The 72,089-nt window shown below is 40.6% G+C and overlaps 1 protein-coding gene across 1 annotated transcript; it reads right to left on the bottom strand.

The window, feature by feature from the left end:
* Positions 1-38,376: 38,376 nt before the first annotated feature.
* LOC148117492 (spindlin-2-like) lies at positions 38,377-66,267 on the bottom strand. Its single transcript, XM_087902594.1, has 4 exons — positions 66,164-66,267; positions 45,971-46,067; positions 39,375-39,560; positions 38,377-39,203 (listed from the first exon to the last, which is right to left on the bottom strand). Exon 4 carries the CDS (start codon positions 39,199-39,201, stop codon positions 38,392-38,394), a length of 810 nt encoding a protein of 269 aa, XP_087758720.1. The 5' UTR covers positions 39,202-39,203; positions 39,375-39,560; positions 45,971-46,067; positions 66,164-66,267; the 3' UTR covers positions 38,377-38,391.
* Between the last annotated feature and the right edge of the window lie 5,822 nt (positions 66,268-72,089).

The raw sequence follows: 72,089 nt of genomic DNA, 5'->3' as shown, positions 1-72,089 counted from the left end.
TCTTCAAACTGCTTCCAGCTATTTGGGGGCACTGTTAATCAGGTCTTTTATGGTGTAACCTGTGTGCCAGGTTCATCTCAGTCAGCAGTTGAATGAAGTAATTTTTTGAGGATGTTCACAGCAGCCTTTCAGGAGGGCATGGGCTATCATACCATATTGGGATAGAAGCAATCCACAGGGTCTCATTCTCTGTGAAAACAAAACAACTTTTCCAAAGCATCATAACTTTAGATCTAAATTTTGAAGTCAAGATATTTTCAAAATATCTATCTTGGATTAGTTCAGTAGCATTTTTAAACAAATATTTTTTAGCAGCTGTTTCTCCTTCCTCAGCATTCAAACAATTCAAAGAGAGCATAATTGTATACAGTATCAAGGTTCTCTGTGTATTTTCCATCTTTGTGCAGCTTTATTTTAACCTCTATTTCATTTATTTTTACTTTTTGAGACAGGTTCTTTGTATATCTTTGTCCTGGAATAACTCTGTAGACCAGGCTGTCCTTGAACTCAGAGATTTGTCTGTCTCTGCCTTCCCAGTGTTGGGATTAAAGGTGTATGCTACCACACCTTGAACTCACAGAGATTTGTCTATCCCTACCTCCCAGGCATTGGGATCAAAGATGTGTACTACCACACCTTGAAGTCACAGAGGTCAATCTACCTCTGCCCTACCAAGGGTTGGGATTAAAGTTGTGTACCACTACACCCAACTACTCTTTTTTTTAAAAGAACTTTAACCTTTTTCTTTTCTCTCCCAAGCCAACATATATTTTTAACATACAGCACATTTAGAGATTTTTTTGAATCTCTCTTTACTATATATCTCTCTTTTTCCGACTACATGAGTCTTTAAGGAGAGGATGAAAGCCATGGGTTTGACGACTGGATCCAGCCGAATTCTTAGCTTTCCAGCCTCAAGGCAGAGGTACCAGCTGTAGCTATTTTTATTGCCACAACTCTATGGCATTTCAAGGTCCCTGCCAGCAAGCAAGGTGCAGCATTCTGCTCAAAGACCACACTCAGTCGGATTGCCTGCCTGAAAGAGTCAGAATTTACCCTGGCAGGACAGCCCATAAAGCAGGCATTGTAAAACGGCACAGCTTTTTTCCTGCTATGGCTGAAAACCAAAAAGCATGCATCCAGCTTTTCATCAACACCATTTAAGTGTTTCGTGGCAGGGCCTCTTAAAAGAGCTGCAGGGTTTTGCAGCTAAAGCTGAGTCAGCACTCTCTTGGATGAGAGTGCTTGCTTGCCTCTAGCAAGCAGAGCAGACCTGAGAAATTGCTGCTATCAAGAAATCATGCTTTACTCTATTCTTTCCCAAGCTTTCTCAGGCTTTCTGTGGATTCAGTTATCCATGTCTGGGCACCATTTGTAGCATGAGGCAAGCAGGTCTGTTTTTTGTTCTGCCCAGCTCCCGCAACACTAGCTTGACACCCGAAATAACAACACACAAATTGTATTTATTTAAACACTGCCTAGTCCATTCACTCTAGCCTCTTACTGGCTAACTCTCACATCTTGATTAACCCATTTCTATTAACGTGTGTAGCACCACGAGGTAGTGGCTTACCAGGAAGATTTTAACCTATGTCCATCTTGTGCTGGAGCTTCATTGTGTCTGTTTGCCTCTGCTTTCTTTCTCCCACAATTCTGTTCTGTCTTCCCCACCTACCTATGTTCTGACCTATCAGATCAAGCAGTTTTCTTTATTAATTAACCAATGAAAACCAACAGATAGATAGAAGACTCTCTTACATCAATAATGCCAGTGATACTGCTTTGGTCCCTGTTCCAACCCTGTTCCTTTAGCATTCCACATGTGTCTTATAATCTCTGCTCTACAGTATTAGAGGAAGTTTCACTCCATATTTTGCCACTAGAATGGGAGACCCCACAAAAGAGGGGTATGTGTAACTAATTTATGTACCTTTTGATATTCAGTGCTCAAACAGTGCTTTGTAAGACAATGAACATCAAATGGATAAGAGTAATAGATCCAACAGTTAAGGTTAAGCGCTCATTAAACAGCAAAGCTCCAATGCCAAAAATGGGGTCAGAAGATGAACATCACTGTACTATACCCAATTCCATTTCCAAAGGCAGCTTTCCTGGAAAGCTTTCTACCATGTTTTGAGGACTATTCATGATAATTAGTAATAATCTTAAAATCATGGGATTCACATAGGCTATAGTAACAGATACTTGTTAAAATTCTGTGTCTGGTTTATCTGACTTTAGTGTAATTATTTAATGCTCTAGATGCCTCAGTTTCATAGTCTTTTCCTTTTGTCAGTCTTTAATTCCCACCTACTTTGCAGGCATATTAAAAATTATTCCCTTATTACATTTTAAAATTGTTGGTCTTTCATTTTCTTTAATTATTTCTGTTTTTATTAGTTCTTTGAGAATTTATCCTATGTGGTTTTATCATATGCACCCCAACTTCTTCCAGATCTACCCATCTTTCCTGACTCACTCAACTTTGTGTACTCTTTTTCTAAGACCATGAAGTACAATTTGTGTTACCTATATACTGTTGAGTGTGCAGACACTCAGTGGTGCATGGTTAACCTACCAAGCACTATACTGTCCAAAAGAACTGACTTCACCTGTTCCAGAAGTTATCAATTGCCAGTAGTACCTCAGCTAGGACTAAGACTCAGCGCCCATCTCCCCACTCCATGGTGGGGTTTTTTGGATTTGAATTTCACAGTACTTGTGCCTGCTGTTCCAATCTCTGTGAATTCCTGTATGCAGCTCCCTATTGTGTCTGAAGAACACTGTTTTAGGCATCAGCTTTCTATGGCTCCTACAATCTTTCAACACCCCTCTTCTGAAATGACATGTTAGCCTTGGGAGGAGAGTTGCAATATACTTGTAGCACTTAGGGATGAGCATTTCACAGCCTCACAATCTTTGTACCTTGGCCAGTTGTGAATCTCTGTGTTGATAACCACCTACAGCAAAAAGAAACTTCTCTAAATGGGAGTTGAGAGATTCACTAATCTATGGATATACCAATATGTTATTAGGAGCTGATTTAATACTGAGTCCATTTAGCAGAATAGTCATGATAGGTTCTCCACTAGGGCCTAAGACCTACATAGTCACATGTTTGAGTCTTGATAATGGTGCCAGGTATGGGTTTCATCTTGTGGAGAGGAACTGAAATCCAATCAAAAAGGTTGGTTACTCTCACGGCATCAACACCACTAATGTACCATTGGGAATGATTTAACTGGGAAGAAATTATTGTAACTCACAGAATCATATCTGAGTAAGACTTATTTTCACCTCAGTAATATAATAGCACCTCCCAGTCTTAGGAAAGCTTGCCACTATGAATGGAGCTTCCAGGTCAGCACCAGCTTGACCCATGTTCTATGACTCAAGCATGTACTATCCTCAGGAGGAGAGTCTTACACTCAAGCTCTGGACGGTAAGCAATGGCACTGGTAAGAGCCTGTTTTGAGGTCTGTGAGACCAAAATGGCTAGCATACTCAAAAACCTGTTTAGGCTATCACAAGGCTTTGATTTGTTAGTGTATCATGTTAGTCTCCCAGAGAAGGTTCTCTCTCATAGCCCCAAACTACTTCCTTCTCAGTCTTTACCTTACTCCTCGGAATTTTTTTCCTTAATGAGTCAGTTTCTGGTTATTAGGTCAGAGACCATTGTGAAAGAGGAAAAGAAACATCTTACCAGATCTTAAAGAAAAATTGTTTCTAAATATTGTAATGAGAGGAACAGTGTCCATAAGACCAAGAATTCAACTCAGTATGCCCACAGAATTCACTCTCCATGCTGTAAACAATGAATATAATTATGATAATAACAAAAGAAGTCATCATTTATTGTACTTTTACTATGTGCCAAATACTACCATGGAACACTTCTAGAAGATCATCCTCCTTCATTCCTACAGTAATGAAGGGGATCCCATCAGCAGCTCCAAATTCACAAACTTATGGAAGTCAGTTCTAGGGGTGGAGCATGGTGATTAAGACACAGAAACTCTATTTTGAAAAACCAAGTAAAAAAGCAAAACAAAAAACAAAAATAACAAAAACCCTTCGAAATGAGTTTCACATTTGTGGATCCAACCAACTGTGGATTGAAAATATTTTTTAAATTGCTTTTACTGAATCAATATTCTTTCTTTTTTGGAGGTGGGGCTTCTCTGTGTAGCTCTGGCCATCCTGGAACTCACTTTGTAGGCCATGCTGGCCTCAAACTCACTGAGATCCTCCTGCCTCTAGCATGTGCTGGGATTAAAGGCATGCATGTTCACTGCTTGGCTGATTTTTCTTATTAAAATTCTCTTAGCAGTATACTTTAAAAAGTAGTTATATAATATTTACTTTGTGTGAGACATTATAAAGAATCCAGATATTGGTGAGGGAGAATTATCTATATTTTGTCAATCATGTATTTTAATAAAATGCTGATTGGCCAGGCAGGAAGTATAGGCAGGTCAACCAGACGGGAAGTAGAGGCAGGGCAATGAGAACAGGAGAAGGCTAGGAAGGAGGAAGCCCATTCCTCTATTCCTGCACAGACCACAGAGAAGCAAGATGTAACCTGTCCCACTGGAAAAGTTACTGAGCCACATGGCTAACACAGATAAGAATCATGGGTTACCATAAGCTGTAAGAATTAGTTCATAAGAAGACTAAGCTAATGGGCCAATCCGTTTATAATCTTATGGAGTCCTGTGTGTGATTTTCTTTGGGACTTGCCAGCTGTGGGGTACTGGAGGGGGAACATAAATCCCCACAGCTGGCCCTCACATTATAGATGGCACCCACATCTGTAATTGAATAATTGAATTCACAGAAAGCCTGAGAAAGGTTGGAAAAGAATAAACAATGGCTTCTTGGTGGCAGCAGTTTCTCAGGTCTGCTCTGCTTGCTAGAGGCAAGCAAGTGCTCTCATCTGAGAGAGGCTTCCTGATTCAGCTTTAGCTGCAAAACCCTGCAAATCTTTTAAGAGATCCTGCCACAAAACACTTAAATGGTGTTGATGAAAAGCTGAACGCATGTGTTTCAGTTTTCAGCCATAGCAGGAAAAAAAGCTGTGCTGTTTTAAAATGTCAGCTTTCTGGACTCTCCTGCCAGGGCAAACTCTGACTCTTTCAGGCAGGCAGTCCAACTGAGTGTGGTGTGTGAGCAGAATGCTACAGTTTGCTTGCTGGCAGGAACCTTGAAATGCCACAGGAGTTGTGGCAATAAAAATGGTTCCAGCTATCCTCTGCCATGAAGCTGGAAAGCTAAGGAATGGGCTTGATCTAGCCATCAAGGCCACAGCTTTAATCTTCTCCTTAAAGTCTCATGTAGTCAGAAAAAGAGAGATATACAGTAAAGAGAAATTCAAAGACAAAGAAAACCTGTAAATGGTTTATACTGTGTTAAAAATATATGCAGGCTAAAGGTTAAAGTTCTTAAAAGGAAAAAGGAAAAAAAGGGAGTAGTTGGGTGTGGTGGTACACAACTTTAATCCCAATGCCTGGGAGGCAGAGGAAGATTGACCACTGAGACTTCAAGGGGCAGAGGTAGATTGACCTCTGTGTCTTCAAGGTGTGGTAGCACACATTTTTGATCCCAATGCCTGGGAGTCAAAGCAGACAGATCTCTGTGAGTTCAAGGTGTGGTATCATACACCTTTGAGCCCAGCACTGGGAGTCAGAGACAGAGGGATCTCTGTTAGTTCAAGGACAGCCTGGTCTACAGAGTTATTCCAGGACAAAGATATGTACAGAGAACCTGTTTCAAAATGCTAAAAGTTAAAAGTAAAAATAAAAGAAATAGAGATTGAAATAAAGCCACATAAAGATGGAAAATACACAGAGAATCTTGATACTGTATGCTATTATTATGTCTTTGAATTGTTTGAATTTTGAGGAAGCAGCAATAGCTGCTAAAAGATATTTGTTTATAAATGCTGCTGAATTAATACAAGATAGGTATTTTGAAAATACCTTGGCTTCAAAATTGAAGTCAAAAGGTATGTTACTTTGGAGAAGAGAATTTTCTTTTGTTTTCACAGAAAATGAGAGGCTGTGGATTCACTCTGAGTTAATAAAAATCCAGTTTGATCGAGGAAGACCACCTGAGAAATCTCTGTTAGGAGCAGATGACCCAGCTGTCTGAGTTTTACATCCAGAGAGACTCAAGATGTTTTCTGAGATGATCAAGTCTCACAGGATACTCCAGTCAGGACTTGATTATAACTCTAAATTTTCTTATGTACCCATAAGATTGTCAGTGCTCCCAACCAGCAGGAAGTAGCCTGAAATACTATACCCACATTCTCAACAAATGGATTGTGGGTATTTTCTTTTGCTTAAAAAAAGAGGGGAAGTGGTGCAGGAGAATTATCCGTAATCTGTCAATCATGTATTTTTATAAAATGCTGATTGACCAGGCAGGAAGTATAGGTGGGTCAAGCAGAGAGGAAGTAGAGGAAGGGCAATGAGAACAGTAGAAGGCTAAGAAGGAGGAAGCCCATTCCTCCATTCCTGCCCAGACCACAGAGAATCAAGATGTAACCTGCCCCGCTGGAAAAGGTACTGATCCACATGGCTAACAGAAACAAGAATTACGGGTTACTGTAAGATGTAGGAATTAGTTAATAAGAAGGCTGAACTAATGGGACAATCAGTTTATAATCTTATGGAGTCCTGTGTGTAATTTTCTTTGAGACTTGCCAGTTGTGGGGTACTGGGGGGGGGAAGGAAATCCCCACAGCTAGCCCTTATGTTACAAGATATTGTTGCTTTTTGTCCAGAGAATCTTCATTTGGTTCTCAGCACCAACATTGGGCAGCTCACAACTGCCTGTAGCTCCAGTTTCAAAGGATCCAAAACTTCAACTTCCATGGACACCTTCACAGAGTACACACACACACACACACACACACACACACACACACACACACACACACACAGAGTCATACATATAAATAAATGAAAGAATCTAGAGATTATGTGATGTTTATAGAAAGATGTTTGTAGGTTTTATATAAATACTATGCCACTTTTAGAGATTATTGGTATCTGATAAAGGTCCTGGAAGCAACTCGCTTTGAACACCAAAGGACAGATGTGCATATGTGTGTGTATATATACATATATATACATACATATATATATATTCTATATTTTGACTAAGTAAATTTGTATTAATTGTGTCATAACATTTTATTTTACTAACAGTAATCATTTACTGAATGCAGAACATATTCTCCAAGTTTCACAACAATCTTTTTAAAGTATTTTTGATCCTTTGTACAGATATTTTCTTCTCATTGCAGCACTGAATACTGAAAGAAAGAAAGAAAGAAAGAAAGAAAGAAAGAAAGAAAGAAAGAAAGAAAGAAAGAAGGAGGAATGTAAGGATCAAGAACCTGGGGCTGGATAGATGGCTCAATGTCTAAAAGTACTTCTTGCAAAAGATCCAGGTTTGATTCCTAGCACCCACGTGGTACCTCACAATTATCTGTAATTGCAGTTCTGTGAGATCTGATGCCTTCTAATGACCTCTGCAGGAACTGCATGCATGTGGTACACAGACATACATACAGTCAGAATACCCACACACATAAATGGATGAATGAATGAATGAGTGAATGAATGAATATTTTTAAATGTCATGGACCAAAAGGAAGTAACGAGGGTCAACAAGATTGAAAGTTTTTAGATATAGAAGCATTAACTCCAGAGGGGAAGCCACTTTGGTGGAGGACATTGCAGTTATACTGGGAGCCCCAAGGATGCAAATTTGTGAGTTTTCAGCCACACTAAGGTTATAAAAATGCCTTTGGATCATCCATTGTCCTACAAGTAACCCTCACTCATTAGCCTGTAAGTAACCTCAATAAAGACTAGGGAGAAATGTTTCTCTAGTCTCTCCTCAGTTCTCTCTCTGGGATGAATAGATATTTCAGTGCGTTTCCCCAGGAAAAATCACACAGAGACACCCTTCCTCCACAAAACCCTCCCCACAATATATGATTAACAAAATAGATGACTGTTGTTATAATTTACAGAAGACAGATCCTTAGAAAGAAGCTATTGTGTGACAGTTTTCTCCAAGATTATAACATCCCACTAAGCAGAAAGCTCCTCAAGGCAGAAGGTAAGCAACTCAAAATAGTTTCAGAAAGTCCCTGAAACTGATCAAATCCACTGGGCCCCTGCATCCCAGAGTAAGCAATGGAGATTTTCAAGAGTCCCTCTCAGACCAGACAAACTGCAAAGAAGACCCTGAGTGGACCTAAGCTGCACAAAAGATTCTCCAGCAAGCCCAGCTGCCCGAGAGAAGCAGAAACCAGCTCAGCTGCCTGGAAAGATTTAACCCATTGGGGTACCTGGAAAGGGCACTCTCCAACCTGTGGAGCTGCCAGGATTTGCAGTGTTCTCTGGGACCCCAGCTTTGGAAGCTGTCACCATGCTGGAGTGGGCCTTGTGGATACAGCTGACTCTGAATCATCTGAGCTCTCATAAGTAACCCCTTACCCATATTCCTGTAACTAACCTCAGTGAAACTCATTGGGTCAGGACTGGAGAGATGGTTCAGTGGTTGAGAGCACTGACTGCTGTCTAGGGGATTGGGGTTCAATTCCCAGTGCCCACATGTCAGCTCATCACTGTCTGTAATCCAACTGCAAGTGATGGGTATGACACCTTCACACAGACATACCCCAGTGCACATGAAATAAATAAGCATTAAAAAACAATTCATCGATTCATCAAGATGGGCTTTGGTAGTACCTGTACTTTATTCTGTCATGAGTTCCCTATCTGGGCTGAGTAGGTGTATGTGTTGCTTCTCCCCAGGAAAAGCATAGTCACACAACAGAAGCTGAGATGAATTACTCTTCAGGTGGGTTTTGTTAGGAAAAATGATGGCACCAAGGTCACAAGCAGCCATGTCTGCAGGGAGGGAGAGTGAGTGGGCTGTCAGGTCCAAAGACAAGTTTCATCAGGAGAGATAGCCACCAGGGATAGCGGATAGTGCAGTGACTTTCTAAATGAAAAGACCCTTTGGTTCCTAGGGGAGCTAACACATTGCTCCGTGCAATGCTGTGCAATGCAATTTTAAGGGGGCCATAGGCTGGCCTGTCATTCCCAAAGAACAAAGGGCATGTCCTGCTTTCATAGGTTTTCAGTAGTGGGAGTTCCATATCACATGACCTAGTCTGTACCCCAGAAATTCAGAAGGCGCTGAAAGAAAGGAAAGTTAAAATTCAAGGTTCTTTGGAGTCTGAGAGAGAGGGAGACTAGCCTTCTCTGCAGATGCAAAGAGGAGGGAGGGAACTCAGCTCCAGGAGAGCTGGGACATCACAGCAGACAGCTGGGGCCAAGGCCTGATTTCTGGGAAGGAGAGAGAATGGTTAGGGCTGTGGTTCTCAATCTTCCTAATGCTATGACCCTTTAGTACAAGTCCCTGTGTTATAATGACCCACAACTCTAAAATTATGTTTGCTGCTACTTCATGACTGTAATTTTGCCACTGTTAGGAATTGTAATGTAAATATCTGTGTTTTCTGATGGTTTTAGGTGACCCCTGAGAAAACAGAGAGTAGTGATACACAGGTTGAGAAGCACTGGGCTAGAGGGACTGTAATGTACCAGTAGTGTCTAGTGAAGATCGGGTAACTATGACAACTTTGAGCTGAAATCACATGGGTTGGCTTAAAACTGTACATTTCCATTACTACTTCAGCTGGTTAGCTCAGAAACTATGTTAAAGGTCTCAGGGAGATAGTACTTGGAGCTGTCAGAACGCCATAGCCTAATGTCTTCTTCAAATAGGCTTTGGTTTGAGTAGAACACATTCTTCAGGTGAAATCTTTTCGTGTACCGGGCTCTCACAAAATTCTTATCCATGTTTCCTTGGAGACATTCTTGCTCTAATGCGTGCAGCAGGGGTCTCTGCATCTTCCTCAAGCTGCTGTCTCGGTGTGCCTTTAGTGCTTGTGTTTTTCTTGCAGTCTTCTTGAAAAGTGTTGCCCTGTTGCAGTGAGAGAGGGTGTCGACCTAGTTTGTCATTTTTGTTGATGACCAAAAGCACCTTGGGGAGGAAAGGATTTAGGGTTCTTACAGCTTGCAGTCCACCCTGGAGAGAGGTCAGGGCAAGAGCCTGAGCAGAAACTGAAGCAGAAACCACAGAGGAACCCTGCTCTGTTGGCTGGCTCCTCTGGCCTTTGTCACATTCCTTTCTTATGCAACCCAGGGCCACCTTCCCAAGGGGGTCTCTGCCCACAGTGGGCTGGGCCTTCCTGCTACATCCATGGCTGTCACGTCAGTGTAGCAGAAATGCTGACTGGGCAGACAGCTATTGCCGGAGGATTGTGATCTGTGCTTCTTGGAGCTGTGTTCCAGGCAGTCCCTTGGCAATCAGTTGTGGTATAATTCCACCTGAGTCGCCATTTGTACTGACTCGACTTCGCTGTCCTTGGAGCCATAATGTGTGTCTTTTTCCTTGTATTTATGTTCTTTGTGATCCTTGCATATTACTAACAGACCAGACTATTCCAGGCAGTTGCGAATACAAACAAAACTGCTGAGGACATTTTTGAACTCTGCCCCACCATTCATTAAAGCCTCAAAAGAAGTAGCCAGTTCTGGGAATTGGCAGGGCCATCATTAGGACAATTCCTTGATAATGTGGAACAAAATGAGTTAATTTTACTAGGAAAACCCTTAGAAACCTTCTACAGGAAAACAGTATTAGGCATTTACGTGCAATTTAACAGGAGGCCTATGCTGCCTTCCTTATGGCCAGAACACCTAGGCTAATTACAACATCTGACCCTGAGAGTCGGGAAGGGAAGGGAGTTGAGATTAATGGTATAAGATGAGTTTCAGACAAGTTTGAGATCATGTCTTAGAAATTTCCTAGCAGAAAGGTTTCCCAGCAAGATAGTAGCCTTCTTCTTTCCCACCCAGGCATACAAGGTCATTTAGCTTAAACCAGTCAGCCACCTGGTGCAAGCTGATAAAGATAGCCTAGCTCAAGGGCAATAGCCTCTCTGAAGGCAAGAAAAAGAGACAAAATATGAGAGAGCAAAAGTCCTTGTACCCATGCCAAAGCATCTTCAAAGATTCTCTTTGTAAAACTGTTTTATGCTGTTCTTTTCTGTTTTATGATTTGATGATGTATGCTTTTGCCAAGTTCTTTTTTTGTAAAAGTATAAAAGCCTCGCACTGAAAAAGTAAAATCGCAGCAGCATTTTCAAAATACATTGAGGGTGTCTGCCTATCATTCCTCCACCGTATCCTGAAATCTCCTATCCCTTCGTCCTGTTCCCCCATGGTCTGAATGGCTCCCCTGAGCCAGTCTGTGGCACGTTCCCATACCAATCTTTAGTTAAGAAAATGCCCCAACAGACATGCCCATTGGCCAATTTCTCAGTTGAAGTTTTCTCTTCTCAGGTGACTCTAGTAGACAAAAACTAAGTAGCACAGGTCTCAAACTTGGTGACAAAAGGATAAGCACAGAGTCTAGGACCACTCTTTCGAAACGGTTGTCATCTTTGAAAGAACTCCCATCAGAGAGAAGCTCTGACACTGAAGTATAAGTCCCTCATCAGCGGATTACTAGGCCTCATGAGAAAGGGACTTTCTCTTTGAGTCCTTGAATTTTCCTGATTCCTTTAGCACACTGTCAGTAATTTGAATTATTCATCCCAGTAATGAATGGTATCATCACTGAAGTGGAAACATCATCAGGGGTTGCTGAATCTATGCCAGTAGTCTGAGGTTTTCCACTTCCTTTCCTGCGGGCTCTGTGGTTATGTCATCTATTGTTCCCATGTGAAAGTGTCTGTGTCCTCTTAACTCCAGCAGCCTCACTGACTACATACAGTCCTTGAGTATAGCACCCAGGGCTCTCACACCTGTTGTTGCCTCATCCAGCCCCCTTTAATCAAATGTTCTTGCTTTCCTGAAGCCTAAACCAAATGTAATACACACTGAATGCATGTGGCAGTAGCTGTGTTCAGGATTGTACCAATTTTATTCCACTATTTAATAATTGGCAGTGTTCTGATCAAAAGAGTGGCATTTCATTGTTGTTTTCATTTGGTCTTCTCTGATCCCCATGAAAGGAAGGCTAGTTTTTCTTTTGTTTTGATTTTTTTAATTGCCCACATGTTCAAAACCCTTTGCTCACTGCCCCTTGGAGAAATTTAAGGATAGTCTTTGTAAAAAAAAAAAAAAGACTCACATTGGTGAAGTTTAACACTTAAACTTTGTTAAAATTTTATCTTTAAATTATAATTTTGAATATTTTAAATCATTATATAACTAAAATCTTTTCTTAACACATTTTAAAAAGGAATGACTTCTGCCTGTCTGGTGATACATGCATCTTGCCTGAATCATTCCATGCTTCTGTATTGTTCATTGCTACTGATGTGTTTAGTATCATCAGTGTTTCTAGATATATGGCACAAATTCATAACTAAATAAAGACTTTGAAGTTTATAAAAGGTTATTTTCCCAGTCATTTTCTTAAGTTTCTTTCCTCAGCATCTACTTGGCTCCTTAGTTTATTTTTAAGTATTTTGGTATTGATACTATTGTGAACAAAATCATTATCTTAAATTATCAAAATTTTTTATTGCTGTGTAGAAATATAATTAGCTTTGCATTAATCTGTGTGCTGAAATTTATTTACTAAACTTTTATTGAATCTTTAGGGTTTTCTACATGTGCGGTCATTTTCCTTTCCCAGTTAGACATCCCCTTTCTTGCCTGATTGCTCCAGCTAGAGCTCCTTGTCACTAGGTGTTGGACAGAAGTGGTCAGATATGGCACCTCGTCATGCTGCATTGGTCTTCGCTGCTGGAGTCTTGGCCAGTGTTGTTGTGTTCGGTATTTCCTCCCATTTCTGCTTTTCCTCAGGAATGTATATTAATTTTTTCAATTGCTTTTTCCTCTATCATTTGAAAAAAACACAGTCTTATGTTCCCCCCTTTAGTCTATTAATATAACATGTCTCATAGATTTCTGTAGGATGAGCAATACTGGGAGCAACTCTTATTTGGTGTTTAATATTTCTGTTATGATATTGAATTCCATTGGCTCGTATTGAATATTTCTATGCATATGAACGTTTTGCCTGCATGTATTTATGTGCTCCATGTGTGTACATAGTACCTGAGGAGGCCAGAAAGGGGTGTCAGATCCCATGGAACTGTACTACTGATGGTTGTGAGCCACTGTGTGGGTGCTTGGACCTGAACCCAGGTACTCTGTAAGAATGAGCAGTGCTCTTAATCAACGAGCCATTTCTCTAGCCCAGCATTAATGTTTTAATATATTTTACTGATTTTTATTGAGCTCTACATTTTCCTCTGCTCTGCTCCCTAACTTTTCCTTCCCCTTCAACCCTCTCCCAAGATTCCCATGCTTCCAATTTACTCAGAAGAGCCTGTCTTTTTCTACTTTCTACTTCCCATGTAGATTAGATGTATGTATGCCTCTCTTAGAGTCCCCATTGTTGTCTAGGTTCTCTGGGATTGTGATTTGTAGGGTGTTTTTCTTTCTTTCTTTCTTTCTTTCTTTCTTTCTTTCTTTCTTTCTTTCTTTCTTTTGGTTTTTAGAGACAGGGTTTCCCTGCATAACAGTACTAGCTGTCCAGGAACTAACTCTTGTAGACCAGGCAGGCCTCAAACTCACAAGGATTCACCTGACTCTGCTTTCTGAGTGTTGGGATTAAAGGCCTGCGCTACCACTACCCAGCCAATAGGCTGGTTTTCTTTGCTTCATGTTTAGAAACCACTCATGAGTGAGTACATATAAAAATTGTCTTTCTGGGTCTGGATTACCTCACTCAAAATGATGTTTTCTGGCTCCATCCTTTTGCCTGCAAATTTCAAGATGTCATTATTTTTTCTGCTGCATAGTATTCCATTGTGTAAATGTACCACATTTTCCTTATCCATTCTTTGGTCAAAGGGCATTTAGATTGTTTCCAGGTTCTGGCTATGACAAATAATATTGCTATGAACATAGTTAGGCACATGTCCTTGTGGCATGATTGAGCATTCTTTGTATATATACACAAAAGTGGTATTACTGGGTCTTGAGGAAGGTTGTTTCCTAATTTTCTGAGAAATCGCCACATTGACATCCAAAGGGTCTGTACCAGCTTGCATTCCTACCAGCAATGCAGCAGTATTCCCTTTTCCCCACTACCTCTCCAGCATAAGTTGTCATCAAGGTTTCTGTTTGGCCATTCTTTCATATGTAAGATGGAATCTCAGAATTGTTTTGATTTGCATTTTTCTGTTGACTAAGGATTTTGAACATTTCCTTAAGTGTTTTTCAGCCATTTTAGATTCCTCTGTTGAGAATTCTCCGTTTAGGCCTGTGCTCCATTTTTTATTGGATTATTTGTTCTTTTGATGACCAATGTTTTGAGTTCTTTGTATATTTTGGAGATCAGATCTCTGTTTGATGTGGGATTAGTGAAGATCTTTTCCCATTCTGTAGGCTGTAGTTTTGTCTTGTTGACTATGTCCTTTGCTTTACAGAAGCTTTTTAGTTTCAGGAGATCCTGTTTATTAATAGTTTCTCTCACATTACTTGGGAATGTTTTTCTAAAATATACATGTTCATGATCAAATGAGCTAGAATTATCCATAGCAAATATTTAAGATTATCAAAGTTTAAATTTATGTTGAAAAATTAATCATTCTTTTGTTGAATTAGTATAAGATATTGTAGTGAGTTACTTTGATCAGTAATTTGGGGGTTTTTAGAAAACTAAAAATGAGATCTTCAGTGTGCTTTCCAAAGATAATTTGCAAGTAAGATAGAACACTGGCATAGGTGGGTAAACATAATACCCAAACTAGAGTGATTATATCTTTGGGTCTGTAAATGAATACAATCATTTCTGCCACATTATGGAAGGGAAATAAGTTGTGTAGGGATGCATAAAGTGTACCCATGACACCTACTAAGTCTGATGAAAGGACAGAAATTTACCATTTTCCAATCTTCTTTATTTAGGAACAACACTTTACAGTTATAATATGTGAATGAAATTCTTCTAGGAATCTCAAGATAATAAGGTTGATATTTTGAGACAGTCTCACACTGTAGCTCAGTCTGACCAGGACTTGTGTCTTCCAGACTGGCCTTGTTGAACTTATGGCAATTCTCCTGCTTCAGCCTCCCAAGTTCTAGGAATATTTTAAGGGCAAAAATGATAGTGTTTCTGCCCTAAAGCACAGTGACTTGCTGTTCTATGATGCAATAATAATAATAATAGTGAATGACAAATTTGAGCATTATCGAAAGCTGTAAAAGAATCATAAAAAGGAACAAAAATAGACACGAAAATTTTGCAAAAGCTTTTTGTGTATATGTAAACTGATGAATTAAGAATGATTTTACAGTACCACAGGTTAATTTACCTGAGTTTAAATCCCTAAGGTAACTGACTGCCTTCTCCCTCCCCAGTAACAGTTAACTGCCAGCATCTCCTCAGGGAGGGGGCAGATCTCATGTAGCTGCCTTCTACAGTTGTATTGCTTGGCTTATGGATCCTCTCTTCATCTTGCTCAACAGCCTGCTAACTGCCATTAAGCCCTCAGGGAGGGGAGGGGCCTCTTGCCTCCTCCATGAGGGAAGGTTGATAGTCTAACCTTGCACAGGTCTTACATAGGTAATCACAGCTGCTGAGAGTTTAAAATTACAATGCTGTCTTACTTTTATTGTGTTAGTAAGACCATCAATAGGTACCTCTAAGTTCTTTACCACAGCAAGCTAAAAACTTTTTTCTCCTCTATAAAAATGACAGTTTAGGGGTACTAATCTGCTCTTATCATAAATTACTAAAGCCTTATTTATATTACTTTTCTATAACTACTGTAACAAATTACCTAACTTTACTAGTTTAACACAGAATACATTCATTTTTTAATACTTTGGAAAGTAAATAGCTATGCTTCTACCCTGGACTCTAAGGGAGAATCTATTTTCTTGGCTTTTCGTAATTCTACAGCTACATTCTTTGACTTCTGCCCATTTCCTTAGTCATCTTGCTTAGTCGTCATTCCTCAAACTGTATTCTTTCTTCATAACCTTAAAGTCATATCTGGGTGTTATAATAAACTTGACAGTCTCATTATCCATGAATTCTCTTTGCCATATAAAGTGACATTCACAAATTCCAGGTGTCAGAACCTGAATATCTTTGGAGGAGACATTATTCGATGTAACATATTTTCTATATAATGTTGATCAAACAGCAAAGATTGACTCTGATCACAGTGAGGGTTTTTCCCCCTAAAATAATCGTGTCCTTGACTATTCTTTTTAAAACAACAACAACCAAAAAAATCAAAAATAAAAGCAAAAGCGTGCAAAGCTTACATTTATAAATATGCTAAAATCTTTTTTATATTTATCTAAGTATTTTCACTTTGATTAGTAGAAAACCAGGGTACAACTCAAACTTCCTAGCAACTGGTTAATTTTGCCTTCTAAAGTCAAACCCCAAATCAAAAATACAGTAAAATAAAAAAAAAAATCGATGTTATCTTTCATGGATAAACTTGTCTTTAAGATTTCCAAAGAAATGTTGGAAACAAAAGATTTGTTCTTTTGATTTATAAGAGTGATGTTTAAAAAATTACCTTTATTTGCTATGTCAGGATTGATAAGTCACAGGCAAAAACACCAAAGCAAAAGAGGTGCTTAGTCTTGTCAATATTTACTTCAGTGGAGAAAATAGTATTGATACAAGTATAGTTAGGACTCCTTTTTTTTAAAGTAATTTTATTAAATTATAAAGATTTCCATTTCCGCCCCTCTTCCCAACACCCTCCCACTCCCCCCACTCCCTCTCCTCCTCCCTCTTCGTCCCTTAGGGCAGTCAGGGTTTTCTAGTTAGGACTCTTTATGCACAGTTTCTCCATCTAAAATTCAACCAACTAAAGACCAAAAATGTTAGAATAATGTGTATGTACTGAAGAGGTATAATTCCTTGTCATCCTTCCCTAAACAATATAGAATGAAAGCTATTTACATCCCATTTACATTGTGTTTTTATAAATGGCCTAGAGCAGACATGAATTACAGGCAAGTGGTAGTGTATGCCTGTAGTAGTCCCAGATAGTTAGGAATCTGAGGCAGGAGCACCATTTGAGCTCACAAATATGAGACCAATCTAGGCAATATAGCATGGTACTGTTCAAATAAAATAAAATGAAATAAAATATAGGGAAATATGGGTGTATACTATAAATAAATATAACACCATTATATATACTGGACTTAAGCATGAATCAGATCTTCATATCAAGAAGGGCCATCTGGAAACCAATAGCAGATACTGGAGGACAGAAGTATTAAAGTTCTAGGTTATATGGAAAATTTCTAGAGCCCAACTTCTAATTATCAGGGTCCAGTGGTGCTTCCTCATGTTATAAGGCAAAACATTATAGTGTTGGCAGTTGTTATTTTAGTAATTTTAAAAAAAGCTATAAATCTTTCTTTTGGCTATCACTGGTTAATATTCTGTGGTTTTCCTCAGACATCTATTTTGAACAAAGTTTAAAAAACCACAGAAGATTTTGAAATAATTCAATCCTGGCAGAAATCATAACTTTAAAAGTAGGAGCAAAATCATCTTTCACTAAATTAATCCCTTTTCCTTTCTTTTTTTCTCTTCCTAAATATTTTATTCATGTCATAGAGGGATTTCTTTATCATTTGCTTTCTTCTCAATCCTTAGTTTAGGGTACTGAATTCATCACTACTTTGATGACACAGGAAAGATTCCAGATTCACATTTCCAAATACCAAGAGTTCCCTCTAGTGCCAGGATCCAGTTAGCCTTTCTCTACTCCTACTGAGCACAGAAATGTCCATTGATATCTCTGAAATGTAATTGCATCTTAGGTCGGTATTTCTCCAAGTAAAGCAGCTGTTTGGAATTTAATGATCCCCTTCTTTTTTGTTCATGGAATATCAGAACCTAGGCTCAGAAATGAACAACATGAACAAGGTCCCAGGTCCAATATTGACATGGCACATACAACCCTCTTTGTTTCTCTTACAAAAGATACACTCAGTTCTGGGCTTTGTTAATGCAACCTAGAAGACAGACTGAAGTGTGTTGTGTCACACACACACATCTCACATCATTCACAGGTGGAGCCGTAAGAATCTACATGACTCGGCTGAGTTCACGAGGACATGTCAATGAAGAGCTGAACTGGGGACCTCATGTAGAAGGGAGAGACAGCAGAGAGCTCTGTCTCTGCACCACGTGAGGATGTAGAGCTGAAGCAGAAGCGCGGGACTTTGGAGGGAACCTGTGACTCACTGTTCCAGGTTCCTTCTCCCATAAACGTCTCTGAAATCCTGACTGAAGTTTCTTGCCTTTGGGATTCTCTAATATGTTGGAGGAAATGGGGTTTTTCTGATCTCAGTGTGGGAGGCAGGCAGGGAGAATAGGGGCCATGCGTATCTCTGTGTGTGTGCCACGGTGAGTGGACAACCTCAGATGGCAGTCTTTCCTCTTCACCTTCTTTGAGACAGCCTTTTTTTGTTGTTTTTCCACTGTAGATCAGTCTCTTTGGCTCTGGCATTTCTGGAGAGTCTACTGTCTCTGCATGCCATCTCCCCATAGGAACCGTGAGAGTGCATATACTTCCGCTGTGTCCAGCACTTAGATGGGTTCTGTGAATTAAAGCTAAAGTCCTTATCATGCATGGCAGGTACTTTCCACCAAGCCATCTCTCTCCCCAGTACCATTCCTGGACATTCCGGCTGTAGGATTTCACGAGAATAAGGATATTTACATTCAGGTGTAAGATTCCCTATGGGGTGAAAAGCCAGAGTTTAAGACCCTGTGTGTGTATAGAGAGCTGGCTCAGTGCTCCAGGGCATCTTTCTACTCCTCCAAAGGACCAGAGTTAAGCTCTCTGTAACCACATCAGGTGGCTAACAGCTGACTGAATCTCAGTCTCCAGAGAACCTATACCCTCTGAACTCTTGTGGCACATGCACTCACATGCAGACACCCACATACACATAATTTTTAAAATCTAATTAAAAGCAGCTGTGTAATGCACCCAATATGACATTATCTCTACAGTTAATGCTGCAAGAGGAGGAAATGAAAAGTTGTAAGAAATTGTTTTATGTCCTGAAAGGTGAAACCTTGATGGAAGCCAGGCTCTTTTGTGTGCTTCTGTATCTAGTCCCATGCTCAGGAGGCCGAGACAAGCTTGAACAGCAGAACAAAACCCATCTCCCCAAATTTTTTCCCTAAACAAAATTTACTTAGTTATGTGAAATAAAGGCTTTAATCTTTGCTTTCCAAAACAAAGAGTAGTTAGAATGCACGGGAAAAAAAACTGTTTTGAGAGCCCAGAGTATAGCTCTCCTTCCCAGACAAGGCTGTGCTCCCAGCAAACATCCATGTGCACCGTGACCCCTGCTGGACATGTTCTACTCTGCAGTCACCTCACAAACAACACAGAAAGAGGCTCCCGACAATGCACAACACAGCACAAGGTCAGGAACTCAGCTCTGCCCTCTAGGGGAGGAATGGAGCCAGGCACGATCTCCAGAGGTGCCCCTGAGAAAAACTGGACAAGAAGCTGAAACCCAGCTACTTGGAGCCAGTTGGCACCTGCATCTCAGCCCTCAGAAACACCATTCTCTACTGGAACAGTGAAACTGGTCCTGGACGATTAAAACTCTAATGACGGCATCCGTGAGAGAACCTCGATGCCCTGAGTCTCTTGTGCTGACTTCCTGCCGTGGTTCCCATAGTTGCCTCAGCTCCCAAGACAAATCAGGAAACTGTTTAGAAAGGGGATCAGATTGGACAATCTGGGAGGAGAAACTGGAGGGAGGAAATAAGAGAAGAAGTGGAGAAATACAAATTGATTTATGTAGTGAGGAGCTGGTCAGGCCTGCTTTTTGCCTCACCCAGCTCCCGTACGGCTAGCTTAGCCCCAGAAATAATAACACATATGTTGTGTTCATTTAAATACTGCCTGACCCATTATCTCTAGAGAGTTAGTTACTGGCTAACTCTCACATCTTGATTAACCCATTTCTAATAATCTGTATAGCACCACGAGGTGTGACTTACCAGGAAAGATTCAGCATGTCTGACCTGGTGGCTGGCTCCATGGCGTCTACCTCACTTCCCTTCTTCCCAGCATTGTGTTCTGTTTACTCTGCTTATCTTATTTTCTGTCCTATCAAAGGGCCAAGGCAGTCTCTTTATTAACCAATGAGAATAACACATAGAAGGCCCACCTACATCAGATTTACTAAAAACAAATGGGAAAATCAGAATTTCTGAGCCAGAGGAACAAGAATATGTATCAATTATTCATGTTAGATGATCACTGGCATCTATTTTTTTAAATTTTGAGCCACTCAGTAAAGTCCCACCCACCAGACAAGACGAGGATCCTGGGTATGGGTTCCATCAAGGTTAGTGGGCTGTTGGATTGGCTGGCCAGGACTGCTTTTGTAGGGAACAATGTCACCCATGTGTTTTTTTAAATTAAAAATTTTCATTTATTTTATATCCCAACTTCAGTTCCCCCTCCCTCCTGTCCTTCCATTCCCTCCCCCTGCCTCCCCTCTGTCCCCCATCTACTCCTCTCTTGTTTCTGGTTCAAAATGGTCACCCATCATTTTAACACATCACTTTTCCAAGAGGTTTAGGCCACAAGGCTGGAACATCATCTCTAAACTCAAACTCCTGATGCTGAAGGATCTCTTGCTACTGGGGAAAAAGAACTGCATTCACGTGAGCAGAGTTGTTTCAGCCACTGTGTGCATTACTTTACTATTGTTGGGACACTTCACCATGACACAAGAAATTTTGGAAGGAAGGGTTTGTTTGGCTTATGGTTTCAGAGAGATAAGAGTGCATTGTGGAAGCTAGCAACAGGTAGAGGAGTTCTAACAGAAGCTAGGTGTAGTAAGGAGGCCGCTTGTTGGTTCCTGGCTTCTTAGCCCCAAAATAATCTCTCAGAAACTGAATTGTTTAAATCGCTGTTTGGCCCATTAGCTCTAGCTTCTCACTGGCTAACTCTTACATCTTAATTTAACCCATCTCCATTAATCTGTGTATCAACATGAGGTTGCGTCATACTGGCACAGTTTTAGCATATCTATCTCTGGCAGTGGCTCCATGGTTTCTCTCTGACTCTGCCTTTCTTTTTTCCAGCATTCAGTTTTGTGAGGGCCAGCCATGATAATCTAAGTCTGGACAGAAAGGAAATTCTTTACTTCCTCCAACCACCATCACCTGGGATTCTGTCCATTGATAAATTTAAATGGGGTATCAATAGTTTACCCTGAGACAATGCCTGGCAGGCCAGATTACCTGACCCCCACCCAAGAGCAGACCATTCAAAGGAAATTCCTGGCATTCCAAGCACTGTAATAGAAATACCTGCCAGGGTTTCACCAGGACACCCCTAGATAAATGTCAATACGGGGTCCTAAATCTCAAAGACCCCTCACCCCCAACTTTACTATTACAAAAATCCAATTCTAATTGAGCTCGGGGATCTCTGGATATTCCAATACATTGGACATGTGTAGAGACCGAGTTTGCAAACTTGATTAAAATAAAGTCTCTTTGCTTTTACATATGGGACTCGGTCTCCTTTGTTGTCTTTTGTGGGGACCCATGGATTTGGGTGTAACAAGTTTAGTTTTCCCTGTCTAGCTCTGTTCCCCTATAGCTCTCCTATAGGCCCAAAGCAGTACCTTTATTTATCAATGTTAATCACAGCATACAGAGGTAAATCCCACATAAGCTAGGGCCCCATGTCTTGAATACCATGTACCAAGGAAAGAGAATCTCTCTCTCTTTCTCTCTCTCTCTTTCTCTTTTTTCTCTCTCTCACTTTTTCTCTTTCTCCTCTCTCACTTTTTCTCTTTCTCATACACACACACACACACACACACACACACACACATATGAGAGAGAGAGAAAGAGAGAGAGAGAGAGAGAGAGAGAGAGAGAGAGAGAGAGAGGGAGAGAGGGACAGAGGGAGAGAGGGAGAGAGGGAGTGAGAGAGAGAGACAGAGAGAGAGAGAGGAAGAAAGAGAGAGAGATACACAACGATAGAAACCATAAAGAGGAGTAAGTGTAACATGAAGGGCCTGCTTATTGGGGTTTCTGTCCTGCCCAATCCCCAGCTATTTAGTCCCAGAGAAAATCACACAGAGATCTCTATAAGTTATAAAGCTGATTGACCCTTTAGGTCAGGCTACTTATGAGCTCTTAAGCTTATATTAACCCATTATTCTGATCTATGTTAGCCATGTGGCTCAGTAACTTTTTCAGTGAGGCAGATCACATCCTGCTGTTTCAGTGATCTGGGCAGGAGTAGGAGGAATCAACTTCCTCCTTACCAGAATTCTCCTGTTATCATTCCATCATTTCTACATCCTGTCTGAGTTTCCCACCTATCCTTCCTCCTGGCCAATCAGCATTTATTAAAAACATGACTGACAGAATACAGACAATTATTCCCGCCTCTTTAAAAAAAAAAGACAGAGGAAACTATCCATACTCCAGTTTTTGGGAATGTGGGTGTAGTATTCCAGGCTACTTCCAGCTGGTTGGGGGCCCTGATAATCTTATGGGGACCTAAAGAAAATTTAGAGTTATGATCAAGTACTGACTGAAGTACCCTGTGAGTCTTGATCATCTCAGGCAGCAGTCTTGAATCTATTCTGGATGAAGAACTCAGACATCTGGGCCATCTATTCCTGGCGGAGATCTCTCAGATGGTCTTACTTGATCAAAGCTGATTTTCTTTTTCTTTTTTTTTTCTGCTAGACTTGTTCATTCAAGTACCCGAAAACACTCTTTCCACTTCCTCCCCTTCTCCCAATACCCTCCCACTCCCCCCACTCTCCCCACTCCCTCTCCTCCTCCCTCACCATTCCCCAGAGCAGTCAGGGTTTCCTGCCCTGTGGGAAATCCAAGTTCCTCCCCCCTCCCTCCAGGTCCAGGACGGTAAGCAACCAGACAGGCCAGGATTCCAAAAAGCCAGTCCATGCAGACGAAACAAGACCCAGTGCCATTGTCAATGGTTTCTTAGCCTTCATTTGGACCTTGGGGGCTCAGTCAACCCCCAGGTCAACCACATTCAGAGAGTCCAGTTTGATCTCATGCTCGTTCAGTCCCAGTTCAGCTGGCCTTGGTAAGCTCTCATTTGATCAGACCCCTTGTATCAGTGGGTGAAAATACCCTTCCCGGACCTGACTTCCAGTGCTCCAATGTGGGTCTCCGTTTCTATCTCCATCCATCGTCAGATGAAGGCCTCCACTGATGTTGCTTTCCTTGCTCACAATCTCCCTCCCTCTGCTTCTCATTTGGACCTAGGGAGTTAAGTCCAGTGTTCCAATATGTGTCTCTGTCTTGATCTCCATCCATCGCCATATGAAGGTTCTGTGGTGATATGCAAAATATTCATCAGTATGGTTATGGGCCAAGGCCAGATCAGTCACCCTCTCCTCTGCTGCCAAGAGTACAATCTGGGGACCTCTCCTTGGGCCTGGGAACCCCTCCAGAATCAAGTCTTTTGCATACCCTAAAATGGCTCCCTTAGTTGAGATATAAACTTCCCTGCTTCCATAACCATCCTCCCTCCCTCGCCCTCCCATTCCCCCCGTTCCATCCCCGATCCTCGCAAACTCCCCTCTCCCTAACCATCTAACCACACTTCCACCACCCCACCCCCCCATGAACCCAAGTTTGCCTGGCAATCTTGCCTTCTTCTAATATCCATGAGGATAACTATATTAGTTTCTTCAGGTTCACCTTCTTATTCAGCTTCTCTAGGATAACAAATTATAGACTCAAAGACCTTTAATTATGGCTAGAAACCACTTATGAGTGACTACATACCATATCCCTCTTTTTGAGTCTGGGTTACCTCACTCAGTAAAGCGTTTTCTATTTCCATCCATTTACATGCAAAATTCAAGATGTCATTGTTTTTACTGCTGAGTAAAACTCTAATGTGTATATGTTCCACACTTTTTTTAACCATTCTTCTATTGAGGGGCACCTAGGTTATTTCCAGGTTCTGGCTATTACAAATAATGCAGCTATGAACATAGTTGAACAAATACTTTTGTAGTATGATAGGGCATCTCTTGAGTATATTCCCAAGAGTGGAATTGCTGGGTCCTGAGGGAGGTTGACTCCCAGTTTCCTGAGAAACCGCCACACTGACTTCCTCAGTCGCTGTACAAGTTTGCATTCCCACCAACAATTTATGAGTGTTCCCCTAACTTCACATCCTCTCCAGCATAGTCTATCATTGGTGTTTTTGAGTTTAGCTATTCTGACAGGTGTAAGATGGTATCTCAAAGTGGTTGTGATTTGCATTTCCCTGATCGCTAAGGAGGTTGAGCATGTCCTTAAGTGTCTTCTGGCCATTCGAAGTTCATCTGTTGTGAATTCTCTGTTCAGTTCAGTACCTCATTTTTAACTAGGTTAATTAGAGTTTTAGTGTCTAGTTTCTTGAGTTCTTTGTATATTTTGGACATCAGACCTTTGTCTGATGAAGGGTTGGTGAAGATCTTCTCCCAGTCAAAAGGTAGCCTTTTTGTCTTACTGACAGTGTCCTTTGCTTTACAGAAGCTTCTCAGTTTCAGGAGGTCCCATTTATTCATTGATTCTCTTATTGTCTGTGCTACTGGGGTTATACTTTGGAAGTGACCTCCTGTGCCTATATCTTGTAGACTACTTCCCACTTTCTCTTCTATCAGGTTGAAAGTGGACGGATTAATGTTGATGTCTTTAATCCATTTGTACTTGAGTTTTGTGCATGGTGAGAGATATGGATCTACTTTCATTCTTCTACAGGTTGACATCCAGTTATGCCAGCACCATTTGTTAAAGATGCTTTCCTTCTTCCATTGTATACCTTTAGCTCCCTTGTCAAAAATTAGGTGTTCATAGGTTTGTGGGTTAATATCCAGGTCTTCTATTCGATTCCATAGGTCGATTTCTCTGTTCTTATGACAATACGCAGCAGTTTTCATTACTGTAGCTCTGTAATAGAGTTTGAAGTCAGGGATGGTAATGCCTCCAGAAGTTCCTTTATTGTATAAGATTGTTTTGGCTATCCTGGGTTTTTTGTTTTGCCATATAAACTTGATTATTGTTCTCTCAAGATCTGTGAAGAAGTCTGATGGTATTTTGATGGGGATTGCATTGAATCTATAGATTGCTTTTGGTAGAATTGCTATTTTTACTATGTTGATTCTCCCAATCCAAGAGCAGGGGAGGTCTTTCCGTTTTCTGGTATCCTCAATTTCTTTCTTCAAAGACTTAAAGTTCTTGTCAAATAGGTCTTTCAATTCCTTGGTTAGAGTAACCCCAAGATATTTTATGCTATTTGTGGCTATCGTGAAAGGTGATGTTTCTCTGATTTCTCTCTCTGCTTCTTTATCTTTTGTGTATAGGAGGGTCACTGATTTTTTGGAGTTGATCTTGTATCCTGCCACATTACTAAAGATGTTTATCAGCTATAGGAGTTCTTTGGTAGAGTTTTGGGGGTCGCTTATGTACGCTATCATATCGTCTGCAACTAACGAAAGGTTACTTCATCCTTTCCAATTTGAATTCCCCTTGATCTCCTTATGTTGTCTTATTGCTATTGCTAGAAATTCAAGCACTATATTGAAGAGGTATGGAGAGAGTGGACAGCCTTGTCGTGTTCCTGATTTTAGTGGAAAGGCTTTGAGTTTCTCTCCATTCAATTTGATGTTAGCTCTCGGCTTGCTGTATATTGCCTTTATTATATTTAGGTATGATCCTTGTATCCCCAGTCTCTCCAACACCTTTATCATAAATGGGTGTTGAATTTTGTCAAGTGCATTTTCAGCATCCAATGAAATGGTCATATGGTATTTTGTTTCAGTTTATTTATATGATGGATTACATTGATAGATTTGCGTATGTTGAACCAGCCCTGCATCCTGGGATGAAGCCTACTTGATCATAATGGATAATTTTTCTAATGTGTTCTTGGATTCGGTTTGCCAGTATTTTATTGAGAATTTTCACGTCGATGTTCATGAGATTGGCCTGCAATTCTCTTTCTTGGTTGTGTCTTTGTTTGGTTTTGGTATCAGGGTAACTGTAGCTTCATAAAAGAAGTTTGGCAATGATTCTTCTGTTTCAATATTGTGAAATACATTAAGGAGTATAGGTATTAGCTCTTCCTGGAAGTTCTGGTAGAATTCTGCATTGAAACCATCTGGTCCTGGACTTTTTTTGGTAGGGAGATTTTTGATAACAGCTTCTAATTCTTCACAACTAACAGATCTATTGAGATTGTTTACTTGTTATTGGTTCAACTTTGGTATATGGTACTTATCTAAAAAAATGTCCATTTCTTTTACATTTTCCAACTTTGTGGCATATAATCTTTCGTAGTAAGATCTAATGATTTTCTGAATTTCCTCTGTGTCTGTGGTTATGTCCTGCTTTTCATTTCTGATCTTATTAATTTGCATGTTCTCTCTCTGCCATTTGATTAGTTTGGATAGGGGTTTGTCGATCTTGTTGATTTTCTCCAAGAACCAGCTTTTTGTTTCATTGATTCTTTGGATTGTTTTTGTGTTTCTATTTTGTTGATTTCAGCCCTCAGTTTGATTATTTCCAGTCTTCTACTCCTCCTGGGTGAATCAGCTTCTTTTCTTTCTAGTGCTTTCAAGTGTTTTGTTAGGTCTCCAATGTGTGCTTTCTCTGTTTTCTTTAATTGGGCACTTAGTGCTATGAACTTTCCTCTTAGCACTGCTTTCATAGTGTCCCATAGGTTTGAGTATGTTGTGTCTTTATTTTCATTAAATTCAAGGAAGACTTTAATTTCTTTCTTTATTTCTTCCTTGACCCAGGGGTGATTTAGTAGTTGACTGTTCAACTTCCATGAGTTTGTTGGCTTCCTGGGGGTAGTATTTTTGTTGAATTCTAACTTTATTCCATGGTGATCTGACAAGACACAGGCGGTTACTAATATTTTGTTTTGTATCTGTGGAAGTTTGCTTTGCTACCAAGTATGTGGTCAATTTTTGAGAAGGTTCCATGGTCAGCAGAGAAGAAGGTATATTCTTTCCTATTTGGGTGGAATGTTCTATACATATCTGTTAAGTCCATTTGATTCAATACCTCCAATAATTCTCTTATCTCTCTGTTGGGTTTCTGTTTGATTTATCTGTCCATTGGTGATAGAGGTGTGTTGACGTCTCCTACTATTAGTGTGTGTGGTTTGATGACTGCCTTTGAGTTCTAGAAGTGTTTCTTTTACATAAGTGGGGGCCTTTATATTGCGGGCATAGATATTCAGGATTGAGACTTCCTCCTGATGAATTGTTCCTGTTATGAGTATGGAATGTCCATCTCTATCTCTTCTGATAGATTTTAGTTTGAAGTCAATTTTGTTAGATATTAGAATGGCCACACCTGCTTGTTTCTTAGGTCCGTTTGCTTGGAAAACCTTTTCCAAACCCTTTACTCTGAGTAGATGTCTGTCTTTGTGGTTGAGGTGTGTTTCTTGTAAACAGCAGAATGTTGAATCCTGTTTTCGTATGCAATGTCAAAGTCTTTGTCTTTTCATAGGTGAATTGAGTCCATTGATATTAAGTGATATTAATGACCAGTGGTTGTTGACTCTGGTTATTTTTTGGAGGGGTAGTGGAGTGTATGTTTTTCCCTTCTTTGAGTTCTGCTTGTGAAGGATCACTAGATGCCTGAGTTATTGTAGGCGGTGTTAGGAATGTTGGATTCCTTGGGTTGTGATTTGCCTTCTAATACTTTCTGTAAGGCTGGATTTGTAGCTACACATTGTTTAAATTTGTTTTGATCCTGAAATATTTTGTTTTCTCCATTGATAGTGAATGATAGCTTGGCTGGGTAAAGTAGTCTGGGTTTGCATCCATGGTCTCTTAGTTTCTGCATTACCTCTATCCAGGACCTTCTGACTATCATGATTTCCATAGAGAAGTCTGGTGTAAGTCTGATAGGTTTACCTTTATAGGTTACTTGACCTTTTTCCTTTGCAGCTCTTAATATTCTTTCTTTAATCTGAATGCTTTTTGTTTTGATTATTATATGGTGAGGGGATTTTTTTTTTGATCCAGCCTATTCGGTGTTCTGTATGCTTCTTGAGCATTCATAAGAATATCGTTCTTTAGGTGGGGGAAGTTTTCTTCTATAATTTTGTTGAATATATTTTCTGGACCTTTGATCTGCAATTCTTCTCCTTCTTCTACCCCTATTATTCTTACATTTGGTCTTTTTATTGTGTCCCACATTTCCTGAATGTTTTGTGATGAGAATTTGTTGGATTTGCTGTTTTCTTTGGTCAGAGCGTTTAATTTCTCTATAGTGTCCTCAGAGTCTGAGATTCTTTCTTCTATCTCTTGTATTCTGTTGGTTATGGTTGTTTCTGAAGTCTCTGTTCATTTACCTAGCTTTTCCCTAGCCAGACTGCCCTCGGCTTGTGATTTTTTCATTGACTCCATTTCAGTTTTCAAATCTTGAACTGTTTCCATTACCTGTTTGATTGTTTTTTCTTGGTTTCCCAGAATTTCATTTACGGATTTATTCATTTCTTCAAACCTTTTGGTACATTTCTCTTCCATTTCTTTACTCATTTCCTCAATCTTTTTGTTATCCTTATCTTCCTTTTCTTTACGGCAGATTTTCACCTCCTGTTTAAGTTCCTCTATTATTTTCATAAAGATCCGCTTAGAGTCAATTTCTTCTATTTCTTCTGGAGTAGGGTGTTCAATTCTTCTAGTTTCGTGATCCCTGGATTCTGGAGATGTCATGTTGCCTTTCAGGTTGTTGGAGGAATTCTTGCATTGGTGCCTGCCCATCTCTTCCTCTCTGGATGAAACTCCTCAGCACTCTCTGGATAGAACTCCTCAGCACTGCAGCAGGGATAGCTGGTATTTCCAGGACCCAGGAGACAAAAGGACAACAGCAGTGGGGGCAGAGGGGTCCCGTGGAACACCGCGAAGACCCTGCTGCAGAAGCTGAGGGGGGAGGGGCTGTGCTCTCTTCTGGGACAGAGCGCCCAGGCGAACACCCACTCACCTCTCTGGATAGAATGTCTCAGTACTGCAGCAGGGCTAGCTCTCTGGTTAGAACTTCTCAGCACTGTGTCAGGGCTAGTTGGTGTTTCCAGGACCCAGGAGACAAAAGGGCGGCAGCAGTGAGGGCAGGGAGGGTTCCCGTGGAACACCGAAGACCCTGCCGCAGAAGCTGAGGGGGGAGGGGTTGTGCTGTCTTCTGGGACAGAGAGCCCAGGCGAGCACCCACTCACTTCTCTGGATAGAACTTCTCAGTACTGCAGCAGGGCTAGCTGGTGTTTCCAGGACACAGGAGACAAAAGGGCAGCCAAAGCTGATTTTCTTAACTCTGAATAAATCCAGAGCCTCTCATTTTCTGTGGAAACAAAAGCAAAATCTGTTCTCCAAAGTAAAATACCTTGGCTTCAAAATGGTGCCCAATGTGGGACTGCTCTGCTTGCTAGAGGCAAGCAAGCACCCTCATCTAAGAGAAGCTCCTGACTCATCTTTAGCTGCAAAACCCTGTAGCTCTTTTAAGAGGTCCTGCCATTAAACACTTAAACGGTGTTGATGAAAAGCTGAACACATGCTTTTCATTTTGTAGCCATAGCAGTAAAAAAACTACACTGTTTCACAATGCCGCGTTTCTGGGCCATCATGCCAGGGCAAACTTTGACTCTTTCAGGCAGGCAGTTTGACTGAGTGTGGTCTGTAAGTGGAATGATGCAGCTTGCTTGCTGGCAAGGACCTTGAAATGCCATAGAGTTGTGGCAATAAAAAATGGCTATAGCCGGTACCTCTGCCAAGAGGCTGGAAAGCTAAGGAATGGGCTGGATCCAGCGGTCAAAGCCATGGCTCTCCACATTGCTTAGCAAATTAAAGACTCATGTGGTCAAAAAAAGAGAAATATACAATAAAGAGAGATTCAAAGACAAAGAAAATCTCTAAATGATTTACAATGTGTTAAAAATATATGCAGGATAAAAGTTAAAATTCTTAAAGTAAAAAGAAAGAAAGAGAATAGTTGGGTGTGGTGGTATACATCTTTAATCCCAATGCCTGGGAGACAGAGGTAGATTGACCTCTGTGACTTCAAGGGGCAGAAGTAGATTGATCTCTGTCAGTTCAAGGTGTGGTAGCACACACCTTTAATCCCAGCACTAGGGAGGCAGAGATTGGATTTCTGTGAGTTCAAGGAAAGCCTGGTCTACAGAGTTATTCCAGGACAAAGATATACAAAGAGCCTGTCTCAAAAAGTAAAAATAAATAAAATAGAGGTTAAAATAAAGCTGCACAAAGATGAAAAATGCACAGAGAATCTTGATACTGTATGCTATTATGCTCTCTTTGAGTTGTTTGAATGCTGAGGAAGGAGCAACAGTTGCTAAAATATATTTGTTTATAAATGCTGCTGAACTAATCCAAGATAGATATTTTGAAAATACCTTGACTTCAAAATTTGGATCTAAGGTTATGATGCTTTGGAAAAGTTCTTCTTTTGTTTTCACAGAAGATGAGACCCTGTGGATTATTTCTATTCCAATATGGTATGATAGACCACAACCTCCTGAAAGGTTGCTGTGAACACCCTCAAAAAATTACTTCATTCAACTGCCAACTGAGATGAACCTAGCACACAGGCTTTACCATGAAAGACCTGATTAACAACAACCCTATACAGCAGGAAGAAGTTTGGAGAGAGATAACTGCGTCCATATTTCCAAATATTGCTTATAACTGTTCTTTTACATTTAAAAGGGGATATGATATAGATATGAATAATTTGCATTGGAATGATTTTAAGGTCAATTTTGTTATATGTATATGTATTTCTGATCTTAATTAAGGTATTATGATTGTGTAGTTTATTTAAAAATGTAATGTATAATTAGGAAATCTAGGTTAATTGGATAATCATCAATAATAGTCAAGCTTATAGTCATGTTAGTTAGATTTTCTAGATATATGGAGATATATTTCAGTTAGATCGGCATTCTTTATATCTTTCAAAGACTACAGAATATGGCATTTAATGTTTTAATAAGTTAGGGCTTTTCATGACAATGAGACATGTCTGCTCCTTACAGCACACCAGCTACTTCAAGAGGAAGATAGGCATTGAAGAGGCTCCTTATGGATTTGGTTACCCATTTGGGGAAGAAACTGCTCTTGTCTGGAATGTTGCATAAAATGGACACAGAGAACCCGCAAAGAGAGGACTGTAGAACTTGCCTAAAGTTGAGATGATCTTTTGGGGTTCCTGATTCATGAAAGAGTCTGCAAGACATTCTGCAGGGCACAGAAGATAGTGACTGAAGTGCCTTTGAATTCCCTGCTTCATGGAAATGTATGCTGGATACAATGGGCCTGCAGGCTGAAGATGAATGCCCCAACGGTACAAAGGAACTTTGGGTGACTGTACAGGCAGCAAGATGTCTCTGTCATTTCTAGAGTTTGGAAGTTGCTTATTTCTTGTTTGTTTAGGTAATATTATACCCTTCTATAGTTTGATGGATTTGAATAATAGATGGATAGTTATAGTTTTCCTTATTTATGATAAAAGATATCATAGATATAAATATTGTAACTGTAATTCTTGCTTTTTGACTGTTTTGTTATATGTAATTTTGCTATGTTAAAGTTAAAGCCTTCCTTTTGATTTAAACAGAAAAAAAGGGAAATGATGTAGGAGGGTCTTCTATCTATCTGTTGCTTTCATTGGTTAATTAATAATGAAAATTTCTTGTCCTGATAGGTCAGAACATAGGTAGGTGGGGAAGACAGAACAGAATCGTTGGAGAAAGAAAGCGGAGGCAGGCAGATGCCATGGAACCAGCTGCCAGGTCAGACATGCAGAATCTTTCCTGATAAGCCACCACCTTGTGGTGCTACACAGATTACTAGAAATGGGTTAAAGAAGATGTGAGAGTTAGCCATTAGCTACAGCTAATGAGCCAGGCACTGTTTAAAAGAATACAGTTATTGTGTAATTATTTCAGATAAAGCTAGCTGTGAGCCAGGTGGCAGTAACACAGCCCACTGATCCTATCACTACAAGTAAGGTCATGACATTAGCAGAAAAATGAATGGAACTGTAATTGATTGTGATAAACAAAACAGACAAGATGCAGAAAGACAGATACTTGACAAGTTTTCCTCCAAGGGAGGAATCACTTGTGAGTTTGTATTTGAGAGTAGTGGTTGGGGGGCACCTGAAACTAGAAAGGAGATCAGGATAGGATAACAAAAGACCTTAAATGAGTTACAGAGGAAGTGTAATTATGCAGCAAGCAGGAAGGAGGAAACGGGGGCCATTAGGAAGAAGGGTACCAGAAAGATGGAGCCACAGGATAGGACAGGGAGATAAAGTAAGCTGAAAAATAAAAATCAAGTAACTATGAAAAGGACATAATGAATCCTATTATTTAATATGCTTAAAAATTTAGCACCTTAACATTAAGGTACTAGAGAGATGACTCAACAGTTAAGAGGGCAAATACTCTTGCAGAAATCTGTAGATTAGGTTCCCAGTACTCACATCATATGAACCACAACTGCCTGAAACTCCAGCACCAGAGGGGATCTGAAAGCCTGTTCTGGCTTTCAGAAGGAACACTTAAATACACAAATGCACACACACAGAGACACACACACAAAAATAACAAAAGATTTGAGGGTGGAATTCAAGAAAAGATTTCTCTGTGTAACAGCTCTGTCTGGCTTTCCTGGAACTTGCTTTGTAGAGCAGGCTGGTCTCAAACTCACAGAGATCGCCTGCCTCTGCCTTTGGAGTGCTGAAATTAAAGGTGTGCACCACCACCAAGTGGCTGAATAAAAGCTTTTAAACAACTATTAATTTTAAAAATCAGGATTGACAAGATAAAAGGGCAACAGAAATCAGACCATATTTGAGGCAGCAAGAAACAAAATCACACCAGAGGAAACTAGTTCCAAAGTAAACAAAAGTGAGATTCTCCCCACCACAACCACCATGGTCCAGTCTCTCTCAAGAAGTTGCCTTGCTCTGTGATCAGACTGACTGAGTCCCCATTGTGCATCTGTCAGAACAATCTCACAAGTTGTGGGGGTTGGGTTTTGTCCAATTGAAACCAAACCAACATATCTGAGAAGAGGGCATCTCAGTTGAGAAATTGCCTCATCTATTTTACATATAGATATAACTGCATAGAACTTTCCTAAACAATATTTGGTGTGGGAGAGATGACCCATCCATTGCAGCCAGTGCTATCTCTGGCCATGTCGACCTTGGGTGTACAGGAAAGCACACTGAATAAGCCATAAGAGCCTACAAGTAAGCATCCCTCTCCCTTGTTTCCACTGCAGTTCCCCTCTCTGGGTTCCTGTCCTGAGCTCCTGCCTCGACTTACTCTATGATGGACCATAACATAGAAAATGGAAGAAATGCTTTCCTGCCCAAGGTGCATTTGCTCATGGTTTTTAATCACATCCCTAGAAAGCAAACTAAGACACATTGCAAAACAACATCCTAAATAGACAATGACAAATTTACCAACGGATGCTAAACAGGAGTGCCACAGAATGTTTCAGCCTACAACAAAAAGATAGAGCTATTACAGGACTTGGTGAAAGATGAAATTTATGAGAAATTGAAATGATCTCTGCTCTGCTACATCTGCTCACATTATGCTGTTTCCTCACATTTATATTTTGTGAGGAGCATGTCTACGTCATCTTCTTGTAATGCAGTAGTTTTGAAGCCTGGAACCCTAGCCAGGATTGGCTGGGTAGTGCATTTTGTTAGTATTCTTCTGTACATCATAGATTTAGTAGCATCCCTGCGTTCTTTTTACTAGATACCAGTGAATATACACCATCTCAATTTTGACAGGAAGGTACATATGTCTTAAGGACAGGGCTGAGAGGATTACATTCTGATTGGGAACATTTTAAATCATTTATTGATACTGATGGCAAATATCCAATAAAAGTTCATGCAGAATAATTCCTCTTTTCACTTTTCTATATTTTACGAAAAAGTAATAATGTAATATGCACGTTAAAATGACAATTTGTGTCTAGAGAGATGTTTTATGTTGCTAAGTACACATGTTTCTCATGAAAAACCCACACGGCTGTTCACAGCCTCTTGCAACTCAAACTTTGGGGGATTCAAAGCCTATCCTAGACTCCACAAGCTTCCATACATATTTGGTGCACATAAACTCATGCATACTTATGTACACATGAGTTAAATAAATAAATAAACAAATAAATAAATACTCTTTAAAATTTAGAATTGTGTGTATAAAAAGTAAGTCCATTGCTTAAATATAAAATAATATCAAGGTGCAGCTCTCTGGACCCTGGTCTTGAGAGGTATATCCTGTGCCCCAGCCCCACCCATCTAGCCCCCAGACACCTGGGAACACTCCCCATACCCACAGCAGATTCCCACCACATCTCTGACCACCAGAGTCTTGATTCTGGTTGCCCCTGAATAGGTGAGTGTCTGGGTTCGAAGAGGTCAGTGTCTGGGTTCACGACTGGATGGCCCAGCAGGCCTCTGAACTATAGCCCCAGGAGGCACATCCTGTGCCCCATCCCCACCAAGCTAGGCCCCAGGGACCTGAAAAAAATGTCCTCACATCCACAGCCAACTCCCATCGCATCTCAGACCACGAGAGCCTTTGTCCTGGCTGCACCTGAAGAGATGAGTGTCTGTGTTCTCATCTGGATGGCCCTGCTCTCCTGGTCCTAACCCACTGAGAAACATGCCAAGCCCCACACCAACCACTAAACCCCAGAGACCTCACAGCAACCATTCTTCACTGCATCTATGATATCTGGAGAGTAGGCCATGACTGCACCTGGAGAGGAGTCCCCAGAGCCTCATCAGCAACTACCAGATACATGGTCCAACCTGTAAGAGGAGAAAGAGAGAAAACCTAAGTCACAGGCCCTACCTGCACAAACTGGAGGAAGATATGGGTAGGCACCAATGCCTGAATACATTTAGCAACCTAAAGAACAATATTGCGGGGCTGGAGAGATGGCTCAGAGGTTAAGAGCACTGCCTGTTCTTCCAAAGGTCCTGAGTTTAATTCCCAGCAACCACATGGTGGCTCACAACCATCTGTAAAAAGGTCTAGTGCCCTCTTCTGTCCTGCAGGCATACACAAAGACAGAATATTGTATATATAATAAATAAATAAATATTTTTTAAAAAAGAACAATATGGCAACACCTGAACCTAGGGGTCCTACAAAAAGAAGACATGAACATCCTAGCCTAGAAGGTGCAAAGAAAATGTCCTTAAATATAACTTTCTGAAGATGATAGAGAACCTTAAAGAGGAAATGAAAAATTCCCTTAAAGAAATGGAGGAAAAGATAAAAATTGAAAGAAAGCAATAAATCTCTTAAAGCCAAGAAAACCAAGAAAAAACAATCAATCAAGTGCAGCAAAGAGCTGAAACAGTTCGAGACTTGATGAATGAAATAGAGTCAATAAAGGAAACAAAAACTAAGGGAATACTGGAAATGTAAAATCTGGGTAAACAAACAGGAGCTACAGATGCAAGCATAACCAACAGATTACAAGAGATGGAAGTGAGAATCTCAGGAACTGAAGATATAATAGAGAAAGCTTGACGTGCCCAACTATCTCCCAGTCTCAGTCATGGGAGAAGCAGAATTCCACTGTAGATGTTGTAACCTGCAGGGCTTTGGTCTCTCTGACACCCTTGTGACTTCTCTGAGATCACGTCCCACAGTTCTCTACCTCCCTCCATCATCCCCCACCATGCTTCCATCCCAGCTGCTCCTCCTCACCTGTGCCAGGTCTTCTCTGAGCGCCAGCAACTGTCATCACTCTACCTGGAACGCTCTTTCTCCTTTACTGCTGCCAAGGGGCCACACTCTCGCTGCCTTTATGTTTTCATTCCAAACCTAGAGGATCCAAGAAACCTTTCCTGGCCACTCTGTTTCTCTGTAAAGAGCGTTATCTTTGAACTTCATTTTCCCAAAACTGGTCTACGTGTGTCCTTTCTTATCACTTATCAATATGAAAATATTTCTTATAGATTTATGAACTACATGGCTAACTACACATCTGACACACTACAGAGGAATATCCATGAGGATAAAATCCATTCATCTGCTATATCTACTGACCTCACCTCTGTGTCCCAAGCAGTGCCTGGTACAGCCCACCCAAAGTGTTTATGGGATGAAGATAACAATGAATGGAGAATCCATGCTATTGATCATATGAAATCAGACAAGTATCCATGCTTCTAGCCATAAAACTGCAATTGAACCTCCTTCCAGGGCATGGACTCGTATTTTACTGAGGCACGGCCAACTAAAACCTTTCCAAGGTGAAAATGAGGTCAACCCTTCCTTCCTTGTATCCCTGTTGGGAGATGGGTCCTATCCCAGAGTGTTTATGTAATATGAACTTACCATAAGTCTAACTGGACGCAGAACACAGCAGAAACATAACCAACCAACAAAACATGGAAGCTAGCAGAAGTGCTCCCCAGAGGACCTGCTGATGTTGTCTGAACAAAACCACGTGATGTAGGAAAGAAAAGTAAGGCTACCGTTTTTAGGTGTGCTTTTTGTGTGTCATTCTTGAAGCAAACAGCCTATGGAATGAATGCTTGCTCGGTGGTGAGCATCGATGAGGTTTAGCACTTTCTTTCAGTGTTTGTCAGACCCTTGCTTGCTCCAAATGTGTCTTTAGGAAGACCCACACAGCAAGAAGCAGAAACACAGGCAACGGGTGAAGGAGGAGGCAGAGCACATTCAGTGTTCTCCAAGGGACTTTGGAAGGTTGGGGAGTGACAACAGAGATCTGAAAAAGACAGGGATCCATGTCCTGAACTCCACAGTTGGGAGACACTTTCCTGCATTCCCAATTCCTCTTCCCACAGAGCCCAGTCCTTTCAAAGGGCAGTTTCGTGCAAAAGGAATTACTTACTCAAATCCACAATTTCTAGCCCTACCCCATCCTCAGGTTATACCACTCACTTGCAAAAGAGAGGTGCACACATCATCATCAGGGGTAGCTGTGAGTTTAAAAAGGAAGCAGGAACTAATTTGGGTAGGAGGTACCTAGAAGGTGTCAGTTACTACAGGCTTTTCAGGGAGTCGAACCAGAATGTAATGCCTAAGAAGGTAAGTTTCCCTTTCTCTGGGCACTGATTGGAACCACCTGTGGCTCCAGGCAGCTGTGACAGAGCATGGACAGCCAAGTTCTCTCTATACCATGGAGACATGAGGCACAACCATCAGTTGTCCCATCTCTCCAGGAAGGCAAGGATTACTCCAGCAAGCAGAAGGACAGTGTCAGGACTGCTATTCCTGGATTCACCAAGGATCCATTTTCCCAAAGAAGTACTTGCCCTTTGCCCAGAGCTAGCCATGAACTCATATTAGTTCCTTAGGCTTCAGGCTGTGTCAGACTCTCTGAAAACGGACAGGCCTGATAGGTAGATACAAACTTGACATTGGCTTCCATTCTCCCAGTAGGCCCTTAGAAAATCAATTCAGTGACCCTCTAACATGGGTGCTTTGCTTGACAGCTGACCATAGCCACTATGAACAGTCAGAAAGAAGAAGATGGATGCATCAGGCCATTCTTCTTGGAATGCTCCTCCTAGTTAAGCTTAGAGTGTACTGTGTCCTATGTGTGAGTCCTCCTGACCTCTGAAGTCCCAGAGGCTCTCCTCAGGGACCTCCCTACCCAGAAGACCTTTCCTGCCCTTCCTGTGTCCCTCTTCACATTGTTGTGTGTATTCTCTTATAGGAGTTCCTTTGGTGTTCTGAAAGCCAGAAGATGCCAGAAAGCTTCACTCTGTTACCCCTCCTGACCTTACCAATCCATGTTTCTTGCTTCACTCTGCCCCCCGCAGGGAGCCTCTCTCTCACTCTGGCTCCCCTCCACTTCTCCCTAGGCAGTCCCCTCTTCCACAGCCCAACTCCAGTTCCTTCTCCTCCTCCCCCCAGTACCAGACCAGCTAAGTCCCATTCCATTAGATGATACTAGCTCCCTTCTCTCACAGGCTGAATTGACAGCTGTTCCCTCCTTTGCTGCTCCACCCACCAAACACACCCAGTGTTTTCCACAAGGCAAAGTGCTTACAGACAGTGTGCTATACCCACAGAAATGTGTATTCGACAGGACAAACTTATACCCATGGTGAGCTCCCAACACACTTAAAAGCAGCAGCCTCTAAACGTCTAGAAATGACAACTTTATTTCAACAGTTGTGGTGGCATAACTTTGCCAATTAGAAATTTTCCGCAAAATCATAGACATTAATATGACAATCATCATCAAATTTGATAAAATACACCGATGGTCGGGCTTGTACTTTGCCAATCATTTTGCCCTCTCTTTTTGTTCCATCATCATTGGTATATTCAATATGTTTTCCTATCAGACCATCCACAAATTTCTGGTCTACATCTTGTGGAGGAATCTCATTGTAATCTGGCAGGATACGAAGGTTGCCCTCTTTATAATCATCCAGAAGCTCATACATGTATAAGATGGGATCATTCGTATAGGTAATGTAAAAGAAGCTATTAAGAATAGGCGCTTGTGCCAGAACCATCCCTCTCCATTGATCTTTTGAGCCCTGCTCACCCTCAAATATGTGCTCCACCACTTTGCCAATTATGGCATTAGCAAGGTTGGGATCAGGAACTGGGGATGGTTTTACTGTTTCAGAGAGGACTTTAAGGGCCAGCACTCTTTCATCTTGGTGAAGTTCCAATGCATAGACAGCATCTATACCGTCATATTTCAACAAATAGAGAGAGGGATTTAAGGCGACACGATCCAGAACCGTTCCTCTCCAATGGGTGATGAGCCCATTTTCTTCCTTCCACTTATGCGAGATTCTGCAGCCCACAATATTCCTTTCGGCCAGCGACGAAGATCTGCTCCTCTGCCTCTTCTGCTTATGTTTTTTCTTGGTCAAATTTGCAGTTTCGTTGGTGGTGTTGTCACAGAATGCATGCCCAGCAGCTGCTTCTGCGGGGTCCCCTTGGCCTTCAGTGTTCCAGAAAGACCCGGTGCTGGTGCCTGGGTTCATGGCTGCATTGGAGAAAAGGGAAGAGACAGTTAGCTGAGGGGATAAAGGATAAAGGGTCAACTTACTCAACCTCCCCCGCCCCCCCCCCCCCCGTTAGATGCCTCCATTCCAGATATCTGGTCCCTAACCGGCCCCCACCCCACCCCCAGAAGCATGAGGGCAATGCTGGACACCTCTCTGGGTGCCTGCTGCTGTGCTGTGCTCTCCTGGGTTCCCTGGTGTTGTTGGGAAGGGCTGGAGAGCTGCAGTGGGGCAGAGGATGTGGACCCGGATTTGGACCTCCGAAGTGCTGGAACCAGTGACTCTTAAGATCAACTGTCTCTGCCCTGTGCTTCGCTCCCCACAAGGCCTGAGCAAACCTGTTTGGAAACAGAGAGGAGAAGCATGACAAAGCTTACCCTTCACCTTACCCTTCACCTCGGTGTCCTGAGCATTCCTCCAAGAATTTGCTTTTTCTCCCCACTAATGCCCTCATGAAATTATTAGTGAACATGAATATCCCTTCGCTTTCATTGAAAAACTTTGAAGGGGGATGTGTGCTAGCACATTACACTGCAGTTTTGACCTAGTCTCTCCCTAATTTTTACTGACTTTCACTATCTTTCATTTGGGTGGGTTTTTCTCTTGTGGTTCCCCCCTCTTTTCTGCTTCATTCTATGAAAAAGTAATCATTTTTATACCTTTAAGTGCTATGTAAATTTCTTGAAACTGACATGAAGTTCATGATTTCAATTCTATCTTTCATTTAAAGGTCTCACAGCAAAATATTATTTCCTTTTCCTATTAGTGCTTTCTAAGGATATTACATTTTTTAAAATTAGTCTTTCTTTTTATTTAATATACAATTATTTCTTCGTCCATGTGTAAAATTTGATTTTGCAATCATCTGTAGCTTTCTCGTAATCTCTGAGTTTTGGAAGAATAGTGCCACGATAATTGGTAATGAAATTTATTCATCAGAATGTATATCTTTGTTGAATATCTTAAGTTCTCAGGAGAAAAATAACCAATTTCTAATCTGTGAATTAAGACTTGGTCTCTTTATCAAATACGGGAGTAATAATTTAATTTTTTTTTCTTCTTCGTTTTTTGAGATAAGGAATCTTTGTTTAACACTCCTGTTTGTCTTAGAACTCTCTCTGTAGATCAGGCTGGCCTTGAACTCACTGAAATCCAGCTGCCTCTGCCTCCCAAGTACTGGGATAAAGGGTGTGAACCACCACCATCTGGCCTAATATTTTTTGTTTTGTTTTTTCTCTGTTTTTGTTTTGTTTACGAGGCAGGGTTTCTCTGTAGCTTTGGAGCCTGTTTTGAAACTAACTCTTGTAGATCAGGCTTGTCTCGAACTCACAGGGGTTCACCTACCTCTACTTCCAGAATACTGGGAATAAAGGTGTGTGCCAGCACTGCCCAGCTCCAGAATAATGTATTTATAAATTTGTGTATCATCAGATCCATTCTTGAGTTTCTATTTGATTCATTAAAACTATAAAGCATAGCAAAATCAAACACAGTAAAAAAAGGAAATAAACACATTCAACCCCATAAATAATAAATTATGAATCTGAAACACAATATTTACGCTAACAGCACAGCTGCTATTAAAAAAATGACTAAATGGTAAAAGAACAATAATTTTGATTCAATATTTAAAGTATAAGAGGCCATTAAGCTATTATTAATTTTTTAAATGGCAATGGCAATGCAAAAGAATGTTCATTCTGTCTTTCTGTCTTTACAAACAGCAATCAACAGATAGGCCATAGTTTCTCTAAGGTCACAGCTAAAACTCAGACCTGAGATTGGAATCCTAACTGTGGTGGTTTGAAAACAAAATGATCCCCATACGCCCTTAGGAAGTGGCACTATTAGGAGGTGTGGCATTGTTGGAGCAGGTGTGTATTTGTTGGAAGAAGTGGGTCACTGGGGACAGGCTTCGAGGTTTCAGTTGCCCAAGCTAGGCCTAGTGTTTCTGTCTCTTTCTGTTGCCTTTGGATCCAGATGTAGAACTCTCAGCTAGTTCTTCAGGTTCATGTGTGCCTGCATGACTCCATGCTTCCAGTCATGATGACTGGAAAGACCATATTTTTGTTTGGAGGAATATGGATTAGAAAAACAGTTGAACACTTTAAGATGGTGAAGATGTAATTGAACATGTGGACCATGTTCCAGCCTCTGCAAGCAGAAGAACTTGGCGGCGTCGGCCATGTGGCACTCACTGGCTTTAAAATGAAGGATAGAAGAAAGGAATTATGGAATTGCCCTTCATGACTAAGGAAAGCTGCTGAGGCAAGGCATGTGTCAGGGGTGTCTGTGCATGGAAACCTAGAGAGAACACTGTGTGAAGTTGTAAAGTTGAAGCCTGAATTACCTTGGAGACCCCAAGGTGCTGGAGATGCTCAAGTTATGGAATACCTGCTAAAGGAAGCTGCTAATGGGGAGGGGGAGCAGCCCAAGAGAAAGAAGTGTGTTTCAGTCAACAAAGCTGAAAGAATTGTAGATATGAAGAGTGTTTTGACATCAGATATGGAGATGCAGAATTTGGAGTTTGCTCGGCTGTTTTTTAGTTTTGCTTTGGTCCGGTATTTTCTAACTATATCCCGTTTTTATGTGTTCTGTTTTATTACTTTGATTTTACAGGGGATTACAGTTAAGAGACTGCATGAATCTCAGAAGAGACTTTGAACTTACTGACTTTTAAACAAATTTGAGACTGTCATACACTATGGGAACTTTTATAATTAGACTTAATGCTACTAGCATGTGGCGGTCAGGGCAAGGAGTTTGGTGGTTTGAAAGAAAATGGCTCCCATAGGCTCATTTGTAGTGTTGCTATTAGGAGATATTGCCTTGTGAAAGTACGTGTGGCATTGTTGGAGGAAGTATGTCACTGGGGCCAGGCTTTGAGTTCTCAGATGTTAAAGCTAGGTCCAGTGTGGCATTCTCCTGCTGCCTGTGGATCAAGGTGTTGGACTCTTAATTCCATCCCTAGCACCATGTCTGTCTGAATGCTACCATGTTTCACTCCATTATGATGATGGACTAAACCTCTGAACTGTAAGCTGCCACCTCAAATATTTACTTTATAAGAATTGCTGTGGTCATGGTGTCTCTTAACAGCAATAAAAATCGTAAGTAATATAGATGTTGGTACCAGGGACTCAGTTATTTCTGTGATAGGACAGATCATGGTCATGGTGTCTCCTCAATGTAGTAGAAATCTTAATTAAGACAAGGACTCTTAGCCAGTTTCCTTCTCAGCAGTTGGACCCTACCTTTTGGTCCATTGGGTCTTTTTGTGTCTGGTTTATGTCCCTTAGCATAATATTTCATAATCCATTAATCTGAAATCTATCCTTAAGAGGTGAATCCAAGTAAGATCTTATGTCATTGGGTATATGCACTCAGAAGAGATAGTATGACTCCAGTACCTGCCTTTTCTTCATTTAATGTCTATCTATGGGAGAAATTGTCTTCCACCATGATGAACACACACAGTGATGCATTGGACCATCATTGGTACAAAGCAATGGGTCCAATTTATCATGTGTTGAAACCCCCAAAACTATGTATTCTTTTTAAGTTGACTTGTGTTATAGTATTTTTACTATATGTGACTAAGGCACTGGACAAACCATATTTTTATTTATTTACCTTTTTATGGATAGATGTGCTGTTTTATATTGATCTAATATGAATAATGCTGCTGTATATTTATGTACATTTTGTACATATTTTATTCAGATATGTTTTTATTTCTGTTAGATTTATATTAAGGGAAGAACTGTTTGGCCATATAGTAGTTCTATAGTTAATTGTTTAAGGAACCACCAGTGGTTTCCAAAATGATTGTGAGAGTTTATAGTCACACATAGATAAGAATTCCATTTTCTCAAAAGCCCTCAACAAGTATTGCTTGAATTTTCATTATTGCTATTCTACTATGTGTGATGTATTATCTCATTGTATAAGATTTGAATTTCCTTGTGATGTCAAGCACTTTATTACTATTTTTAGATAAATAAATATTCAGATAATTTCTAATTATATTGGGTTGTCTCTTATTATTGAGTTGTAAAATATCTAAATATAAATCTCTCATAACATACATGAGAAAGAAATATTTAATCTTACAGTGTGATTTGTCCTTTCAGTTTCTTGTTAGCGTGCTTTGAAACTGAAAATCTTCATTCTAGAGTGTGTAAGGGGAGAAGGGGGAAGACTAGAGAGAAACATAGAGAGAGACAGAGGGAGGAAGACAGAGAGAGATGGAATAAGGGGAGAAGTGGAGAGAATGGACAGAGGCAGAAACTGCCTCTTTGGGAAAGAGACTGAAAAGAGGAGAGACACAGGATGAAAGCAGGAAGGAAGATCTGCCTGCCTCAGTGGACAGTACAGAGAGTGGACAGGGCTGCCTCTTAAAGGGACAGGACAGATCATTACAGCCTTCCCTCTATTAAATTATGCTTTGTTGGAACTACTATCTACAAAGCATTTATAAATCCTTTAAGTCATCAATTCTACTCTTCTACATCACAGGTAAATATGGAGTGCTACCCAACACATGAGATGCCATTTGTTTATTTATTTATTTATTTATTTATTTATTTATTTTTATTATGTATATAACAATCTGTCTCCATGTATGGCCACATGACAGAAGAAGGCGCAAGATCTCAAATCAGATGGTTGTGAGCCACCATGTAGCTGCTGGGAATTGAACTCAGGACCTCTGGAAGAGCGGCCTGTGCTCTTAACCTCTGAGCCATCTCTCCAGCCCCATGAGATGCCTTTTAAAACCACGACAAAATTAACCATAAATGAACATTACAGGTAACAGTTAAATGCAAATTCCTGAATGTATAGAAGATACTCTAGAAAGTAGGCCTCTCTGAGTTAGGCAACCTGTTTTCCATGGCTGCACCAAAAGCACATTGTTGTTAATTACCAAAAAGCTTCCACATACAGCTCCCTGTTCCCAACACTCTGCACAGGTGCAACCCACAGAGCGAAGTTATCCAGAAAACTGTGCCTTGGTTCATGGAGTAGCATGGACCATATGGGAGCTCACAGAACAAGGAATATCACTTCAGATTTCCACCTAGCCCTGGGGAGGACCCACCACATTTGCTCCTGCACTACCCAGTCTGATCTTATTTTTGTCTGTCTACGGTGATTGAAAGTTTAGCTGGGTATAGTAGTCTGGGCTGGTAACCTTGGTCTCTTAATGTCTCCATAAAGCTTGACCAGGACGTACTGGCTTTCATTGTCTCCAATGAGAAGTCAGGTGTAATTCTGATACATCTGCCTTTGTATGTTAATTGGCCTTTTTCCTTTGCAGCTCTTGATATTCTTTCTTTACTCTGTATGTTTAGTGTTTTGATCATTATGTGGTGAGTGGACTATTTTTTTTTGATCCAGTCTATTTGGTGTTCTGTAAGCTTCTTGTATCTTCATAGGCATATCTTTCTTTAGGTTGGGAAAGTTTCTGCTATGATTATGGTAAATACATTTTCTGTGATTTTGAGATGAACTTCTGTTTCTTATATACCTATTATTCTTAGGTTTGGCCTTTTTATGGTGTCCCATGTTTCATGGATATTTTGGGTTAAGCTTTAGTTACATTTAATGTTTTCTTTGACTGATGAGTCTATTTTCTCTGTTGTGTCTTCAGCACCTGAGATTCTCTCTTTCATCTCCTGTATTCTGCTGTTTATGTTTGCATTTGTGGTTCCTGATCTTTTTCTCATGATTTCTGTTTCTATAATTCCCTCAGGTTGTGTTTACTTATTGTCTCTATTTCAGTTTTTGAGTCTTGAATAGTTTCTATCATATGTTTGATTGATTTTTCTTGATTTTCTTTAAGGGATTTGCTGATGTCTTCCAATTTTTTGTTTGTCTTTTCCTCCATTTCTGTGAGGAAAATTCCCTTTTCCTCTTTAAGAATCTCAAACATTCTCATGAAGTTATTCTTAGGTCATTTTCTTCTGCTTCATCTATATTTGTTTGTTCGAGTATGGCTGTGGTAGGGTCTCTAGATATTACTGGTATCGTGTTGCTCTTTGTGTTGTTGAATCTGTTCTGACCTTGTCTACTCATCTTTTCCTCTAATTGATGTGGTTGGGACTCTCTGTGACTCTGGTGATTAATCTTCTAGGTGCCAGAGGATCCAAGGCTCAGATAGTTGTTCCTCATGGTACAGATAGTGCCACGGTTTTAGTTTCCCCACTGATTGCTCCATGTTCCTGGAGGTCGCTTAGAGATTCCAAGGTTTGCTCTGCTTATGTGGAGTTTGCTGTCTCACGCCTACTGTTGTAGGCCTGTTTTCAGCTCAGACCTGTTTCTGTAAATATCCCTGGTCCGGATCTTCTCCTGAGGAGGTCCTTGGCTTGGGGCTGGTCCTGCAAAGTTCTCTGGCTCTGATCTTCTCCCTCGGAGATCTCAGACTTGGGTGAGGGCCTGGCTCAAGCCTACTCCCTCAGTGGTACCAGACTCATGCCCAGACCCACAGAGGTTTCTGGTTCCTGCCTAATCCTTCGGCAGTCCCCAACCAATGCCTGGACCCACAAAGGTCCTAGCTCAGCCTACTCCTTCAGAGGTCCCAGACTCACACCCAGACTCACAGAGGTCCTGGCACAGGCCTAGTTCCTTCGAGTTCCCAGACTTTTCCCAGACCCACAGGGGCCCTGTCTCAGGTCTACTCAATCGAAGGTCCCAGATTCATGCCCGGACCCACAGTAGTCTCTGGAGCTGACCCACTCCCCTGTACCTGTTCCTGTAGATTTTTTTTGGTCTCAGGTCTTCTCTGGCCCAGGTGGCTGGCACAGTCGCGATCTTCCTGAATTTTCTGCCTCAGTTAGGGTTACCTATTATGAGTAGAAGAGGTGAATAAACTAAGTGATAGAAGCTAGGCAGGCAGTTTGGGAAAACTCACATATGCTTGGAATATGTTCTAACTGTTGAGTTATACACTTAGCCCATATTCCTGAGAATTTAAACCATAATGTATGGTATCTATTTTATATTGACCTTCAGAGTTTTATGCATATTATTCACTATCTTTGATAATGAAACCAAAACTTATAAAAGAAGTTATTAATTTTTCTACTGCAACATTTATTGCCAAGGAGTGGGGTCAGTATAAAATACATGTATGATCAGTTTCAATGAAAAATAACCCAAATAAAAGTATCCCTAACCTTCTACTATATTTGAATTCATGAAGTTGGAGGCACGTTGAAGGGGAAAGACTTGGAGTAGACACATATTGATCTGAAGAGTGTTTGAGTTTTACCCAAGTTTTAGCTAAACATTTCACAAAAGTTAAAGTTAGAGTAGTGTAACTCCTGATCAGATGATCAAAAGCACAGGCATGTGAAAAAGCTTTGGTTGAATGGCCCACAGCACCCACCATTAAGGAGGCCTCCAAGTGGAATGTGGAGATTCATTAAGAGTATGTCCCACAAAGAAGGCCTCTGAGTCCTCCACTGCAACTTCTTCAGAAACTGTATTGCACTGGTTATCATGAAAAGCACAACTTAACTAATGTCCCTTCCAAAAAAAGAATTTACAATTGCCTATGATAGATCTTGAAAATTGACACAAACAATTTTGACTTAAAACTGAACTCTTCAACTTCACTCTTTGATTTCTCAAGGCCTGAATAAAAACAGTAAGTTCCCCTCATTGTAGACTCTAAAGAACCAGATTTCTGAAACATTGCCTGAAGATGCAAAATATAATTCCAAGCCATAGAAGGATCAGCCTTGCCTGGAAGACTAAATGTTTACATGAACATTAACTGATCAGGTTCATGCCAAGGAAAACAGGTTCTAGAGCTCGTCTACATTTGTGGTAGGAAACTCAGAGGCCTGTATGCATCAAAGAACTCATACTGTGTCAGTTTTGTTGACACAGTACCTCACAAGATGTTAAAAGAATATATTATATAGACTGCCCTTTAGTAGGCCAATTGTATTCAAAGGCTATTGAATTATTCAACTATACATAGGCCAAGGTCTTGTTAGGGCTGCTATTGCTTTCACCAAAGACAATGAACAAAAGCAACTTGGGAAGGAAATGACTTATTTCATCTCACATTCCTCACATCACAGTCCATAAGTGAGAAAATCAGGGTAGGAACCTAGCGGCAGAAGCTGATGCAGAAGCCATAGAGGGGTGATCTTTACTGACTTCTTCTTGGGAATTGCTGTGGTGGTTTGAAAGAAAATGGCCCCAAAGGGAATGCACTATTAGGAGGTGTGGTCTTATTGGAGGAAGTGTGTCACTGTGGGGTCTGGTTTTGAGATCTCTTTTTCTCAAGCTTCCCTCAGTGTGACTGTCAGTGGACTCTATGTTGCCTCTGAGTCAAGATATAGAACTCTCAGATCCAGTACCACATCTGCCTGCATGCTCCCTTTCATAATGGACTGAACCTCTGAACTGTAAGCAAATGACCACAATTAATTCATTTTATTAATAAAAGTTGCCATGGTCATGTTATTTCTTCAGAGCAATAGTAAACCCTATCTAAGACAATTGCTCTGCCTACCTTATTATACAACTCAAGACCAACTGCCCAGGGATGACACCACCTGCAGTGGGTTGGGCCCTTCCACATCAATCCCCCACAGGCTTGCCTATATGTCAATCTTATGGAGGCAATTTCTTAGGTGAGCTTCCCTCTTCTCAGATAATCCTAACCTGTGTTAAGCTGACATAAAATTAGAGAGCACAGTATGCAAAGTAATGAGAATCTGCCTTGTTTTATATTCCCCATATTAAGTAGTGCATCATGCATGGTCAACAACAGGGGGTGATTTCAATATTTAGAGGTATCTTATATTGTTCCATATGTGTATGCTACACTCGAAGAAGGCAAGTAAAGACATTCTGTAAAAGAAATTACACATCAAATGTGTCCACACAGTAGTAAGAATTTTGGAGAAAATGTCTAATATTGATAATAACCAACTAGAAACCCTGTCTAAGGGCAGAGATCCTGAGCAAAATAAAGACTCTGATTAAAGCAGGAGCAAGTACAAGGTAGAGGATTCTTCAAATATCCCAAAGTCAGGTCCCATGCCACGTTTCTTAAATGTTTCAATCACTCTTTGCCATGGTTAATTTTGATCAGTTCTGGGATCAACTGTGAGACACACTTTGTCAGGGACCAGCCTTGACAAAAATACCTCTTGCCAGGTTAGAGGTGTGGGGATTTAGAAATATAATAAAGAATATGAAGATGTGAATGAAAGTAATATAATGGAGAAACATAGAATAGTATCAGGATGGAATTCTAGTGAGTACTGAAATTCGCCCATGTTTAATTTCCAACTGCTTAAAACACCCCTGGCCCCAAGGGGTAGGAGAAAGGCAAAAGACTACATTAACACGGTACAAAGAAATGGACATACCAATTGAAGTTGGCAAGCTGTGTCCAAAGTAAATCGTCCTGTTCTTAAGACAAGAGTACTCCCACTCGTACCCTAGACACAAACATTCTATAGGCACTCTCTGTGTGGAATCCCAAGGTAACTCCATAAAGGGAACTGCTACTTAGTTGGATTCTTAGAATTTTGTTTGAGGTAGGAACAGATCTGCTTCCCTCTTCCTGGATTACATGTTCTGGCTAGTAGGCACACCTGTTGACAATAGCCTCGAGAAAGCATAACTCTCTGATGTAACTCTAGGTGGGACCTTGTAGAAACACAATAACCTTGAAAGAATAGAGTCAAGTTCGACTGTCTGACCTTTGGTCCAGGTGGAAATAGGCTTACATTTTCGGGCCTCCACAACACTTCATAATATTTTTGGGAAAAATCAATTGAGCAGGGGATATTCTCCCAGGAAGTGGGTAATACCTTTTGGCTATGCAGTGCATGTATGAAAAGGCCTCAGACAAGATTGCTGCTCCTTTTGTCTGCCTCCCTTCACTTCCTGCTAATGAGTATACCTACTCTGAGGCTCCCACTTCCTCTGCGTCTACCATTCTTTGTTCCCATTAGAACACAGTTTCTTCAGACTTTTATCGTGAATTGTGAACCAGAAGCATTTCAGAAATCCTCTAGGTTTCCAGCATTAGAATGGGAATGCTGTGGTATCTACCTCCATGGATCAAAGAGCTACCAGGCTCTTAGCCTCTCTGGTATGCAGACAGCCACTGTTGAACTAACCAGACTATACTGTGTAAACCAATCTAATACAACCCCTTAATGACATTCTAAGTTATCAGTTCAGTTCCTCTAGAGCAATGGTTCTCAACCTGTGGGACATGAATCCATTTGCAGACCTCTAGCTTCAAAAGTACATTATGATTCATAACAGAAGCAAAGTTACAGTTATGAAATAGCAAGGAAAATAAATTTATTCTGGGGTGTAGCACGAATATTAAATCCCAGAGACAGATATTGGCGTTCAACCTGTAGGTCAGAAAAGCAAAGCAACCAAGCCAATAGAGAGCTCTTACTTCTATAAAATCTCCAGACTGAAATGCTGGAACAGTTAGATCCTCATATTATGGTGACTGTAATGGTCTGTCCTGTTCCTTTAAGAAACAAGCCCTGCCCGCTCTCTTCCCCATCTGCTGAGGCAAACAGATGTTTCTTCAGCTTAAAGCCTGAGTTCCTAACTTCCATTTCTTTCTTAAAGTGGCAGCTTCTGCCTCTCTTCCTTCTCCACATTGCTCCCCTTTCCCCTTCTCTCTCTCCCTCCCTCTTTCTCTGTCTCTGTCTCTTTCTCTATGTCTCTCTCTCTCTGGTCTTCTCTCTATATCATCTTTTCTCCTTTTCTTTCTGTTTTTCTTTCTCTGCCTCTCTTTATTCTCTCTTCTTTCCTTATGCCTTTTCCCCTTCCCTCTCCATAACCCACCAAATAAATATCCACTTTCTTTCTGCATAGTATGCCTAATAGGTCTCTGTCTCTCATCTGCTACGTGACTCCCTGACATGGACTGAGTACTTTCATGTCCCTCTTGGTCCCATTCCTGCTGGGTACTGCCAACACCTGTGGTGTTTTACTTTTATCATAAAAGAAAGAGAGTGAGTTCCTGACTCATGCCACTTTATATTCATCTCTAGTGCTGAGATTAAAGGTGTGAATTACCACCACATGACCGCTATGGCTACTAGTGTGGAAGTTGGGAATAAAGGTGTGTGCCATCACTACCTGACTTGTAAGACTGATTAGTTGGCTGCTTTGCATTCTGATCTTCAGGTAAGTTTTATTAAAATACCACTGAAATATCACTACAGTTGTGGGGCACTGCTATGGCAAAAATAAGATGGTACCATTCCCCAAGGGGCCTGCAGTCCACGATAGGTAGTGATTCCCAGGCAGGATGACAGACAGTAATGGATAGGCACATGCCATGCAGAGTGAGGGTGGATTTTTAGTGGGTTATGGAATGGAAGGGGAGAAGGGGAGATGGGGAAAAGAGCAAAGACAGAGAGAGAGAGAGAACCAGAGGGAAATAGAGAGGATGAGGGTGAAGGGGAGAAGGGGGATGAAGTGGGGAGACAGGCAGAACGTGTCTCTATGGAAGAGAGATGGAAAAGAAAAGACGTGCAGGCTGTATGCTGAAGGAAGATTCCACTTGCCTCAGTAGACAGGGGAGGGAGTGGGTGGGGATTGTCTCTTAAAGGTACAGGACAGACCATTACAGTCACCACAGCATGAGGAGCTAATTGTTCCAGCATTAGTAAGGTTGAGAACCACTGCTCTAGAGAATTCTGATACACCCTTTTTATATGGCTGTAGTGAGTTCACAGTCACATAGACATTTTTCACCTATTATATTAAAATTCAATTGTAAAAATGCATAGAATGTATATTTTTAAATGTTTATTTATTCATTGTGTGTTGGAATATTTTATCTGCATGTATATTTGTTTGCCACATGTATGACTGGTTCTTGTTGAGATCAGATGAGATCATCAGATGCCCTGGAACTGGAGTTAGAGGTGATTGTGAGCCACCATGTGGGTGTTGGTAATAGAAACTTGGTCCTCTGCAAGACCAGCCAGTGCTCTTAGTCACTGGACAATCTCTCTGACCCAGAATTTAGATTTTTTGAAGTCAGTGCAACTGAATTACCATAAAAGTCTATGTTCAGAGAAATTGTCACTTATGTATGTATTGGCTACGTAATTATATGTTTATTTGTGGAGTCAGGTGATGTGTGACATATCTACCAGTTTATCAGATGTAGGGCAGGGAGAACTACCTGAGAAAGTAAATAAATGAATTAGACAATATGAAACTTGTTCAGGTAGAAGTGACACACAGATGCACTTGTCCCGTTCTAGACCCAGTCCAAGAGAAAGCTGGCTATGGATCATCTCCTCCCGCTGAGATGCTCAAGACCATGCCTATAGGCTATTTAAGTCAAGATCCCCTGACCTACCATGTGGTTTCCCCCTTGTTTCTTCTCTTCCCCTGGAATCACCTGGGAAGGCTTAGCTTAGATTAAACCTGGACTTTAATTCAACTTGATTAGTTCATTATATTTCCATAGTTACCCACTACCAGGCTCCTGGGGGATATTTTTACTAATCAGAAGTTAAATATGTTACTCAGTGGAAACTGAGAAAAGGTTGATCTTCTTTTTTTTTTCCTTTTCCATTTCACATGACTGAGGATGCTCATATCTTGACATTTGAAGTATGCCCCTTTATCAGCCATGGTGTGGATAATATGCTATTAGTCTAAATTGCAGTGAAGTAAACTATGATTTATATCTTCTTGTGAGTCAATAAAAATTCTCCTATAGACACATACCGGTGTCAGATTCCCATATGTATGCTGTGAATATGATTGGTTAATTAACAACGAAAAGTGGCTTTGCCTGAAAGGGTAGAGTAGAGCTAGGCAATGAAACTAAACTGAAAACTGGGAGAAAGGAGGCAGAGTCAGAGAGAAGCTATGTGGCCCTGCTACTGACACCAGAACTTTACCCAGTAAGTCACGGCCTTGTGGCAATACACAGATTAATGGAGATGGGATAAATTAATATGTAACAGATAGCAAATAAGAAATGAGAGCTAATGGGACAAGAAGTGATTTAATTAATGCAGTTTCTGTGTGGTTATTTTGGGTCTGAGCTGCCGGGCATACAGAAAACAAGTGAAATCTTACTTTAAATTGGCACCCAATAAGGTCAACCAAAATTCACTTAAAACCTGAGATAGTTTGGGAAGGACTATAGCCGTAAAAAAGACTTAAGCAAAACTTAATGGAAAGGCTCCTTTAAGAAAGGATTTCTGGATTCAACAGTAGCAGACAAAAAGTTTCATACTGGCTTCCTGGCCTGTACTGCCAGCACAAACTCTGGCTCTTTCAGGAAACTAAGCATTTAAATGGGGTTTGTGAGCAGACTTTTACCAACTGCTTAATGACTCCACATAGCTCCACATAGCTCCACATAGCTCCACATAGCTCCACATACCTCCATATAGCTCCACTTAAGCTCCGGCTGCATACCTGGAACTAGGGTGGAATGTGCAGTTTGCAGAGACATTGAACATGTCTCCATCATGTTTGACTGGGCAGAACAAACTACAAAGCAGCATTAGCACTTATCATGCCACCACTTAGCTTTTTAAAAAGTGTTTATAATTTAAAAAATCAGACCTGGTCAGAAAATAATTACAGATACACAATAAAGACAGATTCAAATTTTAAAAGACCTCTAAATGGGTCACAGTCTATTTAAAAAAAATGTATGTCTGGTTGGAAGACAAAATAAAAAGAGTATAGAGAGCTATAAATAGAAGTAAATGGTTTATAAAAAGTAGTTTATCAAGATACAGTATAGACAGTAATGGATTAAAAAATTTAGCCACATAAAGATAAAGTATATAAAGAGTCTGGATTATGTATATTATTGTGTTTGCTTGGAATTTTTTGACTGTGAAGAAACTAAGTAATAAATGTACTTTAAAAGTATCTAGTCTTCAAAATTTGTGTTTATGGATTTGTTGCTTTGGAAAAGAGGTTCGATTTTTTTTCCACAGAAGATGAGAACCTGTGGATTAATTCCAGACTAATGTAGTTTGATGGAAAAATAACCCCTGAAAGGTTTCCATCAACACCCCCCAAAATTATGTCACTCAACAAAAAGCAGGAAGCATTTCGGAGAAAACTGTGCCAAAATTTCCAAATATTGTTTATAAATATTTCTTTATATTTTAAGGGGATGTGCTATAGAGATTTGCATTGGTATGGATCTTGGTTTATTGATACAAATTTAAGGTCAATTTTGTTATACTGTGTATATGTGTTTTTGATCTTGATTAAGACATTGTGTTTATCTAGCTCATTTAAAAATGTAATGTATAATTAAGAAATATAGGTTAATAGATAGTCATCTATAATAGTCAACCTTGTATTCATATTAGTTAGGTTTTCTAGACATACAGAGATATATTTCATTAATATGGGTATTCTTTAAATCTTCCATAGACTTTCAGAATATGTTATTTATACAGTTTTAGTAACTTAGGACTTTTTATGACAATAAGACACATTTGCTCCTGGCAGCACCAATATGTTTCAAAAGGTTGATGTGCATTGAAGAAGCTCCTTATAGATTTGTTAGGCACTTGGGCAAAAAAAAACTGCTTTTGCTTAGGCAGTTTGATGCTATACTGTATGAACTAGACATACAGAACCCACAGAAAAATGACTGCTGAAGCTGTCTAAAGAAAGTGAGACAGTCCTTCAGGGTTTCTGCGTCATGAAAGAGTCTGCCAGACATTCTGTAGGACTCAGAAGAAAGTGACTGTAAACTGCCAATATAGGTGGAACTGTCTTTGAAATTTCCTGCTTCATGTAAAAGTCTTCTAGATACTATGGGCCAAAGGTTGGATGCCTCAACCACACAGAATAACTTTGGATGACTTTACAGGCAGTGAGATGTCTCTGTCAATTCTAGAGTTTTGGAAATTGCTTATAATGTACTTCATGTTTATTAGGTAATATTATATCCTTCTGTGATCTTTGATGGAGTTGAAGAATTAATAGTTATAGTTTTCTTAGTTATGATAAAAGATAGAATAGATATAAATATTGGAACTATAATTCTTGCTTGATACCCATTTTGTTATAAGTAATTTTACTATGTTAAAGTTAAAACTTTCCTTTTTATTTAAACAGAAAAGGGGAGATGATGTGGGATTCCCCTGTATGCTGTGAATATGATTGGTTAATTAAGAAAGAAAGGAGATGCTTGCTGATAGGGTAGAGTAGTCCAACAATTGGGAGGAAGAGGCAGGTGCATCTCTGTGAATTTAAGGACAGCCTAATGTACAAAGCAAGTTTCAGGACAGCTGTGGCTGTATTACAGTAACCCCATCTCAAAACCAAAACCATGGCCAAAATTGTTAACATTCTTAATGGAAAGTATTTAGCTATGACTGCTATATGAAAACCTTTCTAAAGCTAAACTATATGCTTTCAGCAGTTAGGACTTTAACCACTGCTCCAAAATTATAAGTAATATGGAAAATATGTGTAGTTCAGTATGGTAAGACATCAGTCATCACTGTACCATACAGAGTCCAAAGTAATCACCAGGTCCTTCTAAAGTCCCAGACCAAATTGCCCTGCATGGCCTTCGATTTTGTTCTTTATTTTTTTTTTTTACCTCAACCACAATTGTCAAGAGCAAAACATTTATAAAGTGGAGCTTTGTGAATTTATTCAATGCCATATTGTAAGGAGCCATCAGGACATCGCCATTATGGCGCTGGAGGTCCTGCAGCTGGGAGGTAAACAAATCCTTTTGAAGTTGGTGCTCACCCTCGGCCTGCATTTGCATAACTAAGACTTGTTCCCTAGCCCTATCCCGAAGCCCTGGGCTTCAGTGGAATGGTATTCACCAATCAGGACAGTATCTGAGCCTCTCCACCCTAGAAAAGCAGCTGCCTCTGGGTTTTTCACTCTCTCTCACTCCCTGTGCTCTCCCTCCTCTTTCTTGCTTTCTCTCTTTCCTCTTCTCTCTTTCTCTCCCTCTCTTGCTCCATGCTATCCCTTCAACCGAGAGGCTCCAAAAAAGTGTGATTTGGGAAGAATCCTTGATTTCATGATCGTTCTTGCTTGCTGGTCAAGCAGCGTGCCACAACTGGGGCCATTAAAACCCGGGACACCGGACAAGGACAACATCGGTCATCAGCGTGAGAGCAGAGAATTCAGAACCCGACTCATGGAGCGGCAAGATGGAAAATCCTCCATGTATATGCTGACTGCTGAGGCTGGTCCAGAGTGGTAATGTTTGTATTCGTTCTTCTCTGCTGCTTGGGGCTGTGCTGCTATTAACCAGAGTGTGAGTGTCTTTGCTGCTGTGGCCACGTCTAGTCAAAAATAAAAGTAAGTCTGCAGTAGATCAAGCGGTATTTTTCTAAAAAGAACATAAACTCCCTTGTAAGTAAAAAGGGGGGTTCTTTAGCCCAGGGGGTAAGTGTGTACCATGGGCAATTCTTATGGAACCAGCTCAAGCCCCAGTGAGATCTATGGCTCAATCCAGGCGCTTTTGAGGCAGTGTGGTTTAAAGGTCTCTTCTGGGACGGTTGCTACCATTGTTAAGGATATTGATAAGATCTCACTCTGGTTTGCAGCTTCAGGTGATTTAACTTTGCAGTTAGGCAGGGATTTGGAACAAGCTGAAAGAGAAGGAAGGATTGGAAGGGGCACATTTCCTCTTTGGAGGTTGGTACGGAGTTGTTTAAAGGACAGAAGCACCAGAACAGCCTTTCAGAATCAGATCATAAAGGGGAGGGAAAAGATAGTCCTAAAAGGAAAAAGGAAAAATCAAAGAAACAGGATCTGGAAATAATAACAAAAAAAGAGGAAAAAAAACCCATAAGTTTAGTGCTGGAGAAGTTTGTGAGTCTAGATTTAGTTAAAATGTTATATTGAAAGATTTTTTAAATGCCTTTCAGTCATTTTTAAGTTTGTCTATTGAGAGATGCAGTTTAGGTTTATTACATATATTTTTATTTGATTGATTGTTCTTTGGAGGTCTATTTCTGAAGTCCTTGTATTTTTTTATATGGATTGATGACTGATAAAGATTTCCAAGTCTTTAGCCAGGTATGTCGATCCTATTAACTATTTCTCTAAATGTTGGCGGGAGGCAATGTGCCCCCATAAAGGTAACAATTTTAAATAATTCTATCCAGTTGTGTAAGTGCTCATGTGGTGGATCACGTAATTATTTTCTGCCCCTGGAAAAGTTCCAGGCAGAGCTGATTCTAAAAGATGTTTTGGGGCTGGCCATTCAGCCCAATTCAATGACCTGCTACGATGTTGCAGGCCAATAAAAAAGATGTTTTGAGGTTGGCTATTCAGCCCAATACTAAAGCCAGTTGCAGTGGCGCAGGCCAATAGGATTTGCTCTTTGGAGCAGAGACCTACAGGTCTGTAAGTTCAAGACCAGCTGACGTCTATGCTGGCTGAACTAAGTGTTGTTCTGAGTATTTTGTTACTCCCAATATACAATGTGGTCCAGTTCATGCATTAATTTGGGGAAGAGTTTGTTTATGTCTCTTCCAAAAACGCTGATATCCATTTGGGTACTGCTGCTATGCTGGCTGTGGATTCATCTGTCCAGAGGCCTGTGGACAAGCCTCTGCTATGGAGCCCATCTCCAAATTGGATAGGAAAGGCTTGGGTTTTTCATCGGGGCCACTGAAGTTGTATCTTTTAGACAAAAGACAATGCCCATCCCTTGGCTAATAGATAAGCTGGTGTGAGTCCCTCAGTGGCCCCTTTCCTTGAAAAATCTGGAAGCTGCAAAACAATTAGTACAAGAACAGTTAGAACTAGGACATTTAGAACTTTCTGTATCACGTTGGAATATGCCTGTTTTTGTGATCAAAAAGGCTTCTGGAGGTTGGAGGTTGCTGCATGACCTTAGGGCGGTCAATGCTCAGGTGCAAGTCATGGGCCCAGCCCAACAGGGCCTCTCATTGATTTCGGCAATACCAAAAGATTGGCCGGTAATGTCCTTGGACATCAAGGACTGTTTCTTTTCAATTCCCCTGTGCCCTCAGGACTGGGAGAGGTTTGCGTTTACTCTTCCTTCTGTAAACAATGAACAACCCAATGCTCATTTTCTATGGAAAACCTTGCCCCAGGGGCTGGCCAATAGTGCTATGATGTATTGTTAGCTGCCCCCCATCAGGGAACCCTGAAGGAAGCTTTCCAAAAGGTTACATCCCTTTTGGAGGAGCAAGGACTCTACATAGCCTCAAATAAAGTAAGTTTTTGAGGACTATCATCATCCCTGAAAGCATCAGTCCTCAGAAAGTGTTTATTCGCACCCATCACCTTAAAACTCTTAATGATTTTCAGCAGTTGCTGGGGGATATAAATTGGATTAGAGGATATTTAAATGTACCTCAGTCTGAGCTTTTGGGTTTATTTTCTATCTTAGAAGGCAATCCTGATATCTGTCCACCTAGAGTCATGACCCCAGCTGCAATGCAGGCGCTTAGAAGGGTAGAATCTGCTATTACTACAGCCCAATTACAGCAGGTGAATCCATCCTTACTAATCCTCCTGTGCATTCTCAAAACAAAGAATTATCCCACTGGACTGTTATGGCAAGATGGGCACCTCTGATGGATGCATGGAAATTCCATGGGAGCAAGATCTGTCCAATATTATCCAGAATTTGTGGTTGGCCAAGCATTAATTGGAATAAAGCATTGCTTAGCCTATTTTGCGAGAATGCCTGACAAGTTGGTAATTCCCTATATAAGGGAACAGGTAGAGGTTTTGACAGCCACGGTGGATGGCTGGGATATCCTGCTTTGTGCATTCCCAAATGTTATTGACAATCATGTGCCAAGACATCCCTTGATAAATTTTGTGGAAAAAAATTTGGTGTATTTCCCCAGGATTACCTCGCCTCACCCATTAGAAGGAGCCTTAACAATCTATACAGATGGCTCCAAGACAGGGAAGGGGGCTTTGGTGGCAGGAAATGCTAAACCTGTGGTCTTTCAATTTCGGCCTGATTCCCCCCAAGTCACTGAGTGCTTGGTGGTTTTGGAGGTGTTTCAGAGATTTCTTCAGCCATTTAATTTAATTTCAGATTCACAATATGTGGTCAATGCTGTAGCCTCTCTTGAGGTTGCAGCCTCAATTCGCAGCTCAAGTACAGTGTCCAATATTCTTTTACAAATACAAAAAAGCATATTTTAAAAAGAAAAAATCCCTTTTATGTTGCTCATATTCGAGCCCATTCTCTTTTGCCAAGACCTATGGCAGAGGCCAATGCTCAAGCTGATGGTGCTACTCGAGCACTAGCCCTTGTGGCTACAGATTCACTCCAGCTAGCTAGAGATTTCCATCAGCTCTATCATGTCCCAGCAAATACACTTCACTTAAGGTTTAAGATCTCCAGGGACAATGCCAGAGGAATAGTAAAAGCCTGTCCCTCCTGTGTGACCATGTTACATCCCCCACATATTGGGGTAAATCCCAGGGGGTTAAAGTCAAACTCACTCTGGCAAATGGATGTGACTCACATCTCAGAGTTTGGCAGGCAAAAATATTTTCACGTGTCGGTGGACACATGCTCTGGGATAATTCATGCCACCCCACTAGTGGGGGGAAAAGGTAACTCATGTAAAAATGCATTGCTTAGAGGCCTGGACAGCCTGGGGATAATGGCCCAGCCTATGCCTCACAGGGCTTTAAAGCCTTTTGTAAGCAATTACAAGTCAAACACACCACGGGCATACCATACAATACACAAAATCAAGGGATTGTAAAAAGGACAAAAAAAACCTAAAGAAAATTCTACAAAAACAAAAAGGGGGAATAGCTGAAGCAGCATCCCCCAGGGAAAGGATCTCCCGTGCACTCTTTACACTTAATTTTTTAATTCAAAACAATGCTGGAAAGACAGCAGCAGACAGGCATGCCCTCTATGAAAGCTCTACGGAGCAAGATTTGGTCATGTGTAAAGATGTATTGAATGACAAATGGTATGGACTGGATCCAGTGATTTCCAGATCCAGAGGAGCTATTTGTGTCTTCCCTCAGAATCGAGAGGATCCAATCTGGGTGCCAGCAAGACTGGCCAGAGAAGTGAAGGATGCTACAAAGGATGAAAATGACCTAGTGGATGCTAAATGCCCTACTGTGGATGATCATCTTGAATAGCACCAATGTGCAGCCTCTTACCTTTGAGCAATTTTCTAACTGACTTTATTCTGCCTTTTCGTTTCTTAAGGAATGGGTGGGAGTAGGGATATTTTTGGCATGCTGCCTAGGTGGATGTGTGTTATGTCTGTGGTTGGTATGTCATCTGCAAGCACAAATGAGGAGGGACAAGATCATTAAAGCACAGGCCTTGGCTGTCTTGGAATGTGGATCCTCACCCCAGCTTTGGCTTTCAGCCTTTAAGAGCTTGTAGGCAATACGTCATGCATAGCCTTTGCACCCTCTAGGGACGAGATAGTCCCATTGCACAGAGGAAGGTATGCATAGGCGAGTGTGTATGAATACAGCCCTTGCACTCCCAGGGAAAAATCTATCCCATTGCACAGGAAGGGTGTATCTTGCTTATTTCTTTTCCCTTGATCGATCCACACATCATGAGGTGGGGACCAGATTGGGAAATAGGTTTTGCCTTATTGCTCTACAAAAACAAAAAGAGGGAGCTGTAAGGAGCCCTCAGGACATCGCCATTATGGCGCTGGCGGTCCTGCAGCTGGGAGGTAAACAAATCCTTTTGAAGTTGGTGCTCACCCTCGGCCTGCATTTGCATAACTAAGACTTGTTCCCTAGCCCTATCCCGAAGCCCTGGGCTTCAGTGGAATGGTATTCACCAATCAGGACAGTATCTGAGCCTCTCCACCCTAGAAAAGCAGCTGCCTCTGGGTTTTTCACTCTCTCTCACTCCCTGTGCTCTCCCTCCTCTTTCTTGCTTTCTCTCTTTCCTCTTCTCTCTTTCTCTCCCTCTCTCGGTCCATGCTATCCCTTCAATCGAGAGGCTCCAAAAAAGTGTGATTTGGGAAGAATCCTTGATTTCATGATCGTTCTTGATTGCTGGTCAAGCAGCGCACCACACCATATAAACCAGCTGAGTAGGTTGGGCTTTGTTTAGTGAAATACTTTAACTATAATGTCTCTGATAGGCATGGATGACTAAAATCTCTGAATACCAGTCTCAGTGTAGGCAAAGGCTACTGGAGGCACATGGAAGTTGTGCCACATTTTACAGTGAGAATCACCATGATGTTACACACACACACACACACACACACACACACACACACACACACACACGTGCATAACACATTAAGGAACACTTCTACAACGGAATGCATCTTACAAATACTGCATTTTAAAAGCATATTCTAGCAAGTACACTATTATACCCAGATTGTGGCATTCCCTAAAGAACAGCACCAAGCCAAATCTGTATGCAAAAACAAAGACACTTTATTCATTCAAGTCTGAGATGGGACCCTTTTGTTTGTCCAGTGCGGAAGTGCAAATGGAGAGGTCCAGTCTCGTGGGGTAGTAGGTTTTTTTTTATCATAGCAGTAGTTGGGGGTGAGGGAGTTTTAGGTTTCAAACACTGACTGGCTGATAATTGTCTAGGGGTGTTTTGGGGAAAGGAATAGGTGAGTGCTGGGTTCAAGGAATCTGATGATCTCATTTAATCCTATAGGATATTTAGTATATGCAGAATGTCGGGTACTTCCCCTTAGACACTGGCCTGTCCCTGGATGGTATCAGCTTATGGATTTTCCTGGAATCAGGTGCTGCCTTCCAGTAAATGGAAACTGAAGCCTACACACTTGGCTGGTGTCAAACCTGTTAAGGCAGCTGTACAGCTTGAACACCATATATGTGTCCAGGCTTCCCTTAACTCCATATTATCAAAGATGAAGTTGAACAACATTCTAAATAGACAATTACTGAAACGATGAGGAATATTCTGTAGTTTGTATCTTAGATGTTCTTTAAAGGCTTATATTATAAAGGCTCAGTTCGCAGGATGACACTGTGGGAAATATTAAGAGATTTAACATAGTGGATGGTTATCAGGTCATGTGGTATGTTATTCCTCATAGATTGTTCAGTCTTTGTCTTAGTTAAAGTTTCTTTTGGGTGTTTTCTAGACATGGTTTCTCGGTAGCTATGCAGCCAACCCCAGAACTTGCTCTGTAGTCCAGGCTGGCCTTGAACTCACAGAGATATGCCTTACTCTGCCTCCCAAGTACTGGTATTCAAGAGCACAACACGACAACCGGCCGATATTTAATGTTTCTTTTGCTGTGAAGAGACAGCATGATCACAAGAACTCTTATAAAGATGGAGATCAACATTTAATTAAGGTACTGGCTTACAGTTTCAGAGGTCTAGTCCACTCTCATCAGAGAAGGAAGCATGACAGTTGGGATTATGGTGGTGTGCAGGCAGACATGGTACTGCAGAGGAATTAAGGCTTCAACATCTTGCACAGCCAACACAATGTGGCTCAAGACACTGGGTGCTATCATGAGAGCATATATGAGATCTCAAAGTCCACAGTGACATGTTTCCTCTAACAAGGCCATACGCACTCCAAGAAAGCCATACTTCCTAATAGTGCCACATGCTTTAGGAGCCATTTTGTTTGGTTTCCTTTTTTTTTCTTTTTTATGTTTGAGACATAGTTTCTCTGTAGATTTGGAGCCTGTCCTGAAACTCACTCTGGAGACCAGGCTGACCTTGAACTCACAGAGATCCACGTGCATCTGCCTCTGGAGTGCTAGGACTAAAGATGTGCACCACTACCACCTGGATGACATTTAATCTGGAACTATCACAGCCTGCATTGAGGGAGAAGATCTCAGGAGCCCCTCTTGTGTCCGCAATGGACTATTCTATAGCACTCTGTTTGTTTACTTCTTTATTGGATGTGGAAACTTAAGTCGTTCAACTGTGTTTACAGCTTTATGCATCGCTCTTCAATTCTGATATTTTTGGTACATGTATGTGTTCATAATTATTATATCTTCTTCATAAATTAGTTTCTTTATCAAAATATTTTGTCTTTACCTCATTATAGTTGTTGATTTAAATTCTATTTCATTTAATGTTAATGTAGCCATACCAGCTCTCTTGTCATCTTTGAATTGTTTGACTGCAAAGAGATATTTGATTCTGGGAACTGCTAAACTAAGCCAACATGTATATTTTCAAGGTATCTTGACTTTGGAATTTGAGTCTAAGGATGTGTTGCTTTGGGAAAGAAGTTCTTCTTTTGTTTCCACAGAGGATCAGAACCTGTGGACTCATTCCTGACTAATGTGGTTTAATGAACCAAGAGAGCCTGAAAGGTTGCCTTGAACATCCCTCAAAAACTTACTTTACCCAATAAATAGCAGGAGGGATTTGGAGAGAACTACACCCATATTCCCAAATATTGTATATAAACATTTGTTTACATTTAAAGAGAATATGCTATAGAGATAGGTAGTTTGCATTGGTATGAATCTTGCTTTATTGATAAATATTTAAGATCAAGTTTGTTTTATGTATATTTCTGCTCTTGATTGAGGTGTTGTGTTTGTGCAGCTCATTTAAAAGTGTAATATATAATTAAGAAATTTAGGTTAATAGAGTCACCTTTAATAGTCAAGCTTGTACTCGTGTTTGGAGTTCTAGATAAATAGAGATATATTTCAGTTAGATAGATATTCTTTAATTCTTTCAGAGCTCTACAAAATATGGCATTTAAAATGTTTTAAGCAGTTAGGATTTTTCATGACAGTGAGACACATGTGCTCCTGGCAGCACCAATTACTTCAAGAGGAAGATGGGCATCAATGAGGTTCCTTATGGAGTTTATTAGCCATTTGGGTAATTGCTCATGCCTGTACCATTTGACAGTATGCTGAGTGACCTGGACATGCAGAACCTACAGAGAAATGACTGCTGAAATAGGCTAAAGATGAGATGGTCCTTAGGGATTCCTGCTTCATGAAAGAATCTGCTAGACATTCTTCAGGAAATAGAAGAAAATGACTGACAAACTGCAAATATAGGCAGAACTGTCTTTGAAATTTCCTGCTTCATGGAAATGTCTGCAGGATACTATGGGCTGAAGATGGATGCCCCAATGGAACAGAAGAACTTTGGGTAACTGTACAGGCAGTGAGATGTCTGTCAATTCTAGAGTTTTGGAAGTTCCTTACAATGAACTCATTGTTTACTTAGTAAATAAAATGATGCTATTGTATATAAAGAAAAATAGTTGCTTAGATAGTGTAATGGATTAAATAAAATGCTTCAGGTTCCTGAGTGGCTGCAGAGACCAGCAGACCATGAGACCATGCTGAAGGTCCCCGAGTGGGACAAGAAGTGGGCAGGGTGTCTTGAGAGCAGCCAGTCCCTGGCAGGGATGGCACAGTTCCCAAAGTGGCTGTATCAGGCCATGAGGAGAGACAAACAGATGGGCACTCCACGAGACCATACTGCAGGTCTCCAAAGGCGGCTGGTCCCGGGCAGGTGGGAGACATGGATAGGCACACCATGAAGACTGAGGTTGGATATTTATTTAATGGGTTATGGAAGGGAAAGAAAGAGTGTGTAACGGGAGAAGGAGAAGAACAGAGAGAAACAGAGAGAGGGGGAGAGAGAGAGATGGGAGAAAAGGAGAAGTGGAGAGAATGGAGAGAGGCAGAAGCTGCCTCTAAGGGGAAGAGACTGAAAAGTGGAGAGGCACAGGCTGCAAGCAGGAAGAAAGATCTACCTGCCTCAGTGGATGGTGGAGAGAGTGGGCAGGGCTTGTCTCTTGAAAGGACAGGATAGATCATTATGGCCTTCCTTCTACTAAATTCTACTTTGTTGGAATTACTATCTACAAAGCATTATAAAACTTTAAGTCATCATGTCTACTCTTTTACATCACAGGTAAATGTGGAGTGCTACCCAACACATGAGATGCCTTTTAAAACCACCACAAAATTACCCACAAATGAACACAACAGGTAACAGTTATATGCAAATTTCTGTATGTCTAGAAGATACTCGAGAAACTAGGCCCCTCTGAGTTAGGCAACTTGTATTCCACAGCTGCACCAAAAGCACATTGATCTTAAATAACAATAGGGTTCCACACATAGCTCCCTGCTCCCAATGCTCTGCACAGGTACGCCCCACATAGCACAGTTATGCAAAGAACTGTGCCTAGGTTCAGGGAATAGCAGGAACCACATGGGAGCTCAAAGAACAAAAAATATGGCTGTAGATTCCCATCTGGCCCTGGGGAGGACCCACCACAACTGTTCCTGTACATCCCAGTCTGATCTTGTTTTGTCTGTCTACGGTGATTGAAAGTTTACCTGAGTATAATAGTCTGAGCTTGTAACCTTGGTCTCTTAATGTCTGCATAACTCTTGACCAGGACGTTCTGGCTTTCATTGTCTCCAATGAGAGGTCAGGTGTAATTCTGATACATCTGCCTTTAGCTGTTACTTGACCTTTTTCCTTTGCAGCTCTTAATATTCATTCTTTACTCTTTATGCTTAATGTTTTGATCATTATGTGGTGAGAGCACTATTTTTTTTGATCCAGTATGTTTGGTGGTTAGGAAGCTTCTTGTATCTTCATAGGGATCTCTTTCTTTTAGGCTGGGAATATTTTCTTCTATGACTATGGTAATTATATTTTCTTTTCTTTTGAGTTGAACTTCTCCTTCTTTAATACCTATTATTCTTAAGTTTGGCCTTTTCATGGTGTCCCTTTTTTCATGATATTTTGAGTTAAGTTTTAGTTACATTTAATGTTTTCTTTGACTGATGAGTCTATTTTCTCTGTTGTGTCTTCAGCACCTGAGATTCTCTCTTCCATCTCTTGTATTCTGCTGTTTATGTTCGCATTGGTGGTTCCTGATCTTTTTATCAGGATTCCTACTCCTATAATTCCCTCGGCTTGTGTTTACTTTATTGTCTCTATTTCAGCTTTTAAGTCATGTATTTGACTGTTTTTTCTTGGTTTTTTTTAAGGGATTTGCTTATGTCTTCCAATTTTGTGTTTGTCTTTTTCTCCATTTCTTTGAGGGAATTTCTCATTTCCTCTTTAAGAGTCTCAAACATTATCCTGAAGTTATTTTTAGGACATTTTTCTTCTGCTTCGTCTATATTTGTTTGTTCAAGTATGGCTGTTGTAGGGTCTCTAGATATTACTGGTGTCATGTTGCTCTTTGTGTTGTTGAATCTGTTCTTACCTTGTCTACTCATCTTTTTCTCTAATTGATGTGGTTGGGACTCTCTGTGACTCTGGTGATTAATCTTCTAGGTGCCAGAGGATCCAAGGCTCAGATAGTTGTTCCTCATGGTACAGATAGTGCCATGGTTTTAGTTTCCCCGTTGATCGCTCCATGTTCCTGGAGGTGGCTTAGAGATTCCAAGGTTTGCTCTGCTTATGTGGAGTTTGCTGTCTCAGGCCTACTGTTGTAGGCCTGTTTTCAGATCAGACTTGTTTCTGTAAATATCCTGGTCCGGATCTTCTCCTGAGGAGGTCCTTGGCTTGGGGCTGGTCCTGCAAAGTTCTCTGGCTCTGATCTTCTCCCTCGGAGATCTCAGACTTGGGTGAGGACTTGGCTCAGGCCTACTCCTTCAGTGGTACCAGACTCATGCCCAGACCCACAGAGGTTTCTGGTTCCTGCCTACTCCTTCGGAGGTCCTCGACCAATGCCTAGGACTCACAAATGTCCCAACCAATGCCTGGACCCACAAAGGTCCTAGCTCAGTCTACTCCCTCAGAGGTCCCAGACTCACACCCAGACTCACAGAGGTCCTGGCTCAGGCCTAGTTCCTTGGAGTTCCCAGAATTTTCCCAGACCCAGAGGGGTCCTGTCTCAGGTCTACTCAATCGAAGATCCCAGAGTCATGCCTAGACCCACAGTAGTCTCTGGCTCTCACCCACTCCCTCAGAAGTTGCTCCCCTGTACCTGCTCCTGTAGAATTATTTTTTGTCTCAGCTCTGCTCTGGTGCAGGTGGCTGGCAAATTCGTGCTCTTCCTGAATTCTCTGCCTCTGTTAGAGTTACCTATTACGAATAGAGGAGGTGAATAAACTAAGTGATAGAAGCTAGGCAGAGAGTTTGGGGAAACTCACACTTACTTTTAAGATACACTTAGCCCATATTCCTGAGAATTTAAGACATAATGTATGGGATCTCTTTTATATTGACCTTCAGAGTTTTATGCTTATTATTCACTATCTTTAATAATGTATTCAAAACTCATAAAAGAAGTTATTAATTTTTCTGCTGCAACATTTATTTCCAAGGAGTGGGGCCAGTATGAAATACATATATATTCAGTATAAATGGAAAATAACATGAACAATAGCATCCCTAACCTTCTACTATATTTGAATTCATGAAGCTTCAGGCAGGTTGAAGGGGAAAGATTTGGAGTAGACACATATTGATCTGAAGAGTGTTTGAGTTTTTCCCAAATTTTAGCTGAACATTACACAAAAGTTAAAGTTACAGAGTGCCACCCAGTACCCATCATTAAGGAGGCCTCCAAGTGGAATGTGGAGATTCATTAAGAGTATGTCCCACATAAGATGCCTCTGAGTCCTCCACTGCAGCTTCTTCTGAAACTGTAATGCACTAATTGTCATAGAAGGGGCAACTTTACTAATGCCTCTTCCAAACAAAGATGTTACAATTGCCTGTGAAAGATCTTGAAAATTTACACAAACAATTTTGGCTTAAAACTGAACTCTTCAACTTCATTCTTTGATTTCTTAAGGCCTGAATAAAAACAGTAAGCTCTCCTCATTATAGACTCCATAGAACCAGATTTCTGAAAGTCTGCCTGAAGATGCAAAAAATAATTCCAGGCCATAGAAGGATCATCCTTGCCTGGAAGACTAAATGTGGCCTTGAACACTAACAAGTGACATGCCAAGGAAAGAGGTTCTAAAGCTCATCTACATTTATGTTAGGAAACTAACAGGCCAGTTAAGCATCTAAGAACTCCATACTGTGCCAGTTTTGTTGACACTGATGTTAGAAAATGATAAAGACTACAACTTAGTAGACCAATAGTGTTCAAATGCTATTGAATTATTCAAGTATACCTAGACCAAGGTCTTGTTAGGGTTACTATTGTTGTGACCAAAGACCATGAAAAAAACAACATGGGGAGGAAATGACTTATATCATCTCACATGCCTCACATCACAGTCCACCACTGTGAAAATCAGGGTAGGAACCTAGTGGCAGGAGCTGATGCAGAAGCCATGGAGGGGTGATCTTTACTGACTTCTTCTTGGGTATTGATGTGGTGGTTAGAAAGAAAATGGCCCCTAAAGGGAGTGGCACTGTTAGGAGGTGTGGCCTTATTGGAGGTAGTGTGTCACTGTGGGGGCTGGTTTTGAGATCTCTTTTTCTCAAACTTCCCTCAGTGTGATTGTCAGTGGACTTCCTGTTGCCTCTGAGTCAAGATGTAGAACTCTCATCTCCAACACACATCTGCCTGCATGCTCCCCTTCATAACGGAATAAACCTCTGATCTATAAGCAAATGACCTTAATTAAGTGTTTTCTTTTATAAGAGTTGCCATGGTTATGTTACTTCTTCAGAGCAATAGTAAACCCTAACTAAGACAATTGCTCAGCCTACCTTTTTATATAACTCAAGACCACGTGCCCAGGGATGGCGCCACCTGCAGTGGGTTAGGCCCTACCACATCAGTCATCAAGCAAGAAATGCCCCCACAGGCTTGCCTATATGTCAATCTTATGGAGGCATTTTCTCAGTTGAGCTTTCCTCTTCTCAGATAACCCTAACCTGTGTCAAGTTGACATAAAAACTAGACAGCACAGTATGCAAAGAAATGAGAATCTGCCTTGTTTTGTGGTCCTAAACTTAAGTAGTACAGCATACATGCTCAACAACAGGGAATGATCTGAATATTTAGAGATATCTAACACTGTTCCATATATGCATGCTACAATGGAAGAAGGCAAGTAAAGACCTTCTGTGAAAGAAATAGTAAATGGCCACTTGACCCTGCCTTCCCCCTACAGCTGCCCCTTTGTCTGCAAGGTCCTTGGACTACCAGGCATCCCTGTTTCTGTGCTGAGGAGTTCCATCCAGATGGGAGTCCCTGTTTTGGTGCTGAGGAGTTATGTCCAGATGGGAACAGTTCCTGCACCTGCACTGAGCTGATCCACTTAGAGAGTCAGTCACAGCAAAGACTAGACCAAGACACCGGGACTCTCCTGGCTCCATTTGAAGGAAGAGATGGGCAGGCGCCAATGCAAGAATTTCTCCAACAACCTGAAAGGCAACATGACATCACCAGAATCCAGTGATCATGCAACAATAAGAATAGAACACCCTACTACAGAAGAAATAGAAGAAATCGACTTTAAATTGAACTTTATAAAAGTAATAGAGGAACTTAAACAGGATGTGATAAACTGTCATAAAGAAATGGAGATGACAAACAAAAAGGTAGATGCAATGAATAAATCTCTCAAAGATAACCAAGAAAACCAAGAAAAAGCAATCAAACAGGTAAGGGAAACAACTCAAGACTTGAAAAATGAAATACAGGTAATGAAGAAAACACAAACCGAGGGAAGGCTGGATATAGAAAATTTAGGTAAACAAATAGGAACTACAGAGACAAGTATTACCAACAGAATACAAGAGAAAGAATAAAGAATCTTAGACACTGATGATACTATAGAGGAAATAAACTCTCTGATTAAAGAACAAAACAAATTCAACAAATTCTTAACACAAAATATACAGGAAATGTGGGACACCATGAAAAGACCAAACCTAAGAATAATAGGGGTAGAAGAAGGAGAAGATTTACAGCTCAAAGGCCCAGAAAATATATTCAACAAGATTATACAAGAAAACTTTCCCAACCTAAATAAGGATATTCCTATGAAGGTACAAGAAGCATACAGAACATCAAATAGACTGGATAAAAAAAAAGCATCCTCTTGCCATATAATAATCAAAACGAAAACATACAGAATAAAGAACGAATATTAAGAGCTGCAAGGGAAATAGGTCAAGTAATATATAAAGGTAAACCAATCAGAATTACACCTGACTTCTCAATGGAAACCATGAAAGCCAGAAGGTCTTGAATAGATGTGCTGCAGACAATAAGAAACCATGGATGCAAGTCTAGACTACTATACCCAGCAAAGCTTGCATTCACCATCGATGGAGAAACCAAGATATTCCAGGACATAAACAGATTTAAACAATACATACCCAGAAGCCCAGCCTTACAGAAAATACTAGAAGGAAAAATCACAAACCAAGGAAGTCAACAACATCCATAATAACACAAGCATCTGACAAACCTCCACTAGCACAACTCAAAGAAGGGAAACACAAAAACACTACCACCAGGAAAAATAATTGGAGTTAGCAACCATTGGTCATTAATATCACTTAGTATCAATGAACTCAATTCACCAATAAAAAAGCACAGGTTAAGAGAATGGGTACAAAATCATGATCCAACATTCTGCTGCCTACAAAAAACACACCTCAAACTCAAAGGCAGACACTACCTCAGAGTAAAGGGTTGGGAAAAGGTTTTCCAATCAAATGGACCAAAGAAACAAGCAGGTGTGGCTATCCTAATATTTAACAAAATTGATTTCAAACTATAATCAATCAGAAGAGATGGACATGGACACTTTATACTCATAACAGGAACAATTTATCAGGAGGAAGTCTCAATCCTGAATATATAGGTCCCTGATATAAAAGCACCCACATATGTAAAAGAAACTTTACTAGAACTCAAAACATATATCAAACCACACAGTCTAATAGTGGGTGATTTCAACACTCCTCTCTCACCCATGGACAGGTCAACCAGACAAAAACTTAACAGAAAACCAAGAGAACTAACAGATGTAATGAACCAAATGGACCTAAAAGACATCTATAGAACATTCCACCCAAACAGAAAAGAGTATACCTTCTTCTCAGCATCTCTTAGAACCTTCTCAAAAATTGATCACATAATTGGTAACAAAGCAAACATCCATAGATATAAAGAAATTGGAGTAACCACCTGTGTACTATCAGATCACCATGAAATTAAGATAGAATTCAACAACAATTCTAGCCCAAGAAAGCTTACAAACTCAAGGAAACTGAATAGTCAACTACTGAACCATCCCTGGGTCAAGGAAGAAATAAAGAAAGAAATTAAGGTCTTCCTTGAATTCAACAAAAATAAAGACACAACATACTCAAACCTATGGGACACTATGAAAGCAGTACTCAGAGGAAAGTTCATAGCACTAAGTGCTCACATTAAAAGAATGGAGGAAGCTCACCTTAGAGACTTAACAGCACACCTGAAAGCTCTAGAAAAATAAAGAAGCAGAATCACCCAGGAGGAGTAGAAGACTTGAAATAATCAAACTGAGGGCTGAAATCAAAAAAATAGAAACACAGAAAACAATCCAAAGAATCAATAAAAAAAGCTGGTTCCTGGAGAAAATCAACAAGATTGGCAAACCCCTATTCAAACTAATCAAACAAGTTAACAAGATCAGAAATGAAAAGTGGGGCATAACAACATACACAGAGGAAATTCAGAGAATCCTTAGATCTTACTACAAAAGCCTGTATGACACAAAATTGGAAAATTTGAAAGAAATGGACACTTTTTTAGATAAATACCAGTTCCCAAAATTAAGTCAAGACCAGGTGAGCAGTTTAAATAGACCTGTAAGTCGCGAGGAAATAGAAGTTGTCATCAGAAACCTCCCTACCAAAAAAAGCCCTGGACCAGATATCTTCAATGCAGAATTCTACCAGAAATTCCAAGAAGAGTTAATACTTATGCTTCTTAATGTGTTTCACAAAATAGAAGCAAAAGAGTCATTGCCTAACTTTTTTTATGAAGCTACAGTCATCCTGATTACAAAACCACACAAAGACTTAAACAAGAAAGAGAATTACAGACTAATCTCACTCATGAACATCGATGCAAAAATTCTCAATAAAAAATTGGCAAACAAAACGCAAGAACACCTCAAAAAAATTATACATTATGATCAAGTAGGCTTCATCCCAGAGAGGCATGGCTGGTTCAACATATGAAAATCTATCAACGTAATTCATAATATAAATAAACTGAATGAAAAAACCATATGATCATTTCATTAGATGCTGAAAAGCATTTGACAAAATTGAACACCCCTTTATGATAAAGGTCTTGGGGAGATTAGGGATACAAGGTACATTCCTAAATATAATAAAAGCAATATATAGCAAGCCGACAGCTAACATTAAATTAAATGGAGAGAATCTCAAAGCCATCTCACTAAAATCAAAACAAGATAAGGATGTCCACTCTCTCCATACCTCTTCAATATAGTGCTTGAAATTCTAGCAATAGTAATAAGATAGCATAAAGAAATCAAGGGGATTCAAATTGGAAAGGAAGAAGTCAAATTTTCATTATTTGCAGATGATATGATAGTGTACATAAGCAACCCCAAAAACTCTACCAAAGAACTCCTACAGCTGATAAATACCTTTAGTAATGTGGCAGTATACAAGATGATCAACTCCAAAAAATCAGTTTCCCTCCTATACACAAAGAAGTAGAGAGGGAAATCAGAGAAACATAATCTTTCACGATAGCCACAAATAGCATAAAGTATCTTGGGGTAACTCTACCAAGGAAGTGAAAGACCTATTTGGCAAGAACTTTAAGGCTTGGAAAAAGGAAATTAAAGAGGACACCAGAAACTGGAAGAATCTCCCATGCTCTTGGAATGGGAGGATCAACATAGTAAAAATGGCAATTCTACCAAAAGCAATCTATAGATTCAATGCAATCCCCATCAAAATCCCAA

Source organism: Myodes glareolus, chromosome X, assembly GCF_982192425.1.
Source record: "Myodes glareolus chromosome X, mMyoGla1.1, whole genome shotgun sequence".
In the NCBI taxonomy this organism is placed as follows: Eukaryota; Metazoa; Chordata; class Mammalia; order Rodentia; family Cricetidae; genus Myodes; species Myodes glareolus.
The sequence above is the reverse complement of the archived record's forward strand: the minus strand, read 5'-3'. Positions and strand labels throughout refer to the sequence as shown.

Excerpts from the sequence above, each read along its gene's own strand:
- LOC148117492 (XM_087902594.1), bottom strand. The coding sequence starts at position 39,201 with ATGAACCCAGGCACCAGCACCGGGTCTTTCTGGAACACTGAAGGCCAA.